This window comes from Astatotilapia calliptera, chromosome 12 (genome assembly GCF_964374335.1).
Source record: "Astatotilapia calliptera chromosome 12, fAstCal68.1, whole genome shotgun sequence".
Classification (NCBI taxonomy): domain Eukaryota; kingdom Metazoa; phylum Chordata; class Actinopteri; order Cichliformes; family Cichlidae; genus Astatotilapia; species Astatotilapia calliptera.
Window position 1 is genome coordinate 6,101,167 of NC_137433.1, and position 71,656 is coordinate 6,172,822.

The 71,656-nt window shown below is 42.9% G+C and overlaps 3 protein-coding genes across 8 annotated transcripts in view; all 3 read left to right on the plus strand.

The window, feature by feature from the left end:
* Positions 1-1,219, plus strand: part of kat6a (K(lysine) acetyltransferase 6A) — a 40,546-nt gene extending 39,327 nt beyond the window's left edge. For all 4 annotated transcript variants that reach the window (XM_026186258.2, XM_080309456.1, XM_080309455.1 and 1 more), the window contains exon 17: positions 1-1,219. This exon is cut by the window's left edge and continues 2,598 nt beyond it. In XM_026186258.2, the coding sequence (XP_026042043.1) occupies positions 1-725 (725 nt within the window). In that variant the 3' untranslated portion in view covers positions 726-1,219.
* A 5,152-nt stretch (positions 1,220-6,371) lies between these two features.
* On the plus strand, positions 6,372-13,467 carry ap3m2 (adaptor related protein complex 3 subunit mu 2). The gene is made up of 9 exons (XM_026187985.2): positions 6,372-6,507; positions 7,205-7,489; positions 7,585-7,756; positions 7,970-8,107; positions 8,525-8,610; positions 10,359-10,492; positions 10,809-11,016; positions 11,174-11,318; positions 11,949-13,467. The coding sequence occupies exons 2-9, from the start codon at positions 7,217-7,219 to the stop codon at positions 12,047-12,049; spliced, it is 1,257 nt and encodes a 418-aa protein (XP_026043770.1). The 5' UTR covers positions 6,372-6,507; positions 7,205-7,216; the 3' UTR covers positions 12,050-13,467.
* Positions 13,468-14,495: 1,028 nt separating this feature from the next.
* On the plus strand, positions 14,496-59,378 carry tet3 (tet methylcytosine dioxygenase 3). Of its 3 annotated transcripts, XM_026187979.2 has the most exons (12): positions 14,496-14,738; positions 17,107-17,901; positions 28,680-28,739; positions 44,085-47,019; positions 49,778-49,868; positions 53,231-53,324; positions 54,658-54,866; positions 55,813-55,963; positions 56,156-56,245; positions 56,463-56,600; positions 56,721-57,075; positions 57,220-59,378. In XM_026187979.2, exons 2-12 carry the CDS (start codon positions 17,527-17,529, stop codon positions 59,016-59,018), a joined length of 6,297 nt encoding a protein of 2,098 aa, XP_026043764.2. In that variant the 5' UTR covers positions 14,496-14,738; positions 17,107-17,526; the 3' UTR covers positions 59,019-59,378. The 3 variants fall into 3 exon arrangements, with proteins under 3 accessions (XP_026043764.2, XP_026043768.2, XP_026043769.2); XM_026187983.2 differs by lacking the exons at positions 14,496-14,738; positions 17,107-17,901 and adding an exon at positions 27,367-27,901; XM_026187984.2 differs by lacking the exons at positions 14,496-14,738; positions 17,107-17,901; positions 28,680-28,739 and adding an exon at positions 39,159-39,585.
* The last annotated feature ends 12,278 nt before the right edge of the window (positions 59,379-71,656 follow it).

Genomic DNA, 71,656 nt, shown 5'->3' on the forward strand with positions numbered 1-71,656 from the left:
GCCTGGCCAAACTCCAGCAGCTCACCAACACCATCATGGAGCCCCACGGCATGCCCTACTCTCACTCCGCCGCTGTTACCTCCTATGCCACTAGTGTTTCTCTCTCCAATCCTGGGCTGGCCCCTTCACCCCACACTGCCCTTCCACAGGGGCAGCCCACTATGACCCCACCTCCTAACCTTAGCTCTGGCTCCATGAACCTGGGCTCTCTGCAGCTGCAATGCAACATGCCCACGACCAACATTGGCCTAGGACCTCCACCGCACACACAGCGGCTGCAGGGCCAGATGACTACCGTCAAAGGCCACATTTCCATTCGGTCCAAAGCCACTCAGCAGCTGGCCCCGGCCCCGCACCAGCAGCAGCTCTATAGCCGCAGCTCGGGGACTGTGGCCATGCAGGGTACGCCGCGCACCTTAGCCGTGCAGCGCGGCATGATGCCAAACCTCATGCCCACGGCACCGTATAATTCTATGAACATGACGACTCTGAACCCCATGTCAGCCAGCTACCGAATGGCTCAGCCTATGATGAACAGTGGCTATCACAGCAACCCCGCATACATGAATCAGCCAGCTCAGTACCCCATGCAGATGCAGGTGGGCATGATGGGAGGGCAGGGCTACCCACAGCAGCCTATGCAGCCCAATCACCATGGGAACATGATGTACACTGGCCCCTCCCATCACAGCTATCCAAAACAGCCACATTACATGAGCAGATGAGCAGCCAAGAAGTGAAAAAAGGAGACAGAAAGGGGCCAGAGCGTATGCTCGCTGTACTCTAAATGTCCATTAGTCCTGTTCACCCTCTCCAGTGCCTCAGAGGCACCAGTGGAGTGAAGGTGATGGGGACAGAGAGGGTCTTTGGGTTTCCTGTTTTTTGTTTTTGTTTTTTCTGTGTTGTCATTTTGTCCCTTTTTTTATTTGGGCTCGTCTCCCCCTCCCCTCCCAGCTGGCTGTGTATGGGAGTATTTGGGCAGGATTTGGTGTGTACGTGGACCTCGGCCGTGCCGTGGAGCTTCAGGCCAGGCCAGCACACAGGCCCAGGAGTCCACTCCTCCTCTCGACACTGAGGAGGACTGTAAGGAACGACGAAGTATGACGAGGAAAAGTCCACAGAAAAGTCCACAGGGTACAGGAGTACCTGGCCTGGTCAGACTGTGAACGGTGGTTACTGAGTATATTCAACCATGCACACAATCTTTTAATATAGGAAGCCTTACCTTGAAAAAAGAGACGATGAAACATTGCAGGCGGACTGTTGTTTTATGTTAAACATACCGTTGACCTTATTTTTGTTGTTGTTTTTGTTTGTTTGTTTGTTTGTTTTTTTAAATACGTGTGTGCAGTCCGACCTCCTTACATGCTTTGATCTTTATACGCGTGGCATTCTGAAATGGTGATTACACCCTCTTGCTCTCTCAGAAATGCCCAAACATCTCCGGTGCCGCTCGGCCCCACGGCTTTTCGTGAGTTCCAGAAGAGCACAGTGGAGCAGGGCCTCGGGTGTTTGAGGTGTTTGACTGTTTTCCAGAGTCTCTGTCTTCCTGGATGGACAGTGTTGTACCAAAAACACAGCAAAGACACAGAAGAGACTAGCGTGTTACTGTCATATTATATATCCATAAATGAAACAAGTAGCATTATTTTCCAGTTTGCCGCGACTCTGAAACATTTCGATGTAAATATTCTGGTACTTCCCAATATTCAGCACACGCACACATACAAACACACACACACACACACACACACACACACATATATATATATACATATATATATAAATACAAACACACACTGACTAGCTGTCTCCAGTTGATGGCTAGCTCAGGAAACATTCAACTGTTTTTGTCCACACTCCACTGACAGATGGTATACAATGTCAGCCTTTTTTCTTTTTTTTCTTTTTTTTTAGCGGCTTAGGGAATGCAGAACAAACGGTGGGATTTCCATGTAACTACTTTAAGGAAAGTCGGTTAACTATAGGTGACCTCGCATCCTTAAGTGTTAGTGACCCAAAGAGGTCGAGGAGTCTGCTTCTGAATGGTGTGTTTTTTGTAAAATTTGTTTTTTCTTTTGGTTTTTTTTTTTAATCTTGTTTTTGTTATTGTTGTTTCTGTGCTCCCATTGGCTAAAAATGTGGCAGCGGACGGTTAGCCTTTGTGAAGGTGTGCCTGAATGCTCGATCTAGCGCGAGGTTTGGCCCTGGGATTGTAGCTCGATTATAGAAGCAGGGTCGGAGGCAAGGATCGGAGGTCCCGTAGGGTCGTGGTTGACTTTGTTGGGCCGCGTATCGGTATTCTTAGTCAAAAGAGGAGTTTTCATTTGTCACACAGACCTGGCATACAAACTTTCTTTGTGTGTATTCTGTTCTGTATTTACTTTTTTTGTTTCATTTCTTTTCTGAATTTTGTCAGACTGGGCAGCTTTCTTTTATGACACAAGCTGACTCTTTTTGACTTTAGAAACCTATTGTAGAGAAAATGTTTTTTCTATAATATAAAAGGAAATTCTGACATTGATATTGGTACTGTCATTTTTTTCACTTCTGTTTCAGGAAACGACAAAAAAAAACATATTTTTTAGCTCGCCTCTTGGGTAATAATTACTAAGAAACTCAAAATTTAAAAAAATTACCACTCACTTTTAGTGACTTTAAGATGCCTTTAACCTCTCCATTCCATCTCATCTCTAGAGTTTTTCTATCTTTGTGTAGTATATTAATGCTATTTTAAACAAAAGGACTACAAATATCTAAAGGTTACTCGGCATTCTTTTTGTTTTCTTTTTGTTTTAATTTTTTTTACTTCTGTGTGTGCATAGGATGACTTCCTTACATTTAAGAGGCATGTAAAAATGAGCTCAGTATATTTCTGTCTGTTTATATTGCTTCCCTTTTTGTATCCTTTGTAATTGTACATGTTGCGTTGTATGCTAAGAGAGAGCGCAAAATAAAAAGAGGGTGGGGGGACGGGACAGCTGGGCACACAGTGAAGGTTGATTTGAGCTCAGCTGCCTCAACTCTCGACTCTGTCCCTGTATGTATTTCCATTTTTTTCCATTTTGTTTTTCTTTCTTAGCAAGTACTTTCAAAGAACTCTGTACATTTTAACATAAAATGAAAATAAATTATGTTGAGCCATTCATGTATCCTTTGAGTTTAGCCTGATTCAGTGCTACGTCACCTCAACCCCCTCACGTTTTCCCAAAAAGTGCAGGGAAAAGTTACACATTCAGCTTTTCTTTTTTTTTAAATTAAGTATGACGGCCTTGTGCAGGTTGTGTACAGAGCAACTTTTGACAATCAACTTTGAGCAAAACAAGTCTGAATTTAAAAAATAATACATAAAAAATCACACACAACATGAGCTGAACTATCAACTAGATGTTAGTCACTGCTACTTTCCACATTTTTATAACTTCTAGGTTTACTAAATTTGTCCAAAGGAAAAAAATGTTCTCAATAACTTCTATTTTTTTTTTCTTGAAAGACCCTTTGTCAAAATCTAGATTAGATTATAAACTAAAGGTCACATTTCATTTAAAAATGGTTAAATTATCCATGTTATGTCAAACCTAATCTTAAACCTAAAACTCATTTTAATGAAGAAAAGTAATTGCCTGAAAGCATCTTTAGTTAGTTTGGAAGTCAAAATCTGATCGTGAAGGTGAGTGGGTGTTGTTAGTGACCAGTTTTTGGCTCAAGTGGAAATTGGACGACCTGGCAGTTCTCGTCTGATTGAAATACTACTCTGATGATAATTAAATGCTCTCTGAATAATTAATTTTACCCCATAATTGGGAAGCATTGATCTAATGCTTCAGCTACAAATTACAAATGGAAGTGCTTTGAACATGTATGGCCACTAGATGTCAATGTAGAATTAATGTTTTCTCATAGCCCAAACTGCCCAATGGGGGCAAAGCTTACTGTCTGACATGAATACAGTTGGTGAACCTCTCGTCAGCAGATGTAGCTGATAACATTTACCAAGCACTGTACTTTTCATATACTTAAAGTTTGAGATACAACTTTTAATACAGAACTTTTACTAGTGATGTTCTGTCTACGGATTCTCTGTTCGGGTGTCACAATACTCAATGCTATATCTCTTGTAAATGGCTTCAAATTCTTCATGCTAGTTTTCCTGTTCTGATGGCACTATAAGCACATGAGTAGTTTATGCTTGAAATGACACTTGCAATATGTTATGACCCCATCTTGTGGCTTTTTCTTTAAAGGGACAAAGAAATACTCTCTTCTGGAGAACTTTAAAATTAGTCTGATCAATAATTTAAGCATTCAGCTGGAATTTAATAGACTCAACTCATCGTTTTTGTATTCTGAAAAGTCTGGACACGTCATCAGTGATGCTCCTGCGGTCATTCATTTTGGATCTTTCAACGTCACAAATCCTCCCGTCAGATGGGTACCAACTATCTGCACCATAACATCCTCCTGCTGGCAGTCAGCAGCAGTGGCCAGCCACTACTCACTTGGTCTGCCTGCCAGCTCAACCTTTCCTTCCTACTTCATATCCAATAGGAGGCTCTTTCTGCTCTCTCCCCCAGTCTTCCCAATTTCCTCCTTATTTTCTCTCCGTTAGTCAACAGCTTCCACACTCATTGGACAGGGTGACCTCTGTACTTGTCTGCCCATCTTTATCCCTACAGTCCTGCACCAGCTCTTTGTAGTGCTTCCTCTCAAATGCCTCCTTCCAGCCACCTTCTTAGGTACTTTTTAATTTTCCCTCCACCACTGTAAGTGGGACTTTATACACTTTCGTCCGCTACGTCGCTACGAGCAGGCCCTGTTGGTACAGCCATGTCTTACACTTCCCCAGGTATCCAGATTTTTCAGTACTCTTCAGCTTTGCTTCCCCCTCAGTGCTGTGGACATGGTTGTCCCTTAGCACCTTGTCATACCACTTTCCCAGATAATTTACGAGATTGTCCTTGATACTTGGATGATTTTGCCGTGCATAAGCAGATGGCACTTGTCAGTAATGTTGAGTTTCATAATGATCATCCTCCCTTATTTCTTTGGGATGTATGTAATCTTAGGCAATGTTACCACCTTATCAAGTCTGGCTAGAACCAGTCTTGTCTGCACAATGTCTGGGAAGATGTTGTGATTGTGACGTCATCCATGAAGCCCCTTTTGACCTATTGTTGCACCCCTGTATCCATTGCTGGACCTCTGGGTACCTTTTCAGTTGCTGTAATGATAAAGTTCATGTTCAAGATGGGGGAGACTTTTAGGGTATAGTGCTGGGTCTTGGGGCTAAAACAGCTCAAGCATTTTTGTCACTTCATGTACTTCTTTCCATGTTGGTTTGTTGGTGTTGAGAATGGAAGGGGGGGGTTTCTGCCATGCCCGTTTCTGGGTGGTTGCCAAGGGGTAGGTTTTATCAGGCTCAGTATGTGTCCTTGAATTGAAGGGAAGTTGTAGGGATCTTTAATGAAATGGGCTTTACTCGTCTTCTTTTCCTTGTTCAATTTCTTTCTTCTTAGTCGGTTGAGGCATTCCTGAAGGCTGCTTCTGAGTTTATTTATGCCTTCCCTTTCCCCGGGGCTGCTTATTTTGTACCTCCTTTTAACACTCTTGATCCCTTTGCTTAAGTTGTTAATCTCCTTTCTTCTGTTTGGTTGTTTTAATGCCTTCGTGTAGAGCTGTACAAAAGCAGCTCAAAAACTTTACTGAAATTTGGAATATTGACTCAATATTGACTCATCTGAAACATGATAAAGAGTTAGGACAGTTATGTGTTACAGTTATACAGTTATATGTCTTTGCTGTGGCAAAGATGAGTGTTAGTTTTTTAAATCTGTGTATTCACTGCACTGTGTACACAACTTGTAATTGACATGTTATTAAGAATGAGCACGAGCCCAAAGTTGCTCTTGTGCATGGGTTCTTTGTTTGTCTAAATCACATTTGATAATCTTTACGGTGAACGTTAGTATAAGGCATCGCTAAGTCTCACTTTATTATGGATAAAGTATGCCTAACCCCCCCTAATGGATATCAGATTGTGGGCTATTATGTGCATTTTGTCTTTGCCTTTGCAATTTCACGGTGGGTTTTTTTTAATACACGTAAAAATGAATAATAAGAGGCAGACTATGTAAATATTCCTATATTTGTTTGAATCGAAAAAGAGCTCCACAAGATGAAATCTGATCCCGCAAACAAAATGTCAGACCAGGTACATCTTAAAACCAATCAGCGGGTGATTTTTACTGGTGTTTACCGTCGTTCTCCCGCTATAAACCAATCACAGCCAAGTCACGAGCCACCAGTTTCCGCACTGTTGGCCTATGCCTCTATTAAGAAGGTGGGATTTTACGCTTGGTCTTTCTTCTGATTGGTTCGCTCTGCTCTGCCATCCTTCCTCACTCAGGATCTGCTGCTCCACCTAACGGGAAGCAACGTCGGCTTAATCTTTCATTGAGAGGAAAAAAAGGTGAAAGGCGAGACGAAAACGTCAGAAAATTGTCTTCGGTGAGTCACTTGCAATTTTAGAAATGGTTCCAGCGGCAACTTACAATTTTATTCGTCAAACAAAAGCATCGTTATTTTAACGTATTTTAACCCCCTGGACCCAGTGACGGAGCTTTCTGTCATAAGACTGAAGCAGGAGGAGGGACGGAGGTAGCATCTCGTACAGAGAGATGGAGGCCTTCATCTACAATCTAATAGAAACAGCTAGCTAGCTAGCTAGTTACACGCCTGTTTTTCTTAAACTTGATAGTTTAGCAGTTGCAATTATTTTAGTTGTAAAGTTATATCCGGTTAAAACTTGATAGCTTTGCCGCATGTATAATTTATATTCTGGAGTCACATTTCTCAGCCATCGTAAGTTAGTTTCTTAATTTCTGAAACCCTGAACTTCAGTCTCAGCTCAGTAGACCTACTCTGTTACTTGAGCCGTTCTCATATATAAACTAAGCACAGTGTATAGACAGTATTATCCGGAGAGCAGAGCATGGTACTCCCAGTGTCATGTGAGAATAGGGTCTGTCTTCGGGTAAAATTCTCCATTGCGCCTGCTACCTCACTGTCACACTTGATGGTTTAATGCGACACTTAAACAACCTTCTTATTCTGTTCTTTATGTTAACAGAAGGCATGGTGTTTTGGTCTTAGCATTTTCTCATTTAAAAACCTCTGGTGGTCCCTTGTTTTTCCCTCCCAACAGCCTTTAGCCACAATGATCCACAGCTTGTTCCTAATTAACGCTTCAGGGGATATTTTCCTGGAGAAGCACTGGAAAAGTGTGGTCAGCCGCTCCGTGTGCGACTACTTCTTTGAGGCCCAGGAGCGAGCTACTGAGCCAGAGAATGTCCCACCAGTTATCCCCACGCCTCATCACTACCTTATCAGTGTGCTCAGGCATCACATCTACTTTGTGGCGGTCATCCAGAGTGAGGTCCCGCCGCTCTTTGTCATCGAGTTCCTGCACAGAGTCGTAGACACCTTTCAGGTTGTTCCTCCCCTCTCATGTCTGTTTCTGTCTACTTTTATCATTATTTGTAGTTAACTAAAAGTGCATATCCTGCTTGTGTGCTTTGTTCTCAGGACTATTTTGGAGTGTGTACAGAGGCGGCCATCAAGGACAATGTGGTAGTGGTCTATGAACTACTGGAGGAGATGCTGGATAACGGGTTTCCTCTGGCCACAGAGTCCAACATTCTTAAAGAGCTCATTAAGCCTCCTACCATCCTCCGCACCATGGTCAACACCATCACAGGTCTTTCAGTCTTTTATTTGTGCTGCTTTTACTTCCTGATTTCAGGCAACATTAATGCTTTGTTCATACACAGCTGAAACTTCTTTCAGTAACAATTACAGTTCATCTAAATAGCATTGAATGAATTCAATTGACAGTGTGAGCCATGGATATTACAGCAGCTGTTTGACTCTGTGTGCATGATCCTATACTGTTGTTAATTTCTGCTTCCAGGCAGCACCAATGTGGGTGAACAGCTCCCTACAGGCCAGCTGTCTGTAGTCCCCTGGCGGCGCACTGGGGTCAAGTACACAAACAATGAAGCTTATTTCGACGTGGTGGAGGAGATCGATGCGATCATCGATAAATCTGGTATTTCTTTTCAACTGTTTGTTGTGAAACATGTCACTGTTTGCTTGCATTATAATGCATGGGAGACATAGTAATTATTAATCCGCATTTAATCGGAAAGGCAGTAGCTCCATAGTGTAGTAGTTTGCACATTTGCTTAACAAGTGAAAGATCTCTGGTTCATTCCTTTTGGGGCTGCATCAGGATGGGTGTAAAATCTCTGCCAAATCACACACGCAGAGCTACCTGCTGTGGTGACCCCTTGTGAATCAGGAAGAACCTGAAAGGAGTTTCTAGTCAATCAGTCAAAAAATAAAGAAAATGGCCAATACAATACATAAAATGTCAGCTTTACAACACAATTATTTGTACTTGCCTTCTCTTCTAACATGTTTTTTTGCTTTCTATTGTTGTTTCTAATCAACTCCACCCCCATAGGCTCCACCATCACAGCAGAAATACAGGGAGTCATCGATGCCTGCGTTAAATTGACGGGCATGCCTGATCTCACCCTCTCATTCATGGTGAGTTTCTTTTTTTTCACAAACTCTATATTGTTATATTTTAAGCCTGTGAACTCTCCAGACAAATAACAGATGATTACAAATGGTCATAACTGTGTAGCAAGCAGGGGGTTCTCCAAGGTGCAGCTTGGAAACATTTAAATCAGTGTGCTGTACATTACAATTAATATTCACAGTAAAAGTCAAACATACAGTAACATTTACTTCGAAATATGTCACACCCACACTGTGCACATTTTGGACCAGAGTACTGAGAGGAGCTCAGCTGCCAGAGAATGTATTTATTTTCTCTTATACCGCAGCATGCAGGGAGCTGATTTTCCAGAGTATCTGCACTTTGCGTCACAGTTTTGATGATAAAACTTCCTGATAAAAGCTTCCTGTAATATGCAAGTAGGGCAGCACAAGTAATCACATTTTAATCTTGATTACAATTTTGGCTTCCCACAATTGGGAGTAAAAACACAGCTGTCCAACACTGAAAATGTGTGCTCTGCCAAAAGAACACAAAGCCAAAGCAAATCAAGCTCTCCAAAAATCACTGCCTGACGATTTGCCTACATGAGCCCGTCATAGCTATTTCCTGCACCACGCCATGTGACGTTTCCTCGACTAGTCTGGACAAGTAAATGTATGTTACAGTGATGTTAACAAGAGCAAATTGCTTGTGCTAAAAGCTGACATCGTTACCATGCACTTATTTTTTTTCTCATTCTCTGATGGCATATTTATTTCTTTAGTTATACTCTATTTTGGGCAAAACCTTTTTTAGTACAAAGTCAAAAATTTAATCGTGCAGTTCTCCAATGCAAGACAGAAACACACTTCAGTAATCAAACTTCAGCTCAAGTGATCAGCTTCTCTCTCTCTCTCTCTCCCCCTGCATTGCCTCTTTCTTCCTGTCTCTTTGTTCTTTCTGACTCTTGCCTGGAGGTCCTTGTTGAAGTCTCTAGCAAGAGTTTGTGATCATGATGTGGTTTTTGTTATCCTTTAGAACAGGAAAAAAATGAAACTAAGGAGGTCAAGAAAAAACATGCCCCATAAGGGCAACTGAAACGCTCTCTGAGACTTTGACGTCTGCTGACTCGAGGTCTGCTTCTCAGAGAGGCAACCATCCAGATGTGGTAGTTCACTGTGCAGCAGATAAGACTGATTTCATAGGTAGATTATATGGTAGAAATATGTTGAAAGAAATAGGCTTTGCTATGTGGAGGACCATTCCATTATGGATTTAATAAAAACAACGACGTGCACATTTGATTATTTCATTGCAACAATCTGATCGATATTATGACTGGACCTCTATTGGACTTTAAAACAACAGTCAACCTGTCTGTTTATAGCGTAGCTCTGCTATAACAGCCAGTTTTGACTAGAGGAAAGATCAGTGTAAGTCAGACTAACTGAGTTTTTGTTTCAGATTACTCTCCTGCCTACTTTATTTACAAGGTTTAATTGTTGCATCCAACAGTTATGGTGTCCAACAGTTTGAAATATTCAGTGCAAATTCCTTTGAAGTGTGTCTAATCTGAACGTCCACAAAAATTTACAGTGAAACTTGCTGACGAAAATCCCACGTTTCATGCAGTAACATCACAACTGTGTAAAGTGTTGCTGGAATAAGTGCTGTGTGTTCTTACAGGGTACACTGGGTAAATACCAAAAAGAAATGGAAAGATATTAAAAGTATTTTAATGTTTTTGAAACTTCACCACTAATCTTCCTGACCCACTGCATTTCTTTCGCAGAATCCACGGCTGCTGGATGATGTCAGTTTCCACCCATGTGTTCGGTTCAAGCGCTGGGAAGCCGAGCGGATCCTCTCCTTCATCCCACCCGATGGAAACTTCCGGTTGCTCTCCTACCACGTCAGCTCTCAGAAGTTAGTACTTTGCTGTGACACAGGCAACATACAACCGTTCATTTTCTAGTTCAGAATCCTGCTTTAGTTTGTGGAATCTGTCTTACTTTCCTGTTCACCAGAGAGGAGTGTTGCAGCCCCAGCCAGTGATAGATGGACAAAACTATTAACTATAGTCAGTGTCCTAAAATATGAATAATTAGTTTAACTGGCTAGTAGCAACATTTAATCACATAGTTGACTCATTACATGTATCTAATCAGGATATAAACAGAAATGCTAATCCATAAAGTAGGATTCCACTGTCTAATAGCTGATGTTGTTTTATCACCTTCAGTTTGGTAGCCATCCCAGTGTACGTGAAACACAACATCACCTTCCGGGAGGGAAGTTCCCAGGGGCGTTTTGATTTGACCCTGGGCCCCAAACAGACAATGGGCAAGGCCGTGGAGTCGGTCCTAGTCAGCAGCCAGCTTCCTCGGGGCGTCCTCAATGCCAACCTGAACCCCTCCCAGGGAACATACACCTTTGACCCAGTCACAAAGGTAACTGTGCAGCAATCTTTATATCACAAAAACACAGATGAAGGGAAGTGTAAATAATAGAATGAATAAATATATAAACCCGAATTATCTGAATATGTTTAAGAGACAAAATATTTAATTCTGTCATCTTGGTGCATTTTTTTTCTTTTTAAACCAGTTGTTGACATGGGATGTTGGCAAGATCAACCCACAGAAGCTTCCCAGTCTGAAGGGCACCATGAGCCTGCAGGCTGGAGCATCCAAACCTGATGAGAACCCCACCATCAATATTCAGTTCAAGATCCAACAGATGGCCATCTCAGGTACACACACACCATCTGAACCTCATGTTCATGTACATGTGACTGTTGCCTTTCAAGAATTCCTTCATTTCTTATTTGTGATCCTCTCTCTTCTTGCACTTAGTGACCAAGCTGAACATTGAATGAGATTGACAATTTCACTGTAATAGTGAAAATGAGCTCCACTTTGCCTTTTAAACCACAGAAAAGTTAATTCAACCCCCACACAGTTAGGCTCAGTCTGGTCAGCTGACAACCACCTGACAGTCCCATTGTAGGGGAACAGTGAGATGGTGACCACTAGATGGCGCTACACCCATAAATAAACCTTGCATGACACCAGGAAATAGATTTTATTTTCAGTGAAGTATAAAACAACCATCTTAGTTTTTCAAGTTTCACCAAGGGTTGACACATTTATGAAAATATGTTTTACAGTGTGACACAGAATGTAACGGTAATACTAAACTCAGAGCAAACAAAGCCTTTGGAGCTTTAGGAATCTCTTGTTGAAATCTCTGTAGAGGTTTTAGTTGAAACATCTCTAGAAGAGCCCTCCACCATCAAGCCAGATAGTTAACCCTGGTATTTGTTCTGTTCCAGTAACACATAAGTCTAATAAATTCTTGATGTTTTTCTCTCCTTCATCAGGACTGAAAGTGAATCGGCTGGACATGTATGGTGAGAAGTATAAACCTTTCAAAGGCATCAAGTACATGACCAAGGCTGGTAAGTTCCAGGTCCGGACTTAAAGACTGCTTCTCTGTGACAACCGGACTGAGCCACCATGAGACTAAGGGGTGATGTGATGGGAAAGAGGAGTTGGTACATTCCTTGTGCTTATGCATTTACCCATGAAGGCTTACCAATACAAACTGGAGGCTCCTTGTAGCAGTTCTGAGTGGACTATTACACATAGACATGAAACCTCTGTTGTAGAACTTTGCCTAAATCAGGCAAGTTTGAAGCAAGTGTCCGAAAAAATTTCCAACACTGTCCTTGCTGAACTCAGACAAACCACACTAACCCAATAAAGATTTGTCCATATAATACACCGTTTACAGGATTTTCACTGACGGTGTTAACAAACCAAATCCATGTATTTAGATAAGGCTGGATTACTGGATAAATGGACCCTAGAGTATATTAAAAGAGAGCTTCTACACAAAGAAATTAGAATTAATTATGAAGTAGTGACCTGTACATTATGCCAGGAATCTACGATTCTAGGTTCAGATGACACTGCAAGGTAAAAAGTATTGTTTGACAGTGCTGTAGCACATTTAAGCAGTTAAATTCAAATGAAATGGCACGGACCTACAATAACTGTTTGAGCTCCAAAGAGTTGTTACTGCCAGTGAAAATCCACACTATACTTCTTATCCTGCTGTCCAGGTTTTCTTTTTTTTCCCAGCACCCTGGGCCTTCTTTTTTCTGTTTATTCTGTTCTTTGTTTCTTCTTTGCTGCAGTTTGATGATATTGTCTGCAACACTGGAGTCAGCATGCTGATGTATTAGACGTGTCTCTGAAACGGTCCTCAATCTTTGAAGTTTTTTGTTTGTTTGTTTGTTTGCAAATAAGAATGATACAGTGACTTTTTTTTTTTTTTTTAGCTATTTATTACCAGAAAGCCACGCATCTTCACCTCTTTTTATTCAGCTGTAATTGTGATTAATTACAGAATGTTGTCATTAAATTTCTTGGAAAATAAGGTTGATCCTGACAGTTTGGTGCTTAACCCTATGGTCCAAATGCTCCATAAAGGTTATCTCAGCCTTTATAGTATGATGTGCATTTTTGTTTTAAGTTTGTCTTTGCATACATTGTATAAACATAAGATTATGATTGTCGCCATGGAAACTGGTGAGCTGGATGAATCAATAAGAGTGTAATAAAGTGATGCATCTGTGCCTCAGGGTCTCGGCTGGAATCAGCCCACCATCACATTGTGGTCTCATAAAGCTGGCTTGGAGAGTCATGGTTGCTACAGATACAGTTTGGTGTTATCAGCTAAGAGTAGAACGAAAACAAAAGTGTGTTAAGATATAACAGCGCGGTACCTCAGAAGAAATGCTTTGTGATTACAGCAAAATGTTTGTGTTTCTTACACAGCCTCCAATGGAGTGTAAAAACAGTGAAAAAAAAATAAAGAATTTGATGTGTTATAACCGAGCAATAACACTGATTACTCAATGTGTATAATGTGGTGTTTTCCACATATGATATTGTGTTACAAGAGTCAAACTGTCCTTTGAAGTTATGATTACATCCATCAATGAAGCAATTGGTTTAAGGTTGTCTCTTTGCTTGTACGTGTGCGATTACTGGAGCTATTATGAGCAACCCTATATGAAATTGTTCACAGAGGAGGGGCTTAGCCCAGGATGATTGGCAGCCAAAAACAGATGCCAGTTTCTGTATTCAGTGGCTTCACTTGTATAGAACAAGAAAATAACATTTGGCATCATATCTTCAAAGTAAATTAAGAGAAATTAGAAGACACTGGCTTAATGTCACAAGCTAATACAGATTCACACATCCTTCTGGATCCCTACAAACAATGGATTAAATAAAATCCATTGTTTGTAGAGAATATCAAGTTTTTTGGTGAAGGATTGCAGTCTTGGAGTGCAGTTTTTTTATGACAAAGTGAAATTAAAAAAATAAATGAAAGATTCTCTTGACTGCATATACAGAAAATGCGTCCAGTTTTGAAGTTAACCAACATTAAATGTTGCACAATACACCCAGCGTAACTATCAGACGTGCTCAGCTGTAGGTGAGTTGTGGATGTAGGTTTCTAAAATATGTAAATATTTAAAAACACATTTCCATTTAAGCAAAGATAGGAGTGCCAATTTGTTAGATAAGATGGCAATGTTTTGTTGATCAGAAATTACTGATAAGTAATAATAAGTCCTGTTTTTTTTCTAAATGGGATTAAAGTGTTGTTGGGTTTTTTCATGATGTCAAAACATCTGGTTTGAAACACACTAACTGCTTCTCAAGATCTTATATAAAACATCATTTTTAAAGGTAAGACTCATTGGATTATCTTATGGTAACTTCCACTTCCAGATGTGTGACATCAGCCCTGTGTCTTTGCTCCATCTGGCTGGACTCCAGTCCATAATTTACTTTAACCCCTCCAAAAGACAATCTACTACCTTTTCCTCCCTCCCCCCCCCCCCCCCATCGACCAGACTGAGCCGTTTAAAGTCAGTTATGTCATTTGGGTCCAACTTTGTCCTCACTCTTCTCCTTCGTGCATCGCTTTTTTTTTTAGCACATTTCTAAACTTCTTTCTAAACCTTTTTTTCCTTTTCTTTTTTTATCATTTCGAATATTCACATTTTTATTTTTTTCGTTCGCTTAACTTTATGTCCATTTTCAAACACTTTAAAGGCTGTCGCGACAGAGGAATATCGCGGCACTTAGTGGTAAGTTATCGCTCGCCATTATAATAATGTGGATGTTTTTTTCCCTCACAGCAGCGATTTTGTTTGTTTGTTTTAACAACCGAGAAACGAAAAATTCTGAGCAGCACACGTTATATGTTATATACCAATATAACGCTTTCCAAAAAAAAAAAAAAAATTAAAAATAAATGTGCAGCTTCGCATTAATTCCCCACAGCAGGTAAGTTTTAAACATGAATATAAATCAAAAATGTGTATTGAAGCTCGGCTAACGTGCCGTTTTTGGCACCCGGGGCAATTAACCGCGTGCCCTCGCTTACAGCCCAATCTGCTCTTTGTGTATTGAAGGCCAGATAATGGGCATTATCGTAATGTAAATCTAAGGATGGCTGTTAAGTGTTTATCTGATTGCTTTGATCGGTGTTGGGCGGCCGGGCGCCCTGCAGTGGTCCCTGTCGGTAAGCACGTGGACAGTAACAGTAATAACAGCAGTCTGGGTGGGGAGGGGTGCTCATGCAGACTTGACACTGGCCGCAGCACATTAAAGAGACGACACAACTGCTGATTAACCACGTGCTTCTTGAGTAGTTGCCGGAGCGCGTGCTGCGGCTGTGCAGCGCAGTGTTTGTAGTTTAATATCCTAGCTATGAGTCAGAGTTTATTTACACTGTTGCATGTTTACACAGATAATGGCACTTCAATAAAACTCTTCTGCAACATTGTCACCGCTTATCAACTTCCAGCTGTTGCTTATCAGCTAACTGACAGCTACGTGAGCGACTGCTATTGTGTCCTTAAAAAGTAGTGCCACTGTAATGACATTAGCTGTCATTCCAGCTTACTTTAATGTTAACTCTACGCTGCCTTGCTGCAGAGGACATCTATAGGTTTGTCTTTACACCAAATGTTATATAAGTAATTGCTAAAATTTTTACTGGCATAAATCTGTTTGGTAGCTTAAGGGTGCTATCTAGTTAAGGTTAGCTAGGAAACAAAGCTGCCAACTAGCAAAACTTCAAATATAAGGGTACTATAAATGCCTCATAGACCTAGATTTACAGGTTGTAAGTAGTTTGTTTGTCTTCCATAAACTCCACATTTTGCAAATTGATGTTAGTTTTTGGCCATACTTGGATGAGGGGCAGTATTTAGTCATCAGCTAATGCTAGCTAGTTCGGTTAGCAAGCTCTGCTCATTAACTGTACTGGTGCAATGGACAGACTCACATGTTTACTTATAGGTGCTTAGTAACAGACTAATAAAATAACAGAATTTCACTTACCACAAGGGAAACACCACCTTTGTGAACCGTTTGTAGGACTGCTACACAACCAGTAATATTATTTCTCAAATAAGTGGATTAAAATGTTCCAAAAGGCACAAACAGCACAGGATCCTGGAATGCCACAGTTCAGTGAACCTCCAATTAGAGGAGGTCATGCCCCTAATCCAAGTATCCAGATGGACGATTGTCCAGTTATAAAATAACAGCGTTACTATAGATTATTTATTAAAGGGGGAACTGTCCATAAGAGGCAAACAAATGTTTGTTGTATCAGGTTGTATAAAAGCTCCTTTTTAAAGCTCCGAAGGTTGCTTTTTAGCATGGAGTCTATGGGGAATGACTTGCTTTTGAGGCAGTTCATCTAATGGTCTCAAGTGGCCATTAGATGAACTGCAGTTTTTTAGCATCTCCACTTTACTTCTCAGTCTCAGAGGTTGTCAGTTTATGTCTCCCCAGAAAATCATTGTGACCTCTTTTTAAATTTCCCCACCCTTGAAGGCACTTGTATATATTAGAGATCATCTAAAAGTTACAATAAACAGCATGTTCATTGGAGGTAAAGTGGTTTAGGTTGCCTTTGATATGTGCTAAAAGCACCTTGTGAGCAGGCTGTGAAACCAGGCAGTAGCAAAGAAACCGTGGGTTTTCTCAGCACAATTCACTTTACTGATGGTTGACTGGAGCATGCGACTACAAGACAAAGAAGACTGTCCCTGGCTTCAACTTATCACCCCCCTCCTTTCATTCAGGGAGACATAAGCCCCCCTGTCCATGTGGGGCCTGCCATTATAACACAGTATCTTCTCAAACTGCTCACGTAGGCTTGTATGGCTATGAGCCAACTGGATGCACAGCACCGACAGCTGTGTTCAGAAACCAGACGATATCCAGACAGCAGTCAGGCTGAACTCTAATGTTGGGCATTTAATGTGAAGCCGCCAGTTGTATATAAATAAATGTGTAAGAGTAGGCAATAACACATTGAGACTTTTGGGCCCCACGCTTTAAACCTCGCAATGACAAATAACTTCTTTTTGTGTTTTGATGTTGATTTTAAATGTTTTGTCCTCTCCCTCTTTGCCTTTGTTGTCTCTGCACACTTAGACAGAGCCTGGCTTCCGTACACAAAGCCATGAGCGGGCTGCCGGCCATACCACAGGGAAGCTGGGATAGATGGACTCCAGACTGGAAGTTACCACACAGATTCTCCAGGGCCATTCCTGTGACCAGCAGCACAAGCATTACATTGATAATGCCATCTTACCTGTAGACAAAATGAGCATCAATCTAACTTGTGTAGCAGCAGCTGGTTTAACATCCAAGTTAAGTTATCTTCAAAGACTAATCCAAGACAAGTTATCCATCTCCCAATCTGTTTTTAAGAGCAGCCAGATGATTATGCCATATTGAGATTTTAGCAGATGTTGCTTTTAAACTCTACTTTTTAAACTTAACTGCATGTATGTCGACTGTTTTCAGTCTTTTTAAATAATAGAACTGAACAAATAAAGCAGGACATTCATTATGCCCAGGCCGAAGGGAGGAACGAGTCTGGCACCTGAGAATGTTTACGAGTTCCCCGCGGACATGGGGGAGGCTCAGTCTCTTCAGTTGCAAAGGAAATGCATAGAAACAACATCCCCATTGAGCAAATATATCGAAGCTGAGCACCAGGAAGCAGGGCTCTTCTCTCTGTCTCCATTGGACGCCTCGCTGGAAGCCACGCTTGACCTCCAGAAGAAAAGAAGAAAGAAATGTGGAGCCTGCACTCCTTGTCTCCGCAAAGAGAATTGCGGTACCTGCGCAAACTGTTTGAACCGTAAGACGGGCAAACAGATTTGCAAGCTGCGCAAATGTGAACAGCTGAAGAAGAGGCGGGACGAGTGGGAAGTGGTTGAGGTACTGAAACGCTTGCAATCTCATACAAACCGTTAGCACTTCCAACCCATCAAATTCTGATGCTTGGTCAGGACCTATAGGATTAGCTTAGTGTGCAAGGACTGTCTGAAAAGGTAGCTGAAAGCCAGTGTCATTACTGTTGTAGGTAACTAAAGAAATGGAAGGATGGTAAATGTGTTGATGGGAAGGAATGTTTAAACCCAAACCAAGAGTTTTTTTCTTAACCTAACTTAACCTAACTGACAGAAAGAGCCAAGTCAGGGCAGAATTTGACTTCCTGCCTTCTGGTTGGAAGTCATTTGATGATGCAATTAGATGAATGACCGTTGTTATTCACCATCATCTTTCAAAACTGCATTCTGAAGCCTTACCCAGCATGTAAATAAAAGATTTTACAGGAGTAAATAGTAAGGAAAAAGGATTCCTAATCAAGCATCAGTATATGACAAGTTGGGAGTGAAAACATCTTGTCTCTTAACTTGAGTTATCGTAATACTGCTTATACTGTAGATTTAGAATACCAGAAGTATCAACGTGCTTTGTGTAAAATGTTTTTTTTTCTTCCTAAAGGCAGGCTGAAAAAACCTGACCACAACAGTAAAATTATGGGCAAATTATCATACAAATATTATCATATCGATTAACATCCATCCATTTCAGTGCATTTCATGGGAACGTTCGTTCATAGGACATCAAGTAAAGCACAAAAACTGTTTTTCTTTTGTTTGCCTGAGAGTGTTTGCTGATTGTCTGCCTAAAATACACCAACATCATTAGATTGCAAACTTGTTCTGCTTTTTAGCCAGAGAAGCACGAAAGAGCGAGCATTTATTACAGATCATTACATGATCACAAATGTCTTCTTAGTGATGTTCGTTCAGATGGATAGAAGGAACTTTTGCTGGACTATAAAGGGACGGACAGTTGCATGCGTCATATATGGAGAGTTCATGTTAAATTAGTTACTTTAGAGGAAAAATTCCTCACAATGTGAGTCACAATGTGCAAATCAACCTCAAATGGCCCAGATATCTCGATGTACTACATTTTATAAAGTGATGCAATGCTCTGTATTGTAACAAACAAAACAAACTGCTTGGTAGAAAAAATTCCAAAGCATTTATTTGCAAAAATTTGGACAAATTATATATATATTGTTAATTTTAGAAGTAAAAAGAACAACTCCTGGACAACAGCCCCACTGGAAACTATTCTATTGGAACTAAATTGTTCACTCTGTTTTGAGTAGTCAGAAAAGTAGATAGATCTTTATCTACTTTAAATGTAGTTCCACAGTGGGAGTGTATATATGTTGTGTGTGATACTGATGGGTAATGTTGAAACCATCAAGGTTTTGCAAGTGTTGCAGTTTACATGAATATTCTCAGTAAGATAAGGCAGTGAAAAAGTCAACAAGACAGTTGAGCAGACCGAGTGGACTAACTGTGACGGTTACCCAAGATTCCGGCAGTTGCCTGTGCTTTGTCCTTTGACCTCTTGAGGTTTTCAAATGAGGGTGGGGGTTAACCTTGGGCCGTTTTTTCTATTTGTGTGTGCGTGGGGGTGCATGTGTGTGTAAAGAAAGAGAGAGACAGAGTGCAGGGTTTTAAAAGTGCTCACTTGTGTGTGTTAATGGAAGTGCGCGCGTGGGACTATGTGTGTTTTTACATGCACCAGCATCTTAACCCAGGGGGATGGGCCGTAAAGTCAAGTAAGAGGAGGACGGGAAGATGCAGTAAATGGTCAGCAGTATTGGAGGGGGAGAAGCAGGCTGCAAAAGCATTACCAAGGAAGGAAAACACACTGCGCCAAAACAAGCACCTTGAATTTTTGGAATTTTTCCCAACAAATATGCCTAGAAAGACAATTGGATTTGTTTTCATATGCTTTAAGATCATTATGAGAGAGAAGAATTTGCACACTAAAATAATAGAATTAAAAATTATCATATATTGCACAAGCAACAGTTTTGGAATGATAGCACCCCACTGATAATAACCAGGTTCCTATAGACTGTAATCTGCTTGACATGCTTCCATTTGCGCATACAAAACTCTCTGTGATGGTATTTTTGCTGTTGTTTTGGCTCATACTATTCTATCAGTCTCTTATATGTGTCAATATAAAAGTAATGTAAATAACACACCGCAGACAGTTTGTCTAGGAGTTTAAACTGACAATCAAAATCTAGAGGGAAAGGTATGATGTTTGCTTAGCCACAAACACAAAATAATGGTTACTATCAGCACTCTTCTGGCCTGTCCTGTCTTGTCTGTTAAATGGCTTCTGAAGTAGCAGCAACAACCCATGAACAAAAACCATGCAACACAGCAGCTGAGCATGAAAACAGACAAATGACTCAGTGTTTTATGATGCCACTGTTTGGAGAAAAAAGTGCATGCCTTTGAGACAAAGATATGACGGGAAACTTTTTAAACTTTATATCTGAGCATAGCATCATGGTCAGATACGATCTTACTACAGGCAGACAACAAAGTCATGATCATCCCACAATTCCAGCAGAACAGCTGAGCTAAAGCTTAGCTGAGATCCTTAAGCATTCTACTAGAAAATATTACATAGGGTGCACAATTTAATTTAGCTGACCTCCTGTTACTGTGCACTGTGGAAAAGTCATACTACAAAAGTGTCTCATACCATCCACATCCTTGCTAACAATGAACTTTACCATGTATGTTAAACTGACAGAGAATTAACTTTGGTTGAGAAGTTTATCTGTTTGTTTTTTAGGGCAATAGAAGTCTATATGTGCCATTTCTCTAAATTCTCTCACACTTATTGTTCACTAATTTACTCTGCCTGTATTTTCTGAGCCACACTAGTGACTGAAAACATGCATATATTGATCTGTGCTTTGGTCAGTCCATTTTGGTCCAGACTGATGGATTTCAGCAGCCAGTGGATGGATTGTTAAGTTTTTAGTGCGCACTTATTAGGTCATATAAGTACTGTTTCAATGTTGAATTAAACATCACTATTTGAAACCTGTTAATACAAGTTCAAGTAGTGAGATCAGTCTGTGTAAACGTAATCCCTGGCAGCTAAAAGCTCAGACTTCAGACAGCTCTAAACACTGTTTCAGACATTTTTTCTGCTTACTGGAGCACCACCTCCATGCTGCTCCACTACAGTTGCACATACAGTTGTGGTCATGATTTTGCATACATACACTTTGCATGCACTCATCATGGTAACTAATGTCTTGGTATTTTTTTTTAATGATTTCTTTCAACTGTTCTTTCTCCAGGGTGGAATCATTATACAGCACACATCTTTACTGACCTTAAATAATAAAAATTGGGCACACAAGTTTGGATTTATTTGGGATTTTTTCTAATCCACACAGGACATACAAGCTTACCCATATGGAAAAGAAATAGTAAAAACATATATGATTTACTCATGAAAGTGGCCACTTTCTCATTACTTTCATATATTTTTTTAGTAAGTATAGAAAACATACAAGTTTCATTATAAAATTTTTCAAGGGATCTTATATCTGTTTTCACTCTTGTATGCTTTTCATACAAGTTTCATACAAGACAGATAAAAACTTTATAAGATTTATATATATCTTTTCCATATGGGTAAATATATAAATTTAATGTTTCTGGCATAATTCTGGCTGTATATTTGACCTCTTTTCCTTGAAGAACTGCTAGGGTTCCTTTAAATTGTTTGGTTTCCTTGCACAGACTTAACTTTTTAGAACAAAACACAAATTTTTCAGTTGTGTTGAGGTTGGGGCTTTAGGAAGGGGTTCCACAAGCTTAATTTTAGCATGTTTTAATGTGTGTTTGGGATGATTGTCCCATGACGTTCAAGTATGTTCAACTTTCAACCATCCAGCTGTGCATTTGAGGCAAAGTATTTGGAGATAGTCCTCCTTCTTTATTATTCCAACCACTTTGTGCAGTACCACTGGCAGCAAAATAGCGGCTGAGCATGATGCTACCACCACCATACCTGACGTTGGTACGGTGTTCTTAGTTTTGAAAGCTTTACTTTTACTCCTCTAAACATTAGTGTTGTCATTATGATCTTTGCCTCATCTGACCCTAAAACCTTTCTCCAGAAGGCGTTTGGCGTTTGGCAAATTTGCAGGTGTCCACATGGGCAATGTGGACACCTGCAAATTTTAGTTAAGCCTTGAAGATGTAGATTTTGGAGCATTGCCTTCTTTCTTGGTCAGCTTCCTCTCAGTCCATGATGAATGTAAAACTCGCTTCACTATGAACAGTCTTGAGTTAATGGCAGGCTTGTGCCTTGATTAATGTTTCCTGGGTTGTTGATAAACATCCTTACTAGTTTCCTGTCAGAGTGACAGTTTGGGTCTTCTTTCAGACCTTGGCAAAGTGACAGGTTCACTGATCCATGTCTTTAGCCAGTAGTGTAGTTCAAAAAATACTTTTGTGCACCCACAAAATTCAAGATAGAGTAAATAAATAAAATCAATAAATTCTTGTCTTTCTTTAAATCATTAAAAATGTATGCTGGACATTTTCCACCCTGGAAAATGAACAGTTTAGAAATCATTAAAAGCCACAAAAATCTTGATGTTGTGGTGTAATCATTTGCATATTTCTTTCCTAGTCACTGCATTGTAAAACTGTGACTTTCCCTCTAAAGATCAGCGTGTCGGCATTAGCATTGCAACTCAAAGCTCAGCCTAACAGAGCTGCTAGAAGGACTAGACTCGTTAAAAAATGCATGTGTGTAAAACTGGAACCAGATCTTATTGATCGTGGGGGTATGCATTATTGAAAGTGTCAAATGTCAGCGAGTAAACAAAGTGTATATGTAGCATGAATTAGGAGGTACTACCAGTTTATTTTTACATTTTTCAGTACTTTTAGCTACTCCTTTATTTCTGCATGTTGGCACAGATTTTCTACCAGATGCCATTCCTGGCATAATCCTCCCATTATCCAGGATTGGGACCAGTACAAGGGTTACACTAGGTGGTGACCAGAGATGGGCAGTAACGCGTTCTGTAATCTGATTACTTTTTTCAAGTAACGAGTAAAGTAAGGGATTACTATTGCAAAAACGGTAATTAGATTACCGTTACTTTCCCGTAGTAACGCTGCGTTACTGCGTTACTAAAACCGTGATTTTTTTGTGAGAATGTCTCACGACTAGGGATGGGTACCGGTGTCCAAACGGTAGTAACCAGACCGAAAAGCAGCGCACATTTCGGTGCTTTATTTCGGTGCTTTTTTTTCCTGAGCTGTGATACACTTCTAACCAATCATTTTACGTTTCCGAGGATAGTAGGCGGGCCCAGGTACGTACGTTCTTTTAGAGCAGAGCTACAGATTAAAAATGCCCAAGGCAAAGCGGTCAAAAGTCTGGCTGTACTTCACAGCAAAATATGCAAACTCAGCAGCAACAAGTGCTTTAAGCTGATACTGTGATACTGTCAAAGGAGGTAACTCCTCAAATCCGATGAAACACCTGGCGACGCATAGCGTTTTTTTAAAAGCCGAGAAATGCACCGTATTTGATAGCTTGCTGCGAGACCTCACACCGAGCGCATCTATTGCGGGTGTGGTGCCTGTTATCGGACCTGGAGCAACATCCCCCAAAAACCCGAAGAATAGAGTCCTGGCCCCTAGCCCTGCCAGTGTAGCAGAAATGATGACGGATGATGATGGCAGCAGCAGCCGTTCTTCTCTGCGTGAGTAGCTTAATGTTGTTCGTGTGTAATTTATGTTGAGAAGGCTAACTACGTTATTACATTAATGCATATAAGGTGAACTAGCAAACATCATCATAGCTACATGCGGCTGTCTTCTTGTTTGATGGCAGATACTCCCTTCACCCTGGCCAAAAAGGCTCAAATGACCAAAGAAAAAGAGGGAAACAGCTGAACATGAGAGGTTTTTGGACCAATTTTGTGTTCTCCATTCTTTAAGCACCGGTTTGAGCACCGGCACCGTTTCAAAAGTACAGATTTGGCACCGGTATCGGATAAAACCTAAACGATACCCATCCCTACTCACGACAGTGACGTAAGCGAGTGCGCCGTTAGTGACAACAGCTGTGTGCAGATCAACAATGGATCATATATCGATTGTGGGAGAGAGTATGAGCGTGCAGCGTTTAAAGCGTGGAAGTACTGACCTTACTTTGAGTTTGATTCCATAAAAAGTGACAAAAACATTAGCGTCCATCGTGCGTGGGAAGAAAACTTCTTTTTACAGCGAAAAAAACCCCCCTAAACTTCCAAGCAAGCACTGAGTGCGCAACGACGTAATGGGAAATTCACAGAGAAACTCGCGGATTCTTCAACTGACCGCGGCACACCTGCACCAGGGTAAACCTCCGCCTACTGCAGTCCTGCTTTACAGGTGAAAATAGAGCAACAGGACCGCTAGTCTTTGATGTGATTTATTTTCTGCTGTGTTTTACTTGCATCTATTTGAAAGAGTGAGTGTAAACACAAAAAATATTTTATTTTATTTTATGTGCTGGAATGTGTAGAAAATAGGTTTAAATGTTAAACTAATTTATTCAAATCAGAGAATGGTGCATATAATTAAATTTTTGCTTGATGCATAAAGTTAAAAGATTCAAACTGATAAAACAAGTTAAAAAAAAGAGACTTTTCCATTTGATTACATTTTGTATGATGGATTATGTAGAAAAAGTAGAATTGGGCTGAAAGATCTATCACTTTATCACCTCTTCAGGTTGTAAATCGTGTTTTTAAAAAGTAACTAAGTAACTAAGTAATTAATTACTTTTGAAAATAAATAATCAGTAAAGTAATGGGATTACTTTTTGGGGGAAGTAATCAGTAATTAGTTACTGATTACTTCTTTCAAGTAACTTGACCAACACTGGTGGTGACCCCTTGACACTAAAGATACACTAGCTTGTGACCCTGTGTGTAAGGATAATGTGTTGACTGCTACATAGAAGAGCCACAGTTATATGGTTTATATTTCTTCATTTTTCGCCAAGATTCCATGTAGCCTTCAAAGCTATAAGGATATGCAGTGTTTTCCACAGATTCATTCAAAAATGATCTCTTCTGGAGGCTCAGAAGATGTGCAAAAGATGTGGCCATCCATTCATCATTCATTCGTCAGTATCCCTCCCCCGCAGTCCCTCTATCTCTGCCCTCTATCCTCTGTATGGATGCAGCAGCTGAGTTCCTGACTGGCTGCAAACCGCATCCTTCATTCTCTCCCGCGAAACTGCAGCTCACTGTTGCATGTGGATAATGTGCTTTAAAGGCTTTCTTTCCCTTTTAAACCCCTCGAGACAGGTGACTGTTATTGTTCATGTGAATGAAGTAGAGGATTAGGGTTCATAGAAGGATGTGGAGCATACAGAGCTGGGGTGGCTAGCCCAATCAATGCTATTAATTAGACTTTGTCTAATTGCAGGCCAGCTCTGCCCTCCACCTGCAACCTCGTGAAATTTAGACAACACACAACCAGAGGAGCTTTAATGAGCCTCTCTGTGGTCTGTCTGTGAAATAAGTGTGTTTGTGTGAGTTGGTCCAAGTCTGGGAAGACTCTAATTGCAGGTGGCAGCGAGAGGCAGGACCTGTGTGAATGAAGCAAAGTTAAATGAAGGCATGTATAGTTTGGGATTATGGCACTGTCTGGGGCTGTGATTATGCTCTGTCAGCGACTACCAGGTGTCTGCTGGAGGATGGTAAAAAAGACTAAAGGGGGGAGGAAGGTTTGGTGTTTGGAGAGATGTGGTGGATTATCTTCTTCCTCTTCATTGTTTAAGGAAACATCCATCCAATTCAGTCAAAGCTTGGCACCATATAGCAGAGGATGAACTTCTTTACAGCTCTGCTAATATTTCTACTTTTACTATAATCAATGCTTTTGCTTTGTTCTCTATAGGCGTTTTCTTTATTCCAACCCACAGAAACAGATTCCATCATCTACTATCTGTCTCACCACGCTTACTCGTATTCCTGCCTTTACTAATACACCTTGTGCTACCTACTGCTGGCTAAAGTGCGTCTCCTATGCTGGCCTACCTGTAACGAAGCAAATTAAAGCAGCCACTCGCGCTGTCCAGCTTGCGACCAACACCACTCTGCTCTGACATAAACACACACATTCATCCACACACGTGGCCCCCCATCTGACGTAAGCAGAGGGGATTTCCCGTGCCATACGAGTGCGCAAACACTACAAAATGCTGTGTCACCGTGTGGCTGCCTCGCCTCGCCTCGCCTCACCGCGCCGCGCCGCCCTTCAGCTCCCTCTCTGCCTTTTTCTCTCGACTCTCCCTCCATCTCTGCCCACCTCTCGCTGTCTGTCCATTTTCACCAGGCTGCCTGAACATTCGCTCGCTTTGTCGCGTCTTTGCAGAGTTTTCTAATCCATCAGCTGCCTTTTTTCTTTCCCCCTCACTTTCTCATATCATTGCCTATTTGCAGAAATACATCGCTGCCCTCTTCTTCTTTTTAATCGTTGCTTAACTTCCCGTTTCATATAAAGTTGATTGGTGAAAGTGCATTCTGGTTGCGGTATCCGATCGCTGATTTAGACCGAACAGTTCCCACACACGCACTCTCCGATCCTGTTGGTTTTCGGAGATGATGTTCAGGACTCGTGCTGATGTCGAGTTTAAAAAGATCCAATCCAGAGATGATCTTTCATACTCAGAATATAAACATTATGAGCGCAGGCCTTCGAAATATGCTCGGCGTGTCTTTTACACAGAGACCGTAAAAAGGAAACGCAAGTTCCTGGCAGCCCTTTAAGCTCATGTTTGCATGCGAACACAGTTGCAGGTGATGATTTGCGATGCTGTTACAGGAGCGCACAACAGCATCGCTTTTAACAACAGCACTTCTCTTGCTTTGAGTCAGCACACTGGGCTTTGCTGTGTAATTTTGCCCATCAGAGCGGGGGTGTCTGCTGTCTCCGAGAGTGTTTGTGTGTGTGAGAGTGTGTGTGGGTGCATGCATGCGTGCACTGTGCAGTCCAGTCCACTTATTGCAGGCAGCCCTGACACAGATGGTGCTCGGCAATACCACATACCAGAGGCATTGTTTAGGGAAGGCCAGTTTCAGGAGATAATTGACAGGCATAGAGAGGACCCATCCCCCCCACATCACACACACACACACACACACACACACACACACACACACACCTCCCGCCCACCTTCACTTTGTTTCTTTATGTCGGCCATTCTTATATGGTGCTGCACACACACAAACACACACATGAAAATGGAGACCCTTTCTTTTTTTTTTTGACCTGCTCTTATTTTTTCTCTCTCACTCCGATCTCTCCCCTCTCTCCCTCTCTCACCACCCTCACATGCTCTCCTTCGGTTTCACCCTAGCAGCAGCCCAGCCGGGCCTCTGATTGGTGGACGTGCTGCCTTTGTGTGCTATCTCTAGTGTGACGTCTCTCCGGCGAGCTGTGTATATATGTGTGTGTGTGCATTTATCACGAGTGTATATGTTTGTATAGAAATAGAGAGGGGGGAGGGGGTGGTCGAGGGGACATTCACAGAAAGAGAAGAGAGAGAGAGAAATATCAGCAGGAAGGAAAGAGCGATAGCGATCGTTTAGAAAAAAAATCCCTCTTGTATGTGTGTGTATGTGTGTATGCATATGAACGTGTGTGTGTGCGGTAGACCTATTGGCATACGAGCAGGAGCGAGAGAGAGAGGGAGGGAGGGAGGACGGGGGTAGAGCAAGAGAATAAGTGAGAGAGAACGTGCGTACGAGGGCTCATGTAAAGCCAGAATAAAAACACAAGATGGCTTCCTGAATGGGCTGCTGCAACACAGACGGGAGAGAGAGAGACCGAGAGACCGAGAAAGAGGAGTGGAGCGATAGAGAACGAGAGAAAGAGAGAGAGAAGAAAGAGAGCGAGAGAGAGAGATAGGGCTGAAGGAGAGAGAGAGGGAGCCGGAGTCTTCTGATGGGGATTCGGCCAGCGGACGGAGGAGTACAAACCGAGGCAGCTCAGAGGCTTGGAGGGTAAATATTCATCACTCCAGACTATTTTAGGATTGATAGGTGGGTGGGTGGGGGCGTGGAGTGGTGTGGTGGGGGTGGTGGGGATTTGGGGTGGGGGTGGGGGTGGGGTGGGGGGGTATCGGAGGTTGGCGGGACTCAACTCGAGACACAACACACAATTTAACATTGGGGTCGCGTAGACAAGAAGGCTTTTTCTTTGAGGGGGGGGGGGGGGGGTTGCTATTGTTTTCCAATAATAATAAAGATCAGCCCTGCTTTGATCTACCATTTCCATCTATTCCATGCCTCTCTCACTTAACCCGTCCACTTTGGATTCTTTCCCCCTAAGATTAAAGGGGGGGGGGGGGGGTATGCTGGCATCAGATGATCAGACATATATATATTAGAAAGGTTGCACCAAGTCGGGATACAGACATTACATAATTCTATAACTGAAATCGAATCTATTTTGCGTCTCTCATTCGCTGTCCCGGCAGCAGAGGGAAGTGCCGGCTCACTGTTTGAGCAGAAATCAAAGAAAACAGATTTGCGCTTTTTGATGGTCGCTGAGGTTGACAGGAATGGGATGAAGAGACTGCGGATGGCAGAGCCCGTGTGCCGTTGTGCAAAGCTGTAAAGGTGGCACATTAATGCTCAATGATGAGTCTTTTTGAACAGGCCCTTGTCGCATTATTCTATTGATTCTTATTCTTCCCCTCCCTCCCTCCCTCCCTCTCTCTCTCTCTCTCTCTCTCTCTCTCTGCCCCCCCAATCCCTGTTCTGTTGAATGACTGTAAAGGTGGAATATTTGGACGACAACGGTCAAGGCTGCTTGGGAAGCCCAGAACTGGCAGCTGAGGTAAGAGATGACACTTGATGGGTGGGTTTGAAATAGTGTTTGTGCCCATGTCTGTCGTCTGCGTCTATGCATAATCTCTGCCCGTTTGCTGCTGTTGGATGAGGTGTTAATGTCATGGTTAGTCAGCCCAGTGATCACTTCCTCTTCTCAGTCGGTCTGTATCTGTTTGCCTGTTCTTTAAAAAACAACAACAACAAAAAACTTGATTACGCATGTGTGTAAGAATAGCTTTAACCAGTGTAACTGTTACACAGCTGTGACTGTCCTCGCTCTGTCGCTGGTATGTCATACGCTCCTCTCCCCGGTGGATGCCGCGTTATCCCTCGTATCATCTCTAAGTGGAATATAGTTGTGCCAGATCCCTGGTCTCGTCTTCACACCCGGTCTTTGCCGCCTGGGAACTGACTCTGTTTAATACAGTTGCTCCGAGTTTATGTCTGAGGCGCGCCAAGTTAAAGCGCCCTTACTGATGAAGTGGCGGCATCCTCAGTTTAAAGCGTCCCACGCTGCCTGCTGATTGGTGCCAGAGCAAGGCATGTGTAGATACAAGAGGCCCTGGAAAGGAGGAGGGGAGGAGGAGGAGGAGGAGGAACTCTGCACGTTGGCTCATGAGCTGGGGAGGCCGTCCTGCTTCTCCTAGGTTCTGGAGTCAAATGAGGTAAAGGGAGTAAAAGTTAGTGGGTCACGCATGCGTATACGTAGTTGATTGTCGGGCGTAGTAACCTGTGGCGTGTCGCTGCTGAGTGCTGCTGTTGCCTCAGCTCGCCGGTCCGGGGCACACTCGTCTGTTTATGTGGAAAGGCATGTGGACGGGCGGCGTGCGAAGTTTCATAAAGGAATTTACTGAACATCAAACAATTGTCTGAGTTCTAAGAATCTTGTGAAGTCCTCTCCCAAAAGGGGAAAAAGACAGCTTTGATCTGACTTCTGTCACGTGCGCCGAGAGCGACCTGAAATCCTAGATGAGCGAAATAGATTCACCTCCACATCTGCAGTGATATATGTCAGTGAGTTTCAAATGTCATAAATAGGGTTAGCATGGTTCTATGGTCTACTTTATCTTACCTCTAAGCTGCTTTAATCCCAATCCATATGTGGGCAAGCTCTTTATCTGCAAGGTATATACGACCATCTGGTTTAAAGGGGGAATATAATCTTTTTTGTGTTTAACAAGTTTCTCTGCCTTTATAGTTGTCCTGAGCTCCTGTTTGCAGAGGGTCATGGTTGCCGTGCGGATCCTGGGTGGAGTGTTTATCTCGACCAAGATCTGTTTCCTTGTCAAACATTTCCCTGGTCGCACACAGGCAAACACAGTCTACACCCAACAGACCGAGGGCACCATTTTAGAAAACTAAAATAAGCAGTTACAGAGTATCATTAGGCATGTACAGCCCCAAGAACAGTAAACAAAATGGTTTAAAGTGAGTTTGAAAGCAAGTTTGTTTTTCTGCTGTTCAGGAAGCAAAGCTGAATTGAGAGGTGTACCACAGTGGGTTACAGACAGACAGACTGCGCTCGTGTGATTTCTTTCTTTTCTTTTTCTTTTTTTTTTCCACGCCTATGCACAGGATTTCCTCTTTATGCACGAGGTGAACTTCGCACAGGTGGGAAACGAGTCAGAGACAGAGTAGAAACCCTGACGCTGCTGTGTACGTGATGGCACATGGAATGTTTATTAATCACTCGTCGAGCTTTGGAATCCCCGGCCTCATCGGCAAAGGGTTAATACTGACCTAGTTTCCGTGGCAACACTGAATGTCTGATGACATCATTGCTTTAATTTTAGCTGGCGTTCGGCGTCCAAGGTTGGTCACGTGACCAGCTAGCCGGCACCACATGTGCGTATTGTGTGTGTGTTTGTGTAGTAAGTGGTTTGGTGTATAGTACAAACTCAGGAAGTGGAGGGTTTGACATCACCTCTTCCATTCAGTGTTAGCTTTCGATGTATTTACTGTTCTGTGAGGTTTCCACTCAGTCAGTAAAGAAGTGCAGCTAATGGTTTATTCAAATTTGTGTAAACTGTGACTGTGAAGAATTCCCGTAGTTGGTAGACTGGCCTACTTTGAACAGATCTTTCTTGTTGATGCTTTATTTTGGGCATTTGTTATGTTATGTAACAATATTAGTTTTTTTTTCCAAGAAATGAAAGATGCATCTTTACTTCCTGAAAATACAAACTGTATTATGGGAAGTAAAGACTATTTAAACAAAACTACCAAATGGGTTAATAATAACATAGCTTCTGCAATCAAATGCACGTTATTGTAAAACAAGCCACTCCTTCTTTCTTTGTGTTTTGCCAGACTTTGTAGTATTTTTTTTTTTAAAGCGGTCTTTAAAAATGCAATAGTTCTCCAGAATTTCGGAAAGGGTTTGTTTGGACAGAGGCTGCTTTTTCACTTATTTTTTCAGCATAGAAAAGGTTGAACCAGTATTATATCTAGTTAGAAAGAGCAAATTTTAAATTGTTTGTAGGCGGTTTGTTACAAGCAGCCTGTCACAATATGACCCAATTTGTTCACATTTTGTGAGTTGAATCTATAAAAAATGTCGAGGATAGCACAGTTTGACAGGGAAAAAATTGTATTTTTGTACCAATAGCAGATTCCCAAGAGCCATCAGCCAAAGGCAAGGAAAAAAATCCAGCAAAGACCTGATACAAGACCTGAGAGATGCATCTAGTCCTGAAATATCTTGTAAAATAATAAATCCAACTTTTTCACACCGTCAATATGGATACAGGAGGTCAGGAGAAAGGTACAGCAGTGAGCGTCTACTATATCTGTAAAACACGTTAGAGGCTCTATCATGGTTTGAGGCTGCATTTCAGTCAGCAGTGTTAGGGATCTTGTCAAAATTGATCATAATATGAACACAGAAAAGTACGTTTTATTTTTAATCCACCATGCAATACTCTCTGCAGACAATTACAATGATCCCAAACACACTGCCAATGCAGTAAAAGCATACCTGGATAGAAAGACACATAATGGAAGTAGAACACAAAAAGTAGAAACATCCATAAAAGTGATGTGAATGTCATTCAAGAAACCTGGAGAACTATTCCTGAAGACTACTTAAAGAAATGATAAGAAAGCTAGAAGCAAGAAAGAATAAAGATGGCCATACCAAATATTGACTGTTAAGCTTTTAACAACCTCAGTTTTAGGGAACTTTTGAGATGGATACCTCATGAGTAAAACCTCTTTCTGAATGTTCTGAATTAGACAGCGAGCTTGAAGCAAGTTTTCATCAAAACAAGCTGGACACATAGCACTGTGCAGCACATAGACTGTCTACAAAAAGACAGATAAATAATTACCCAGTGTACCCACATAATCACTTGACACACCTCTGGTCTTACACTGAGGACAGCCTGCTTCAGAAGTCACTTTAGATTAGGGCTGGACCATATCATACCGTTCACGGTAATACGGTATAATGTTGGGCAACGATAAGAAAATGAAATATCGTGATAGAATATGGGTAAAACGTGCATGTGCAGTGCCTTTGTTTTCATACGTACATGGTGGAAAAAGCATGACGGCGACGGAGAACGAGAAGGGAGAAAGCGGACCGTTGAATGAAACAGATGAACCAGAATTGGTTTGTAAAAATGCTGCAACTTCAGTGGTGTGCAACTGGTTTAGCTTTCGTCCGTCAGATACACAACAAAACACTATTTTCGGTAGCGCATGCTAGCAGGCCGTCGTTATTACCGTGTTGTTTGGAAAATACGGCACACTTAAAATCAATCCTTTGATTTTTCTGAAAATCGACAGTGCCCCTTATAATCCCGTGTGCCTTATGTACAAATTCTGGTTGTGTTTACTGACCTCGAAACTATTTTATGTACACGGCGCTCGAAAATCTGTCAAATGTTTTAGTGCGACTTTGCTAAGCTACGAAGCCGCACCGCTTGATGGATTGTCGGATCATTACGGCTATCGTAGGCAGGAGCCTCGCGGAGTGATACATACTGTGCTTCAACATAATATTACCGTATTGTGTGTGTATAACCTCTTTTTAAGTTTTATGGATATTATACATGGTTATGCTGAATATATGTCGGCCAGTTTCCACTGGAAATGCCTTTTGGTTAAACTGTCAGCAAGAAATTTGCACTGTTACATTTTATATAATTCTAATGCACATAAAAAACAGCTGCTTGTTTAAGTGAAAATCATTGATGGGGTTTTTTTTGTTTTGTTTTTTTTTGCACTAATAAAGTTGTGGAGTTTTAAAGTGTTTTGTCTAGTGTCAATTATATCGTCAGTTATATCGTTATCGCAAATTTTCAAATGTATATCGTGATAAATATTTTTGGTCATATCGCCCTGCTCTACTTTAGATGCACTGGTTGAAAAGTAAATGTTCGCCGAGATTGTAAAAGAAAAAGCACTCCCAGGATTTCAAAACATCACATCTCATAGGTCCTTGTGGAATTTGATGTGACATTTTAATTTATACAGTCACCAATAATTGCCTCACTTGTATGCAGTCATTAAGGACTTGCAAAACCCTGAACTATTGTCATGTTTCATTTCTAATTAATGACAATTAGCAGACATTTCTTTCGGCACTGCCTCGCTGGGCTGCTTTGGGTTTCTGTTACTAGTGACCAAACCTGGCGGGGGCCTGGTTTGGTATCCTGCGAGCGCGATGAGTTGCGGTCGGTGGCATCGTTGGTGGTGTCTGATGTTAGAGCGAGGTCGTCAGCCGCACCGTGCCGCAGTTAATAAAAAATGAATGGAGGGAGAAGGGGAGGAGTCATCAGCTGTTGCTTGAGCTCGAACTCTCGCCTCTCTGGCGGCTGCTCTGCTGCTCCCACTGGGCATCCAGTTTAAACAATCCTGAATCCCACTGCTGCCAGACGCTGCCAGGTTTTATGTAATACAGCCCAACAGCTGTGGGAGTTTTCATGCCATAGTATCAAAACACACACACGAAAAAGGACCATATTAAAGAACAAAGTCTATAACTGGAAGCATACAAGAAAAGCACCGCATCTTATCAGTTTCCAGTAGTTATCTGTTATGAGCCCAGCTTTCACTGGAATGATTAAAAATGCACGCTGAACCTTCACATGTGTGTTGATGTAGACCATCAGCAAACACAGTGAAGGCTTTCTTGTTTTGCCACGGTCGAGCACTGGCCCTTTAAGTCTGGCTACGCCTGACTTGAACATATGGGAAGCTAATCTTAGCCCGAGTCCTGAGAGAGAGACAAGGCTGGCAACCAGCCACCGTGCAGGGGCTGAGGCAGGTTTCTGTTGCTTTATGTCTTTCTCGCTCTCGAGTCTTAAAAATTAATATTGCAACCCAAAAGTCATTACCAAGCCTCTCAGTCAGTGTTTCACCTGTCAGAACACACTCTGCCCATCTTTACTGCTGCGTTCTGTTAATGATTACATCACTGTCCAAACAAATCTGACCACTCAGCTCTTTTTCAGCACTTGGCATACAAAAGGCGAGCAGGTAGCGGCACGCAGTGTTCTTTCACAGGTTCAAACCGTTCTGAACTCACTTGTTTTTCATTCATTTCCCTTCACCCTGTTTGTCTCAGGTCCAAAAACTTTCTGATAACACATTCTGTTCTGCTCATTGATCCTGCTGTTGTTCAAATCCTGAAGCACAAAGAGCTGTCTCTTAAAAACAGCCCCCCCTTCCCCTTCCTCTTCTTTTTGTGGCTCCACCCTGCTTAACAGCCTCTTACCCGGCACCACCTTTCCCATTTTTTTCCTCCTCTCCTCCTTCGCAAGCCACTCCTCCATTTCTCTTTGTGAGGAATAGCGAGGGGTGGGGTTTGACGGGGGATAGGCGGGTAGGCCTTCCCCCAGCTGGGCAATCCGTGCTGACTTGCACGTGCCAAATGTCAGGAGGTATGACTCAGACTTGATATACACTACGCTGTGGTGCAATCTACACCTAAACATACCCTGAACTTAACACCGTCCTGGCTGAGTGGGGGTTTGGCACGAGTGTGTTTGGACACCAAGCTGAAACAAAGAGAGAAAAACGGCCAAACAGACAGGTGCACAGATGAAATTAGGTGATGCCTGAAAATGAACAATAGGTAAAGAGTCTTGTTGCTCAAGTTACAGTTACAGATGCAGTTACACTTACTCAAACAGGCAGTTTTCTCATTACTGTTTTTATGTGTTTTTCAGAAAACCAGTTATGACTAAAAAAAAACCTAAACCCACACGCTCACGCACACACATGCACACACACGCACACACGCATTTTGTAGATTGTATTGTAAAAAATGACTAAACTATACGGAAAATAGTGTAGTGTTCTGAATCATAAGAGAAGCATTAGAATATACATACAGGACTTATTATGCAAATAAAAGTTCACATAAATTCTCCATATGTTGCTGTATCTGTTCTCTGTCTCTAGATAGAAAGGATACAGAACACATTTAAAAGTCTCCCCTCCAAAATATGTTATGATTACGACCTTGGTGCTAAATATAATGTGCCCTATGGTCTCTGGCCCCTCCCCACCAATAAACCCAGTGACCCTCAGTGGACTGTGTGCATACTAGTGTGTACTGTGTGTGTGTGTGTGTGTGTGTGTGTGTGTGTGTGTGTGTGTGTGTGTGTGTGTGTGTGTGTGTGTGTGTGTGGAGAGAGTGGAGAGAGCTCATTAAAGCATGCCTCTGCATTTGTTGACAGTTGGTGTGCATGCACTGGAGCGTCTGCGTGCATGTGAGCAGTTTGGAGGGGGGGCAGGAAGTGAAAGATAAAGAGATGTGGAGCAAAAAAAAAAGAGAAAGGGAAGGAGGGGGGTGCACACAGTGTGTCAGATCCGATGACCTTGATGCCATTAGAATGCGGGACAATGTGTGCTGGGGATGGGGGCGCACAGAGGTGGATAGAGGAAATGGAATCAGCTGACAGGAAGTGATGTTAGGAGAGGCAAAGGACCCTTGTGTCATGCTCCTGTGAGTTTGGTCACTGCTGGAAACAAATGTTTTTTTAAAGCACGTCTAACAGTGAAATCGCAAGAATTCAACTCCCGGACTGCCTGAAAAGCAAACATTTTGTTCTCTGTCGGTATGCTTCATTCACGTACACCTCCCACTAGCGAGGTGCTGGCAAAAAAAAAAAGCAAATTGAAAAGCTTGTTTCACTGTTTGAGGGTTCTGTGTCAGGACTTCGTTGAAAAGAAGAGGATGACTCAAGCTTTACTCATAAGCGAGCACACACACTGCTGCGGATGGACTTTTGTTGTCAGTCATCCCTCCTACAACCTAGACCTTTCCTCCGTGCTGCTGAGAAAAAGAGCGAGAGCCTGAGAATTGAGAGGGGGAGAGAGATGAGGGCGTGCAGTAACTCATCTTGGATGATAAATGTGACTACACCGTGAAATGAAGTGATCGATGAGGAGTCTTTGTTACCTCTCCTGTGTGTCTCTCAATGCCGAATTACAGGTTTACCGTAAGTGCGATTTCATTTTCACTTAAATGTCAAGCTGCGTGGATTGTTGTTGTCATTTCAAATATCAGGTAACCTCGATGACTCAAAAGTTTGCTAAAGGCACGACTGCCCTGCACTTCTAACGTTCTCTTTCACCGCGCTACAGTTGTGCTCACGAGGTGACTTCACACCAGCTCTGTTGAACAAACCTGAATGGCAGCATTGGAATCCACGAAACGCACGCCAGCATCTTAAAGCGACAACGCGCTTTTCTGCCATTGCTGCTTCGCTTCGGTAGATTTCTATTCCTTTTGTCAGAGATGGCCAGTCCGATGGTGGTGAAGAAATTTTGAGCAATGTCTTATGTGAAATGACACCGATGTAAGCTGATATGAGTCATCAAAGAAGACATGTGCTTGAATCAAGAGCACTCTTACTGTAAATTACTCGTGCCTTCTGACATGGAGCAAACTGTGTCAGCTTACATGCTGTATTTACAGTGTGGGCACATCATGTGTCGGAAACAGCTGAATCCCTTCCCTCATGTTGGTGTTTTGGTCAAACAGCGTTTCTTTGTTTTACTCAGCTGTGGACAGTGACAGAGTCAGGCAGAGTTCATGTTTATTAAGTTCTCTTTCATCCTCTTTGCCTCGCTCTCCAAATTTTGGATATAAACTATGGAAGTGCTAACTTCACATAAGATGGGACTGTTTAAGGAGCCTGTTGTGTTCAGGAGGTGTCTAAAATGAGGAAGTTTGCGTACAGAACAGATTCAGGGGTTAAGCCAAATGCTGAGCGAGAAACGCTGTGTCACTACAGTCGGGGGAGTGAGCGAGTGAACACCAGCCAGCCGGGTGAATAAAAAGAGCGTGCTTTCTGAGCTTCAGTTTTTTTGGTGTGGTTTTGGTGATGGTGGGCATGTGCTCGGGATGACACGCGCCCACCCAGTGGTGGAGGCAAGCGTCCTGGTGGGAGACACTGATGACGATGACGGTGACGGTACAGCTACGTCACCGCCACATGTGTTTCCTACCTCTCTCGCTCACTATACTCTCCCTTCCCACTCATTGGCCCTCCCTGGTCACGTGACCTTAATGCTCTACTTCTCCTTCCCCTTCCTTTTTAGACGGCTCGGGCTGTGTTTCTCTTTGGGATTGACGCTCATCTGTGTGTGTACATATGAAATTGTGCGGCAACAACGAGACAGACAGTGTGTGCAATTTTATAGCGCCAGAGAGCGAGCGCGTGAGAAAAGTGTTGGAATGGTAATGCAATAAGCTATGCTGGATGGAGGCAAAAAGCTCGGGAAACAAAACAGTAGAGACGAATTGAGAAAGAGAGAGAGAGAGAGACAGGCAAAGGCAGATTGAAGATGCCAGAGAAAATGAGAGACCAGGAGAGACAGGGAAAGCCAAAGGAAGTGAAGCAGGGAAGGGCTACAGAAGTTAATCCAGCCACAGTGCAGTGTAGCTCACACATGCTCAGTAATATAAGAGAAAAACACTACGCAGGAGCTGACAGCGATCTGCATGAGGGAGACGGCCATAATACCCAACCTCCTCCTCCTCTTCCTGGTTAAATCTTCTCCAAAACTCCAGCAATGTAGGAGCGAAGAGAGGACCGCAGAGCCGGTCACCCAGAGGCGATGACGGCGTTCATAATGATAATGCCAGTGACATCAAGGAAAAGCGACAATGGTGAGGAATGGGAGAACGTTGTCACACGCTGGCGGACGGGTAGGACAGAAGCCATCGATGAACTGTGATTAGTCGGCTCCTCGCGGTCTTCATTCGGCAGCAACCTCCTGACCCTTTTTCTGTTTGTGCCACTCTCGTACCTCTGGTTACAGAATCAGTATCACACGAACAGCTGATCAACTCTGCACGTTTCAACAGTGTACTCCACAGATTTCCCTCTTCCTATCTCCACTCTGTTCCTCTTGCTCACCGATGTTGAAGAGTCGTGCCCCTCTCACTCTCCATTGCCCAATTCAGCCGCCTTGCTGCTTTACTCCTGAGCATATAGGTCTTCTTTCGTTTGCTTCCCGACATCTGCAGGAGTGAGTTGACATCATAGAGTGTTGGTGATTTCTTTTAAACCAAGTGACCCTGAGCTTCCTGCAGTCGGAAGCCTTCTACTTTGCGTTTGCGTCCTTTGGATCTTGGATTAAAGGGCCGGCAACAGCGCCAGCAATCCTCTCCCTCTCTTGCGAGAGCATCCTAGAGGATCTGTTATCAGTCACAGGTGTAGGTCTGAAGCTTTTCCTGTCACACGAGGAACAGGGAAGCGATGTGAATGCGGACAGGAATGAAAATGGAGATGGAACAACCATCATCGGTGGTTTCTCCTTCGGCCCGCGGTGGAGCCCAATCTAGATGGAGCAAAAATGTCCGCGAGGAAAAAAAACGGATGTCGTTTACAAAAGGCATAAACAAGGAGTGTAATGATGCTTTTCTCTGCTCCCTTTTCTCTCTTTCTTTTTTTCCCTGTGTTGATGCCATTGCGCGATGAGATTGCGTTTTCGTTTGCAAGCCGCTGGTTTGCCTCTGCGGTCGAAAGCAGAGAAGCTCTGTCACACTCAGAATTGCCAGTATGGGGCTTATGGCGATAAACAAAACACACACACAGACAGAGATAGAGCCTTATATATAACATAATCTAATGCAGCAGAGCACATAATGTGGAATGGGTGTGGATAGAGACCGAGAGGGGTTTTCTCACTGGTAAGGAGCTCTGCTGCACTGTGCTGTTTCCAAGGCTGCTGCTGCTGCTAGCAACTATCCCCCCACCGCTCTCTGTGTTTCTGCTCACTGCGCACTCCTCCATTCCATTCGTACGTGCCCGCTGTGGCTTAGATAATGGCCTCTCGCTCTAAACACACACTGAAAAGCGCGAGAGAGAGAGAGGGGAGAGGAGATGGAGGGAGAGGCTGCGCGAGAGGGAGGGCAATGGAGGGAGGGAAAGAGAGAGGGGAGGAGGAGGAGGGGAGGTGAAGGTGGGGGCTGCGAGGAGAAGCCGACTGCATCTGTAGTGAAGAGAAAGAAAGAGGATATTGAAAAAGGGAAGGGAGGAGCAGACAGAGATAATGAGAAAGGAAAAAGCAGAGAACAGAAAGCGCTGGTCATAAGAATAGGCAAGAGAATGAGAAACGTGTGCGGTGTGCTGGGGGGAGGTGTGCGCTGTGCGTGCGGCTGGCCGTGTGTGAGTGCATTTATGTGTGTGTCACCGCTCGCTCTGTCTGCGCGCCGCCCGGGCTGGGAGAAATAGAAAAAAAAAAAAAACGAGGAATACAACCCCCCAACAAGGCCAGATCGCTCGTGGACTGCTGCTGCACCGGCGAGCAATTCTCATGCTACTCTCTGTTTCCTCTTCTGCTCCCCACTCTTCGACCGGCAGCCCCGTCTGGACGTCTAGGACGACGTAAGTACGCGTTTGCTGTGTCCTAGAGGCTCTCAGCCAGCTTCATATTGTCAGGGTCTCTGCTTAATGTTCGGCACGACAGCAAAAAGGGGAAGGGGAGGGGGTGGGAGAAGAGGGAGGAGGATAAGAGGGAGGATGAGTTGGTGTTGGATTTAGGTTCAGCTGTCTACTCACAGGCTCTCGCCACCGCCGCCGCCACCTCTACTATCCTCACATATTCTGTCTCCTCCCTCCAGTGTCAGGGTTAAAGAGCACTCTCACAAACAAAACTGCACAGGCTTGTCTCGTTTAAAGGGCTCCCAGACTCAAGTGTCTGGTCTACCAGGTTCTACAAGGTCTAAGCCAGTTGGGCTGGTTGGTGTTTTTGGATACACTTTGTGCCGTTTTTGTGTGTCAAGTCTGCACAAGTGTGTTTGTGTGCGACACAGAGAGAATACAACAGGCTATGTCGTAGTGTAAATATTTGCAAAAGCACGTGGTTTGTGCAGTTTGGGCAGCCGGGTAGGTGTGAAGCGGTGCAGGTGTCAGCGCAACATTTCACAATTTGGACTGGTTTTAGATCGACTAAGTTTTGTCAAAAGAGCCTTTAATGTGTGTGTGTGTGTGTGTGTGTGTGTGTGTGTGTGTGTGTGTGTGTGTGCGGTGGAGGAGGGTTTGGGTTTGTTTGGCGTCAAAGCTCAGCGAAGTCCATTTGTTCCGGGTGTTCAGCTTCGAACCCCTCTGACCTTTCTTTTGCTGCGTTTTGTGTGCACAACTGTGAAAAAAGGAGGAAAAGAGAGTGTCAGTGTGTGACTGTGCGTGATTGTGGGTTCGTAGGTTATGCAGTCTTGCAGTCGCTCTGTTTCAACACACTGCAGTTTTCATAACTGCACGCAGCTACCTCCACCCCCCCTTCCTCTTTCCCATCTGATGCTACTGATAGTAAAAACATGGGGCCTCTCACGTATTGCATGCCGGCTGTTCGCTGCACCCTCCTCTAAAACTCTCCGGTTTCCAAACCAGCTTCACCTCTCACCCATAACACCAGCAACCCCCCCTGGGAGCCGCCTGCTAGACACCCAGTACAGAAAGTGAATTCAGAAGGCTTACAGAATGTCCAGTAATTAGCCACTTCAAAGGCTCATTTCAATAATATTCAAATGATGGGGAAGCTGGACATCAGGCTCACTTCTGCTACCGCACACTAATGGAGCTACAAACTGAAGCCCTTTTCTTTCTTTCTTTTCTTCTGGTGGGGATGATCTAATACTGAGTGATTCAGATCTACATACATTATATATTTAAAAGTGTATGCATAAAACAAATAACGTCTTCCTCTGCAACATGATCTTCAAGCATCTTCTAGTTTTTTGGGCTCTTTAAACTGAACACAACTGCACAAAGCATGCAGCAGGTGCGAATTGAAGCATCTCAACTATTTACTGTAATACAGCCTGCAGACTTCCCTCTGTGTTGCTAGCACATCTAATGTAGTCATATAGTGCCACTGTTTCACTCTCCTGTGAACCTCTGAGCAAGTTCAAATGCAACAACATGAACTCTGTCAATGATTTCTGAAGCTGCCCTTGGATTATCTTTGTTTGCTTTTCTTCTCTGCTGGATTCATTATAATATAATCTACAAGGAACCAACCTGAAGACTGAATGGCTTGTACACTCACTGGTTTTATTTGCAAACCACATCTGGACTTAATGTATTAAGATCACTGAGATTTAGACAAATTTAACAACATAACTTTTGAAAGATCGACACCACTTTACATTTTGTTCCATTGTTCAAGCAGACTAAAATAAAAAGTTTGAAAATGTATTTCAAGATGACCAGGTTGGCATTTTGACTTGGAGGAAAAGAGATAATAGTATAGAGCTTCAATCTCCGAAAAAAGGAAGTCAAACTATGAAAAGCCTCACAGCCTACAGTCATTTTAGATATGGAGAAACCAGAAATCAGAAATGAAAACTAGTGAATCAAATTCCTGAACTGCTACACTAATGTTTGAAAAGCACATGGTTTATAGCACAAGCCACTGTCACTACATATATATACATGCTCAGTGATCACGTTTCAACAATGTGGAAACACTGAAAGCTTAAAATGAGTAATCATCACACAAAATGTCCCTAAAAATGGCTTGCTTTGACTTGAGATGGATGTCATAGTAACTAATGACGCAGAAACAATAAAGCACAGATTTAAAACTGCAGCAGTGTTTTAATTGTCCTGTATGAGTCGACCCTCTGTACTGTATCAAGCTGAGAGGGGCAGTCACTTGGGATTCTGGACAGTTTTGTGTCAGAGAAAGCAAAGACTCATGGGACTGTTAATGTTATTGAATTAAAAAAGTGCTATCATCGGTCAATTTCTGTGCAGTGTTATGTGCAATATGTGTCCATTAGTAATGCGCTTTTACTGTATAAATGATAACTTAAGCTATCCTCCTATAGCTGTGGGGTGCTTGATGCTTGGGAGTGTCTGTAAATTATTGAATTAAACTAGTGAATTTGCTTTTTCAACCACTTCCCATGCAAGCCCAGCATCAAATCAACTGTGAAACCTGACTTGGGAAGTATTGTGCCTGCTGAATCTACTGCGTGATCAAGCCAAAAGACCACATGATAACAATCTATAATCTGAATCGTAGAACTAATCAATAATCACATGATTAATGTTGCATGTGGTCACTCAGATGGAAAACCTCTTACTTTAAGTGAAGGCTTAAAATCTGACTCACCAATGTATGAGTTGTTTTTTTGCAGCCTGTTTTCATGAGACCTCTTTGCATCACATTTAAACACAACAGGCAGACTTCACTTTTTGATGTGCAGGGTTTCTGTTGTGAAGTGTGTCTTTTAACACAAATCACATTCTTTTCCTAAATGTTAACAAGGACTTTTGTTACACTTATCCAATAAGTGGAAGCAAAGATGAAAAGAGAGCGCAACGAAACGAATTAAAGGGACAACAAAGCAGCACACAGTATGAAAGATTCAAATAAGATGCAAAACATGGTCTCCTGATATTCCTGTTCCTGTACATCTCTAGGTGTAGGACATAGGACTGCCACCAAAAGATATAACCAGCCACTGGTGTCCCACATAACAGTGTTGCTTAAATCACAAAAACAGAAAGGTTTTTGGTCTTATTTTATACTGAAAATTCTGGTTCAGAAGTGGTGACATGGAAGCAGATTGTTTTCAGTTTGCTTCTGCTTTCACTATTTGACCTTCCCCAACTTCCTAAAAATAGAATGGGTCTTTAAATAAGCATTAATCATATGATACATAATCTGCTGGGGGGTTATATCCAGTATGTATTCAAACTAAACACCAGTGCATACATACAGGGGTTAAAACCCTCTGTGTTGGTGTCATGACAAAATAACTGTATTGTTCAATCATGAGGCTGTGTTAAAATGTCCCTTCACTCTTGAACAAAGGACACCAGTATTTTGTAAATCCACACTTGGTCAGCAGTTCTCTCAGATAAATCTCATGACTGTACTTTCAACATCCATAGCAGTTTGATCTTTGCTCAGCTTGATTTATATCTACTGATGAGTAGCTGTTAGACAGGAGATTATCTTTAGATATTCAGGCCAATTTGGGTTTACCATTTAAGGTCTTGTTTCAGAGGAAATGAATTTTGGTCTTGTAAAAAATGAGTCTACAAACCCAGTAAACAGAGCTGTGCTGCTCACATCCAGACACTTAGTATATAAAAGAACTGAAGACATTTCTTGATTCTATACACTTTGGTAAAATGGCATAGGCCATAATGAATCCACTTCTTCACTATCCGATTTGATTTATTATTTTATAATTTACATTTAGAAATTATAAACATTTACACGTTCTAATCAAGTAATTGTGTTTCTGAAAAGCTACATTAAGCATTTGACTTGTTTCCCTTATTGGTTTCTTGAGATAAGAGTAAAATGCTGATAAGTCCTCAGTGTTTTTTTTTTTTTTTTAATATTTCCAGTAATAAATTATGAAAACAGAGTCCAAGGATGTGGATTTGTACTGCATTTTCTTTTCTCTGTGCTTCCCACATCTGGCTCACAATGTCTCCTAACACCACTGCCTGCTTTGTATAGCCCAGCGGATCTCAAGTAGAACGTCCATTTATAAACAACTGTGGAATTTTGTCACGTGACCTGTGACTTACCAGTTGTAAAATAAGCCCACTGAATATGAGAAGAGTTTACACCAGCCTTACTGGTGTGACCCGGAGAAACTTTATGCTATGCATGTGTGAGAGGTGGGTGGCAAACTCTGGATAAGAGCTGGAAAGAAGGGAATGGAGTCCTGGATTACTGGGTTGATACTCATCCAAGGAATGCTGTAATAGTAACTACTGAATGCCATGAGTACATTTAGTATAGCATAATCTAGTTTAGCACAATTACTATTTTAAAGCCATACCTAATGTGTACGATGTGCATCTGAATCCATTGTTTTTCACATCCTCATTACCTGTGCTCTGTGTTTGTCTTTTAGACTGTTCACAAAGTTACTTCAGTGGATGGCCCCAGAAGTGGAGGCCAGATGGAAATTGGGTCACATGACCGCCTCCAGGAAGGCGCGCTGAGCCTGGAACTGGCCAATGGGGTGAATCAGTACCCTAATGATGGTGAGCCATCTATAGAAACAGAGCAGCAGTGTGCAGAAAGCGTGCTGCCAAGGCAGTGCTGGGTGCCTGGACATGGCAAGGTCAGCGACACCCAACAACAGCAAACGTGTGGTGCAACCCCTGCTGAACCTGTACACCATGCAGACATGGAGGATGCTCACAATCTGGTGGCTTTTTCTGCTATTGCTGGCTCACTGCCTCATTCTTCCTCCTCTTCCTGCCACCTCTTGCAGGCTACTACAGCCTATTTGTATGAGAAGTTTACCCAGGAAACAGGCGCTGGGAAGGCTCAAGCTAGAATCTCTGCAGGGGCTCCTGAGGGTAGCTGCCCACCTTCAGAAGACCTGGAGACCTTACAGAAAGCACTGAGCCAAGCAAAACATGGACACAAGCCTCCCAATTGCGACTGTGATGGGCCTGACTGTCCAGACTACCTTGAATGGCTGGAAAAGAAGATAAAATTAGCAACCAATGAGGATCAAGGCTCCCACAAACTGGTTGATACTCCCTCACATTTACAACCTCACATAGAGCAACCCCATTTGCTGCATCACTCTCAGACCTACCAACAAGTAAATGGTGGCCACCATCTGTCTATTTCATGCTCCCAGCAGCAACAGGAAAGCCAAGGCACTCACCCAGATCAAGTGCCCTGCTCCAAACCACCGATTCCTTGCTCGCCACAGGTGCTCTCCATAGCCAAGGAGAAGAACATCAGTCTTCAGACAGCCATCGCCATAGATGCTCTGACACAGTTATCTGGTACTAGCCCACAAACTGCCTCTTCCCCAGGTCAAACCCCCTACACAAATAACCTCCATCACCATCAACACAACCAAAACACCGCATCTCAGCCTCTTAATGGCATTGGCATGATCCCATCCTCTTCTGGCACCTACTCATCTTCTTCACGCTCTCAGTCTGTCCCTCCAGGACTACAAACTAGCCAGCAGGCCCTAGAGTCATGTGAGCACCACAGACCCCAATCCCAGGGCCATCCGCCCCATGTTACCCCTGTCCAGTCCTCTACCTCTCCCTTCCCGTGTCAGGGAAAACCACCAGGCTTCAACCCGAATCCCCTGCAGTGGCAGCAAGCCTCAGGCACAGGATCTGAACACAGAAATCCATGGATGTGTGTGAAGTCTGAGCCTCAGTCTCACCTTGCCACTGCACCTCATAGTAGCTCAGACCCCATGTCAGAGCTCAAACAGCTGCTTGGTGACACCAGTAGCAAGTTTAGCAAAATTCCTTTTAAGCTTCCAGCTTCGCAACAACTTAGCTTGAACCAGAATGGGACTGTCCAGGCCCAGGATAACCCGGCATTGGTCAGGATAAAACAAGAGTCAGACTCTGCTGACCACTATCATCACCCTGCCTCCATGGGACATTATGGTATGGCTAATGGTCAGCACCAGGGTCAGCACTACCCTGGCACTCCCCTCTCTCCTGGCCAAGCAGCCATTAGCCACTCCACTCAGGCAGCTCTACAACAGCACCTTCACTACAAGAGGAATCTTTTCTCAAACCACCCCTCTGGCTTTGGAGGCGTTGGCCCACGTGGGCCTCTGGCTTGCCAAAATTTGAAAAAATGGTGGCCACAGATGGATGCAGAGGCCCTGTCACATCTGGCCATCAAACAGGAACCCAAGAGGAAAAAAATCAGCCAAGGATCTCCTGGTCTTAAAGCTATGACTGAGACGTTTTTGGGTCCTCCCCTTCCCAAACCCAAACAGATAATCATCAAGAAGCCCAAACAGAAAGCCTCCATGCCAACCTTTCTGCCTCAGACTCAGATCACCACACAGAAACCACCAGTCCACATGATGGACAGATCCGCACCCCTGGCCAAACTGCAACTAGGTCCACTCGACCAACTGCCCCTCCACAGTAACTTCACTCAGGCTGCTGCTGCTGCAGGCCTCCCTGCCCCAGCCCAATCTCAGGTATCCATTTTCAATTCCTCAATGACACCCACTTCCACTGTTTCTGTTCCATCAGAAAACACTCCAGCCCAGCTGGGCCCTCTACTCCCACCTGTGGGCCTTGCAGCTCACAATAAGTCAGAAGAGATGGGCAGCCTGGCCTCCAGTAATACCAGCACCATGACACCTATGACCTCCACATCCTCACCCAGCACCTCAAATGTACCAAGCGTCTTTAACTTGGACCCGAAGTACGAAGAGTTGATCCGCCAGTTTGAGGCTGAATTTGGGGACTCAGTTCCAGACGTATCTGCCAGTCAGCCCGTGGAGGAGACTGCTACAGCCCCAAAGTCAGGGAATGAATCCCTGAGTAGTCCTCAGGACCTCAGTCCTGCATCATCATCCACCTCCCAGCCACTTCCCTTAATTTCCACAAGTCAACCCACCCCCACACCTCATCGAGATCATCAGATGGGAATGAGCAAAGATGAGTCCAGGACCCAAAGTGAGGCATCCTTGAGCCAGGCATCTACAGAACGGCCTATGGAGATGCAGCACAGGGAGTCTGTTCAAGTTCCTCTGAAACAGGAAGATATAGTGGAGAGGCAGCAGCAGTCCAGAGTGGTGCAGGATACTTTTAGCATGCCAGCTTCTCCGCTGTCAAAACGAATGAAAATTGAATCCTCGGGTGATATAACAGTATTGTCCACCACCTGCTTTTCTGAGGAGGACACACCAACTAAGGAAGGTGTGCCCTCTTCACCATCTCTCAAAGGCTTCTTGGACTCTCCTTTACGCTATCTTGACACACCCACTAAGAGCTTGCTAAGTACTCCTTCCAAGGATCTTCAGGCAGAGTTTCCCACCTGCACCTGCGTGGGTAAGTTTTTGCATCTCAGCCTCTGCTTATGGTCACACAGCTTACTTTCCATCCACAAAGTGCATTTCAGACACAAATTAGAAATAGTCTAACAATAATCAGTCTTCTGAAAACATTACTTATTAATCTCTGACTAGAGATCAATTTGAGTCTTTGTCAATTTGAGCACATTTCGTTATCTTTGGAAATGTTTTATTCCTCCACTAAAATAATCAGCCTATTATGTGGCCATTGTAAGCATTTCACTTTGCTTATTGATGTAAACAGATTGACTTTTAGATTTTTTCACCCCATTCCCACCCCAGTTCTTTCTGGTTTTCTGGTTGGTTGCAGCTAAGAAAGAATGTGCAAGTTGCCAGGGTGCGTGGTAGTGACCATCTAGACTGTGACAGTGAGGGCCAATAAAGGCAACATGCAGGAACAATAGCAGTGGTGGCAGAAGGACTCTTTTGTGTGGGTTTGGGTCTTGCAAGCAAGCAGAACAGAGCCTTTGTTAGACAGAATGGAGTTCAGTCCCATAGTTTGGGTAGCACCCTGTTTAGGGAAGCCTATTTATTTACAACCAAGTAGGTGGTCCTACAGTTGAAATGTTTCATTTAAAGACATTATATGCTGGAGATTTAATTTGTTAGACTACACTCACGTTATTCTAATGCATAGTGTCTCAGTAAGTCATTAATTAATAACTCAGTAAATCTGAATATTGCTGCGTTAGCTAATGTGGATAATAGTTTATTAACTCGACACACAAACCAAATAACGAGAGACTGTGTTCTCAGGCAGGCTACTAAGAAATGACAACCTGTTTCTTGGAGTTACTGTGTACCAGTTGCCCACATTGATTTTATCTCCCAGTCAACACTTGTCACTGTATGATGACAAAACTATACCATAAACAGATAGATGTTGTCACTGTGTCCACCTACAACAGCATTTCCAGTCAGTCTCTCTGACAAGGCAAAAAATCCTTTTTGTGATATAAGTATAATACAGAAAGCTTTTTTTACTGCAACATTTGATTGACAACTTTGATTAAAAATCGATTGTGATCTAACAGCCACACAACAGCCACTCGATGTACACGGACTAGTTTTAGGACTCCCATTTTTCAAACAAATATAAATATGTTTATGTTATTTACGCATATGCATGTGTAATTTATGGAATCTTTTGTATTGCATGTACATTGTATTCCATGCATTGCACAGCCTTTTAAGCCTGTTGTGTGACTGACTCAGAAAGCCCAAGAAGTGTATCCAGGGGTTAGGTTGGCTGGTCGGACCAGTTGTTTTACAACCAAGACTAGACGTGGAGAAAACGGGTAAACTGACAGTTTGCTGGGTGTGGATTTGGGATGGATTAAGGCCTGGTCCATAAAATTGTGTTGCATCTGAGCACTAAAAGGAGTGCACAGCAGTGGGAAGAGCAGTGTCAATGACACACACTTGCTAACCATGTTGTGTTACTAGGGGTAAAGACCAACAAACAACAAGCCTTCATAATTATGTTACACATTTCCTTTTCTAAGCAGTATAGCATAACACTGCATAGGAATTTGTTGTTTTTAACACAGACAGGATACAGTATATACATATACACACATATTTTTTTTCTTTGCACATAAATGGACTATGACTACTCCATTTCCTGCCATGAACCACGCCCTGGAGCCTCCTTTCACCAGCAGCAGAATGTGACCTCATGTTGCCTCTGGACACAACCACACACACATACAAACACAACACACACACAGAGTGGAAGACCGCATTTTAATCATCTGATAGTGTGGAGCGCATTAAGGGCATTTTTGGTAATGTTGGCATCCACAGTTGTACTTTAGAAATGATACAAGAGCAAGAACAACACAATGTTAGTTTAACAACACACAGTTAGCTGATACAGCTGGGCAATGCGAAATTCCTCGAGGCCATCATACCATTAATCTGCACAGTATCTCATAGAAAATGTAACACTGAAGTCATAGGGTGTGGTTTAAAACCATAGGTTTTGTGCAGGGGAATGGTCAAATGCTCACACATACTCATGCACAACATCACCTCAGATGTACACAAAACACACACACTAACACTCCCTCTAAACATCCCTACATACTGAGTCACACACTACCTCAAAAAGCTTCTGCTTCACCATGTTTTGCTCCCCACACCACTCCCTGTGTGTGTGCGTTCATGTGTGTGAACGTGTGTTTGAACTGGATGTCGCAATGAGCTCTACTTTCACATGCTTCTCATAGAAGATCTGGCTTTACCTACAAAGAAAATATCTTTGAGTTTGGCCAGAAATACATCAAAGCACATCCGCTGTACCTTTGTCCTTTTACAAAACACTACAACATGTGAGAACATGCAAAGCCAAGCTGTACTTTTCAAGTCTTCTTTGTGTGCAATTTAAGTGACACTCAGATCCAAGAGTTGGTTTGTTAGGAATTGGGGCTTAGATGTAAAATTTTTGGTCAATGTGAAAGGCAAAAATGTTTTTAAAACCAAAGATTCAAATTCAAAAGCGAAACTGTTTTAAATAGGCTGGTGTTAGGGGACATTACCACCAAAGCTATAGATTTGAACAGCAGTGACTATATTACCCAATCTTGTTCTGATTCTGTGTTGAATTCATGCTGTAGTGGAATCACTGATACACTGTAAAAATCCAGTGTTTATTGTCAATTGCTGCTACAGTTTGTATTCGTTTTTCAGATAAAATGTTGTGTTCTTACTCTGTACTGTCCCCCCCCCCTCAGAGCACATAATTGAAAAAGATGAAGGGCCCTACTACAATCACTTGGGATCTGGACCTACTGTGGCCTCCATACGAACCCTGATGGAGACAAGGTATATTCTCTTCTCTTCTCTTCTCTTCTCTTCTCTTCTCTTCTCTTCTCTTCTCTTCTCTTCTCTTCTCTTCTCTTCTCTTCTCTTCTCTTCTCTTCTCTTCTCTTCTCTTCTCTTCTCATGAGTCCTCCTCCTCACATTTTGTCCTTAGGGAATCTGTGACCTAGAATCTAGTAGGAGGAACAGGAAATATCAGCATCATCAGCATATCACAGGCAGAGCAAAAAGCACAGGATTAGCAGCAGATGACAGCTGATAATGGGAAGAACACAGAAGGAAGAACAACTGATGACAAAATACAATAAAATATGGAGGAAAAAATGAACATTGAAGCAGTGAGGGGAGACAGAGAGATGGGTAACCTTATTTATGAATAATGTAGATGTAAAAATGAGTTTGGTTTGTGTGAAACTTAAAATTTCACAAGAAATGTCACAAATTAAAGATAAAAAAAATGTGTTGTCACATGTGCATCTATATAAATAGATTGTATATGTGTAGATGTGCATATAAATTAAAATGGTAAATGGCCTGTATTTATATAGCGCTTTACTAGTCCCTAAGGACCCCAAAGCGCTTTACATATCCAGTCATCCACCCATTCACACACACATTCGCACACCGGTGATGGCAAGCTACACAAGCTACAAATTAGGTAAATAACATTATTAAAGATCTTTTTTTCTAAATGCTTTTATTTTTAAAGGGCATTTTAGAGAGCAAAGTAACGTAATTTTAAATACTCTTATTCCCTTTATAAATGCAGGGAGGATGGGAAGGTAGAACACCTTTATGGGCCCATTATGCTCCACGTATTGGCAGTATTGCACACAAACAGCAAAGTATCCAGACATACCATTTGTACCAGTACTGAGGGTGCGAGTACTCGCTACAGTGTTCTCCTGAGCGATAGCGACACCCATACTAAACCTCTACGTCAGGTGTATGGGTAGAAGAAGTGAAAACTGGAAGCAAATGTAAAGTTTTTCCAGAAAGCGTCAGACTGTATAATCTCTGTAACTCTCCTGTACTGATAGATCAGTGAATTGGAGGTCAAAACGAACATGATCGTGCACTCGTGTCTTCAACTTGGGGAATATTGCAAAAGCTGACGAGTGCTTGACCAGCTGAAACCAAAATGACACTAAAGTGCAGCTTGTGCCAGAGGACTTGATGGCGCTTTTTGTCTTTGGTACCATTCGCAAGAGGCTGGGTGGACGCGCATAATGAGCCCATTAGAGGGAGGGGGAATCATGTGCAGCCAGACCGGCTACCTAACCACTGAAAAGAGAAGCTCAAATTGCAACACACGGAGGAAGTGTGACTTCCTTTTCTGATAGAAACACCATAACTCCACTTGATCTTTACACCACAAATAATTGCTTGCTCCTGTAATCTCATGTATAGAACCCTTAATAAACAAACTGCAGCTGCAGCCTCAGTAATGAAATTGCTGTTGGGTTATCTTGCAGAAGCATGCCACGAAACAACTCTTTTCAAGGTTGAATTAACGAATATCTTTCTCTGCAGAATGTAAACACACTTTAACCTTTTTTTTTTTTTTTTTTACCACATCTTTCACTTGTGTTAAGCTTCATTTTCACAATGCTGAATGCTGTAGTAGTTGCTATTCATTGAGAGGCTGGATTTCTGTAGGGCCAATGAGTCATTAGCTCCCAGAGAGCGCAGCTTGAGTAAGTGAGGGGAGGGAGTGTTCAACCAGAGTCCACTTTTTGCTATTTGAGAGATGACGCAAGATGTTAAGCCCCTATAGTCCCTGGCTGACCTTTGACCTACCCCTCACCCTAGCCAGCCACCCCTGTGGTGACAGAGTCTAATCCCCTCCCACTTTCTCAGGCACCTCAGGGTGATTCCTATTCAGGAGGTGCACGGCGTATTCACTGCCATGCCAAATCTGCTCAAGGCTGAGGTTTTCACAATGGCAGGTATCTGGCTGACAGGAGACCTGATATGATCTGTGAACAAACATCTGACAAGGCCCAGTGACATACCCGCGCCCCGGTGCAACCTCTGACCCCCCTCTCCTCCTGTGCAACTACAAACAGACCTGCAGAAATACACACCACGCACCATTAGGACACAAAAACAAACAGAAATGTTTGTGTACAATTGCTAATGCATTCAAGCTACTATCAGCACAGAAATATGTCCAAGAGAAGTCCTTTTGGCCCGAGTTGTTTTGGAAGCTAAGGGATCAGATTTACTCTGCCATGCTTGTGTGAATCTCAGCAGAGGACTGTGAACATGCACTCCTAATCAAGTTGACTTGTTTTTGTCAGGATTGACATATAATGCTACTCCCTCAGACTACTTAGAGGTGGAGAAAAATGAGAAAGGCAAAACGAACATTTGGAATAAAGACTAAGAACCACTGCTGATGAGGTCACTTGTGGCAATAAGAAACCTTTGATTAATATCCCTCAGTGGAAATCTGAAATCTCCTGTTACTGATCAGGTGCTGCTGGAACTGCTACTGAGTAGCCGTTCATTGTCCATAGTTATTGTGTTTTGGTACCAATAGCATTTGGCCAGCATATTTTTCTGCTCTCTTAATCAGTAATGTCACACTTTTCCATGGTTTTTGAACACATGGACAAACTGGAAAGTTTTCCCAGTTTTACAACATTTTTTGAAACACAGTACCTTTAGAAACTGTACCTGCACCTAACTACATGTGTGTAGTCTTTTGGAGGGTTTGAGTATAGCTCTTAAAGGTGACCTTCCTTGGTTGCTGTTACAGTCAGTTCTGTAAAATTCAAAGAATAAGGTCAGAATATGCAGTTTCTGTTTGAAGGTTCAGGCTTTCACGCTTCTGTGAATGCTCCTTTTCACACCATTTTTCTACTTTTGGATCTGTGTGATGTCAGTGAGAGTGGATATCCTGAATATGACCATCTCACAGGTACAGAGAACTGGCTGCATGAACGCCACACCTACCTGAGATTTAGGCCTTCTGTTTGTGAGACGGTAGCTATTCAGAATAAAGCTGGCTTAAAGGAAGCTGAACACTTTGTTCTACACAGTGAATGAATTTAGGGGTCTTCATCAAGTCTGACTTGAGATAAACAAGGAATATTTTGAAATGTGCAAAACTTCATGTAACTTTTCTAGTTACATGGAGCTGGAAATGAGCATAACAAGTCCCCTGCAGCAAAACATGAAGGTTCAGTATTTAAATGCCCCAGTTCCTTGTGGTTGGTTTGGTTTCTCTACGGAGACAAAACATAGAAATGACTGCAGTGTGTTTTTATATGTAGGACATTGAGAGTGTCAGGTTTTTGTGTCACAACACTAAAGTCAGACATGCAGTAAAACAGTGAATTGCGTCTCTCTGTATGCAGGTTTGGAGAGAAGGGGGAAGCCATCCGGATTGAGAAGGTGGTTTACACAGGCAAAGAGGGAAAGAGTTCCCACGGATGTCCTATTGCTAAGTGGGTAAGTAGCATCACAGCACATCCAAAATGCGGTTTTGAAAGATGCTGGATAACTTCCAACACACATGCCTACAACAGACAGTGAGCAATAGTGTTGAGAAACATGTCCCTACACTGTATATAAAGGAGGGACATGTCATAGCTTTTGGGTCTGAAAAGTGAAACCAGTGCTAAGTGCCTTTCTAACAGCCAGGGGAGTAATATCTTGAGCTGAAGTCTATAAGAAGTTTACTGCTCGTTTGATTCATGCATCAGTAAAAATTATGTTCATTTTATAAATGAATGTTCCACTAAAGAGCCTGTTATACCCTCCGACTGGTATGTGGTGAACAGCACCGGTCAAAAAGAGTTGACGCCCTAGCTGCTGTTGTGCACCTCTTGTTACATGGTGCTACAGCTGCAATCAGGTTGAAGACACGCATGTACAATCGTGTCATTTTTACCTTGGTTTTAATGATGAATACAGAAGCTCAGCGGTACATAGATTATACCGTGGGATATGCTGCAGCAGTTTGAAAAGATGAGGCTTTGCTTCCAGTTTTGCCTTCATCTTCTCCTGTATCAGCGCTGATGTGGAGCGACGCCTATTGTTCAGGAGAATACTGCAGCAGGTACCTGTGACGCTTTCCGATGGTATCTCCAGGAGTGCACAAAGCGACCAATGGGCTTTGACCAACCAAGGCCCTAAGAGTAAAGAGAGGCTGACCGGGTGCTAACATTTGTGTCAGTTCAAGTGAAAGATAAAAAAGTGAGAGTGAGAGTTTTTTTCAGTGTTTATCCCACCTGCCAACACTGACAGCCTGTCAACAAGCAATTTATGTGACATGTGAGTGTGTGTGCATGTTTGTATAGTGAGGGGTCCTGGGGAGACACACAGGCGAGTTGCCATCCACAGTGAGCAAATCAGTAGGAGGTCTCACTCTGTGACAACTGCCTGGCCTCCTCTCCTGTGTCACCCCTGACACATCCTGCTAATGACTTTATGGATTCAAAACAACCACCCTGCTGAGGGGGGGTGACTGTTTGGGTGTGTTTTAAGACAGAAAGATTAGGAAGCTAGGGGAACTGACTTAAAGAAGTGGTATTCAGTCACAGAAGTGGGTCAGACTTTAGTTCAAGGAGTAAATATCCTTCTTAAATAAAATGTAACCCTCAACTATGTCTGGTTTGTCACTATATCAAAATGTATGGGTGTGCTGGACATCTGCTGGCCAAATGCAGGAACTACAAGGAGCTCTTGGAACATCCTATCAACTGACTGAAATTGTATTTGGCTTTATTAGCATTGGATTTTTGTGTGCGAGTAAAAGCTCACAAGCTTTGTTTCCTGTCAGGTGATCCGTAGAGGCAATGAGAAAGAGAAGCTGCTGTGTCTGGTGAGGCAACGTGCAGGCCATCGCTGTGACAATGCTGTCATCATCGTCGTCATTATAGCCTGGGAAGGTGTACCGAGGGCCCTGGCTGACCAACTGTACAGAGAGGTCACAGACACGCTCACCAAACATGGCAACCCCACCAGCCGACGCTGTGGCCTCAATGAGGAGTGAGTAGGGGATGGCTAGTTTTTCATTCTGGATGTCTGTCAGGAAATGGATGGACTTTTGAATATATTGATTTTTGAAGCAGATGGTGTTTAAACTCTGGGTATCTTTTTCACACATGCCACACATGGTTGTCCTGAACATTTATAAACATCCTTAGACAGAAGTGCGTGTGACAACAGTAATGTCTGACTCAGTCCGGTTAGACATTAGCCTGTCTTAAACCTGCCGACTCTCTAGTACAAAGGCAGAGTGGTGTTTCACCCATGTGTGAAAGCACAGGTTATTGTTCATCACATTCACTGCTAGTCAGTCATGTGTCCAGCCTCTTTGCATGTTCACAATGCTTCCTCACTTTAACAACACTATTGTTGTATTTATATTTCCAGTAGTGGGAATAAGTCAGAAGCAGTGGAGAAGTGTGGAAAATATCCTGACCGGATCAAATTTGTCCAAAGTTCATATTCATGACATAAAAGTGAATTTTAAGACAAGAATTACGACAAAAATGAAATGTGTACATTTTGTTCTCTGTTACACTGTTCACCTAGTACCCAGCCCTTCAGCTAACCATGAGTAAATGTTAACACACCCCCGTGTCTGGTGGCTTAGATATGTGAACCACTCACCATCTGGGATGGAGAAATAAGTCTTGCTTCTATCTTCTGTGTAGGCACTGAAGCTGCCTTTGTGTTTCCCTCCAATATGTGTGTAACATATAGTAACTTTGACATATAAAGCAATTTTAATAAAACCGGACATTATTAAAATGTGTGGCTTAAGTCTAAGATGATCTGCTGTAACACCATTCAACATTGATTGCTTCAAATGAAACCAACTGTCTCGCTAACACTCTCAATTACAGTGGTGCACACGAGGTAGTAAAACATGCCAGACTGCACGTCTTCTATGAATGAAGCTCAGTGTGCTCTCTGTCTCCCCCTACAGCCGTACTTGTGCCTGTCAAGGCAAGGATCCTGAAACTTGTGGTGCTTCCTTCTCTTTTGGTTGCTCATGGAGTATGTACTTTAACGGCTGCAAGTACGCACGAAGCAAAATGCCGCGAAAGTTCAGGTTACAGGGAGAACACCCTGAAGAGGTACTCATCACGCGAAAGCTGCCTTTTTACAAGCATTGTATGAGTACATATGTATGCAAATGAGAAGATTAATATTATTTTTTTTATTTTAAAATTCTTTTCTCTTCTTGTTCTTTTCAGAATAGCATCTGTAAATTTTAAGATACCACTTTATAGTTTTGTCTGACCTGTGATTCATGTTTTCATCATCAGGAGGAAAAACTCAGGGATAACTTCCAGCTTCTGGCAACTGAGGTGGCTCCTGTGTACAAGCAACTAGCACCACAAGCCTACAGTAACCAGGTGTGTTGTACAGGCACATGTCTATTAGCAAACCAACATAGGAAAGAAGATCTCAGCAGGAGATGTTTCTAAAGACGCAAAACCAACTCGCACGCATTATTACCTTATGATTTAGTACACCTGTGAGGACTTGGCTTTGAGAAAGGAAGCAATCTTAAATGCAGAAATGAGTCCCTTCCTATAGCTGGTTTAATGCTATCTCTGTCCTTTACTTCAGTGCCAGACAGAGTCCAAAGCTCCTGAATGCAGGCTGGGCTTGAAGGAAGGCCGTCCATTCTCTGGAATCACTGCTTGCATGGACTTTTGTGCTCACGCTCATAAGGACCAGCACAACCTGTACAATGGATGCACAGTGGTAAGATCATTAAACCTTTCTCTTTTTTGCACTGAATAATGGCTACATTGTTAATGAGCTGAAAATGCTACATAAAAAGTGCGGCTGTTTTATCACACACTCTGTGCCACGCTCTACCAGGTGTGTACTTTGACAAAGGAGGACAACCGAACAGTGGGAGAAGTCCCAGAGGACGAGCAGCTCCACGTGTTGCCTCTTTACACGTTATCCCCGACAGATGAGTTTGGCAGCGAGGAGGCCCAGAACCGCAAGATGGAGACAGGAGCTATCCAGGTGCTTAACGCTTTCCGCCGTGAGGTGCGCAAGTTGCCCGAACCTGCCAAGTCATGCCGACAGCGCCGACTAGAGGCAAAGAAGGCTGCCTCAGAGAAGAAGAAAAATAAACTCATCCAGCAAGCAGGAGAGACGCCGGAGAAGACGGGGATCAAAGCCGAGGTCTGCATTAGCAGTTTCCCTCAACCCCAAGGCAATAAAGGTTAGTTTCTGTTTTAGATCTAAGTAACTTAAAATGTCCTTTGTGTTTACCTGTTATCACCGGATTGTAAAAGCTGAAATACTTTAAGATTTTGACTTGTTTGTAACCCATTTTCCTTACTTTTCTTTTGTGTCAAACAAACAGCAATTATAAAACAAGAGGTGAAGCCCAACATCAAAAAGGAACCCTTAAACGGATCGATAGATGGATATTCTGTGCAAGCAGTAGACCCAGTAAATCCCATGTATACAAACCCCGTCTTCTATGCAAGGGGAGGCCTCCCCACAACTGGCCAGCCCTCTGCACCTGATACAGTAAATGGTTTCCACACCAGTTTGCCCCCAATGGATTATGCCTACTACAGGTGCTCACCCAATACACTTTTCCCCCCTGTACTGAGGACCTATGAGGGTCGAAATGGCTCTTCGCCCAGAGCTGGCTGTAAAGCTGTCCAGGTAGATCAGAAGCCTGACATTCAAAACTTTCAGTCCAGGGTGGCTCTTTCCTGCTCCAGCCAAGCAGAGCAAACCAACCAACCAAATCACACGACTTACACCCAGGCACCAGTTTATAGCCAATCCCGTCCTTCCTCTGCCTCCTCTGAGTCCTCCAACAGAGGCACGCCGGTCATCAAACAGGAGCCTATGGATGTGCCAGTCTATGAAGGCACGCTTCCGAACCAGGTCGGAGCCAACACATCAAGAAGCCCCTCGCAACCTGTGACCTGGCCTGGGCACAAGCTTAATGGAAGTTTTATTCCCACCACTTGGGATGCCCATCAGAAGCATAAACAAAGTTCCGAGGCCTCATCGGAGAAACAGCAGCAGTTTCACCAGCATCTCCAGCAGCGGCAGGCCTCTCCTTACCCGCAGCAGTGGTCATCCTTCCTTGGCTTAAACACTATGAGGGCTTCCCCTGCCCCATCACCGTCACTCCAGGTACCTCCCTCTCCATCTCCATCCCCTCAGCTAGGCACAGTGGTCCAAGGTAACATACATCAATCTTCCCCACGCCCTGGCACTCCACGCCCAAGCACCCCTCACCCAGTAACCCCACAGCCCGGTGTCTCTCACGCAGGCCCACTTACACCACGGCCAAGTACCCCACATCCAGGCACCCCCAGGCACTGGGCGAGCCCCGTTGCTAGCCCACAGCCGCAAACATGGGGCATGGGGCCTTATAGTCCTGGTATGAAGCACAGCAATCCTGCAGGGGCCTATCCCGACAAGATCTGGTCCAAGACTGGAGAAAGTCGGTGTTCCACTCCGGTTGGGCCCCAGGAAAAGGCCTGGAAGTCTTTTGGAGGTTCTGTGGCAAGTAACACCCCTTCCCCTGCTCCAGAGGGTCGCCTCTTCCCCGATGCCCTGCAGCAATCAGATCAGGCCTGCTACACGCCCAGCCGAGCAGAGAGCGACGTCGAGAGCACCAAGAATTGCGAAGAGGACGTGGATGAGGTCTGGTCTGATAGTGAGCACAACTTCCTGGACCCTTACATAGGCGGGGTAGCAGTGGCACCAGCCCACGGCTCCATCCTAATCGAATGTGCTCGTCGGGAACTACATGCTACCACTCCACTCAAAAAGCCTGACCGCTCCCACCCCTCCCGCATCTCCCTGGTCTTCTACCAGCACAAGAACCTCAACCAGCCCATGCATGGCCTGGCTCTTTGGGAGGCCAAAATGAAGCTGCTGGCAGAGCGAGCACTGCAGAGGCAGCAGGAAGCAGCTCTCCTTGGCCTCTCCCAGGAGGATATCAAGACACTCGGGAAGAAACGCAAGTGGGGCGCTACGGCGGCAGGCGCTAGTCCAGGACCTGGACAATCTAAAGACAAGAAGGAGGGGCCGGTGACGCGGTTATCCCCCTCGTTCTACACCACCTCTACGGTTACTGTGTCTCCCTATGCCTCCACCGTCGTCACGGGGCCCTACAGCCACTTTGTGTGAGGACACATAGACACAGAGTGACTGATAGCTACAGAGTGGTGCAGTGGAGGGCTGGAGAGAGAGCACTGAGCAGAATCAATGTCTCTCAGCCGTCCCGCAGTCTGGCATCCCTCCATCCTACCTCCCTCTACAGTCCACTTGGAGGAGGGGGACATTTTTATTGTTTTTTACCTCATGTCAGGCAGTGGTTTGGGCTTCAGACACACTGCCTGTGGTGCTCTTCCTCTCTTTTCCCCGGAGAGGAACTCCATTGCTTTTTCTTGTTTATAGAATTTTAATGATTCTAATTATTGCTATTATTATCAATATTATTATGATTGTTACTGTCAATGTTGTTATTACAGGTATTATTATGATGAAGACTTGTTTTTTTTTATTATTGCTCTTTTCATTAATGTTATTATTAATAAGGTGACCTGTTTTGTTTTGTTTTTATATTTTTGTTAAATCAATCAGTCTGAGTTTGACAGACTTGGACACTTGCTTTTTCCATGTTTGGAAAACATGCACCCTTCCCCCCCACTTGACTTTGTTCTTATCAATCTTAAAGCTGTACTTAGATAAGGAGGAGCCATTATCTCCCTGATACGGCAGAAAAATCAACAATATAGTCACCACAATCATTTCTTTTAGTTTATAAAGCCATTTCTGGGCCTTTTTAAAGAATAATCACAATAATCACCATTATGAAGATCCTGATCAAAAGCATTGGATTTTAATGAATCAGTACCAGCATCACCACTGTCAAATACGCCACTGACAGTATGTTTTTTCATTATAGCAAACAACCATCTACACAAATATTACAAAAGATAAGAGTAAGGAGGGAAATCACCAAAGCCCTTTTGCTCCAGGCACCTAGAAAAAGCGCAGCGATTGGTTTCAAGTGTCATGCTGAAGGAAGAAAATGGTCCCCGGGCTCAGAATAACTCTTAACCATTACTGCGAGAAACCTTTGCAGCTTGCCTTGTCGTGATGATGAGATGATGCGCTCCTCCTACTCTCCCTTCTAGCTTCTGACTGGTGCTCAGCTTCCTGCTCTGATCGATTTCCATTCCGCTACTCTTCATGGCACTCGATGCTGTATTTAGGTGCTCTAACTCAAATTTGGCTCAAGTAGTATTTGCAACTAAAAAGTTTGTGTTTCGGCCCAGGTGGGATACCAGAACACTGGGATTTACTGCTTTTAACACAAAGGTGCAGAACTTGTGTCGTGCTAGGGAAAGGTCCTAACGAGTTATCTCACAGAAGCTTTCCTGTGCTCTGTGCGGAGAACTGAAGTTCTCACACCCGGTGCTCCACAGAGGCCAAAACAAGCGATACTACTTGTGTAAGCCATTTAACCCAGATCTGCTATTCCCACAGGTGGCACTCTTTTATCTTCCTATAACATTCAAGTAGGAGTGAGCACTTCTCAGTGTAAACTCTAGAGGGCAGCGTCGACTGCTGTTTCAAAGTGGTGTGTACAAACAAACCTATAAGCACTTGGGATTCATTTAGATGGCAGCCTTGTCTCATTGTTGCTTTAACCATCCATGGCCACTAGAGGGGGCTATCCACCCTGCTCGCTGACCATAGATTGGACTTGATAAAACAGCTGAAGGCAAAGCTGACATTAAAAATGTGCCACAGATGTGAACCGGAAACCCATCGTGGGTTGGAGCAGCAGGAAACAGTGTTGGGACAGCAGTGCTTTTGGTGCTCACACACACACTCTGGTGCTCTCCTATTACACTTGATTTACTGTGAAGGGCCCACTCCTTTCTCTGCATGGTGCTGTCATCTTTGAGCAGAGTGAGGCGTGTCCTTCTGCAGGCACCTTGTCACCGCAGAGCCAGCCAATCAAAATGGCCACCGTGTGGTTCAGCTCCACATTGGGCTCAAAAACTGGTTTCCTTTAGAGGAGTTATTATTTTATTTTATTTTTTGCAGTTTGTTGTGGCATGTAGTGATTTTTGTCTCAAACAAAAAGAAAAGTACACTGTACAGGGCAGAGAAAGCACAGTCATTCACTGCATTTCTTGGTAACCCATTTAGCAGTGCTTTTCACAGAGAAAATAGTACTGAGAGATAAAAGGGAAACCGTAGAAAATTTCTGTAGCTTCCAGGGTTTGGCGCCGAACGTGAGCGCAACAGATCGATGAATCTCTCACTTTGCGTGCGTGTGTGTCTGAAAAGAGCCAAAGAGAGAGACTATTTGATAGCCTGGTGAGAGTCCTGTAAATCGCTCGTTTTTATTTTCCTATGTGGTCACATGGTTCACCTGCAACATGTGTCAGAAATGAAAATGAGAGACTGCTGATGCAAGCCGACTCCCAGCTGCTGGGCGGTCGTTTGGGCCAAGGCCCTGGTCATCTGTGAAAGACCCTGTTACCTCTCCCGATTTTCTCCAGCTCTCTACCTCACGCTGTAGAGACACTGGTCACAATCACGACTTGCTACTGAGGGCAGAGAATCATGCATGTCCCTTTGTGTGCTCTAGATCTCCACACTCATTTTAACCTGCTTTTTTTTTTTTTTTACTCTTATTTATTACTACATGGTGATAATGATAATGATTGTCTTTGATGTTATTGTTTTTTTTCATCATTTTTTATATAGCTAATACAAATTGTACATAAAGAAGAAAAGATTTATAAAAGCACTTTTAATCTTGATTTTAATGACACAGAAAGAGCCGATTATTGACAACTTGAAGCTTCTTTTTTTTTTAAATTTCCTCAAGAGAGAGATAAAAAATGTAAATATCAAACTATTTAGGTAAGATTATTTAACTTGTGAGGAAAGTAACAAAACCACGAATGACATGGGGGTATTTTTGAAGTCTCTGACAGCCCTGAACATCAGTAAACAACACTTGGCCCCAATGTGTTGTGTGCAAATCTGTGCTTAGTCACTCTGCTGTTTTTGCTTTCCTAATACTGTACCCCCTGTCGGCATGCGACTGACAGAGCCCCAGAAATTTCTGAAAACGATTTAGTCAGCCCAATTCTGTAACATGAAACCACACTCAGCTGACTCACTGGCAACAGTAAAGCGAAAATAAGAGATCCCCCGTGTTGCAGTTGTGCTAATGTATGAATTTAGAGTTTTAGCTTGACAGCTTTCAGTTGTTGTTATTTTCAATTTTGTTGACATTCTCAAACTCTGTGACAGATTCATGACAGCATCGTATTTTAAAAAACCCCCCAAACAAATGCCAAAATCTGAATAATGTGATTCCCACATTCCCACGAGCGTGATAAGAGTTACCTCTTGGCTAGTTTACTAGCTTGACTTAAGCAGCTGATTAGCTTAGCTTAGCATATTGGCTGAAAACATGGGGAAACAGCTAGCCTAACTAAAATCAAACTGCCAGCACTTTAAACCTCTTTAACACACGTTAAGTAAGGTTTGTCAACACCATTGTCACATTGGTTTTACAGGGGGTTACATCCCAGGCTAACAAGACCACCAGCAGATATTTCATAAAAAATAAAAAAGAATCACTGCTTCCAGCCTGGAAACAGTCTGGTACAAAGTCCTCTGAAAAGAAAAAAAAATAACAAAAAGGAAACAGAGAAAACAGAGTGAGCTTTAAAGCTGCTGGCGGGCAGATTTTGTTACCTATGTTGCTTCCTGTGTGCCCGGTCTTTATGCTGATCTCAGCTGTCTGATAGCTGCGGCTTCATATTTATCATACAGACGTTAGAACAGTACAGAGTTTTTCTTCTGAGTGTCAACAGGAAAGAGAATGGGAAGTTTTTCAATGATGAACTATTATTTACTATCAAACACCCCCCCTATAACTATACTGACTGCCACGGAGCCAGTCTGAGGTGAAACATTGGGCGACGCTTTAATGAGTTACTGCCCAGCAGTCTTTGTCAGTTGTGTTACCACCGCCTTGCTTGCTTAGATGTGTCATCATTATTATTCGCTTCAGCTTTTGTAATAGCCAAGTATGCACGTGGCAGAAAAATCACAGCTCCCCCGCGGAAGACTGCAGATCTTTCATTTGCCATGATAATTAGGTGACCCACGCCATGTCTAACAGTAGTTTGATAGTGCAGTAACAAGACCCATTTTACTTATTGAGCTTAAGACTTGCCCATATATTAGTCACACACACACACACACACACACACACACACACACACACACACACACACACACACACGCACGCACACACAACACAAACAATTACCGAAACAACAAAAGGGTGCTGAGGATATGGTGCATATGATATCTTGGTGACTTTGTACATTTCTAAATGCTTCATAACTTTGGTGGATGGTTCTCATGAGAGGCACCACCTCCCAAGCGGACAAGTACTGAGATCCTGGGGGGTGAGTCGGTTCAGTCGGTGCTATGATGCTATACCTTAAAAATTCACTGTGTTAAAAAAAATACAAAAAAGGAAAAAAAAGCGAGGGATAAATAATTACCACAAATATTTTTCTGAGCTCTTCGAATGTCAAGAGAACTATACTTTTGATTAAAGCAGTTTCACAGGAAGGGAAGCTGCCCTGGTGCTGACTTTATGAAAAGTCTTTTGTTACAACGCTACAAATTTACATCTCTTTTTGAGGGCAGGTGGTGCACTCAAACTGTTGATTACATTCTCTATTAATCTTCATTCCATACTGTACTTGAATTCATTTAAAATAGGACGAGATATAGAATCATATTATATGAAGACTGTTAGCTGGGTTTTACATTTGGTACTGTGCAAGTACCAGAGGCTATTCAAATGATCTTTTGAGTATGTTGTACATGTTCATGTTAACTGAATGCTAAGATATTTGAACGACACAAAAAAAAAAAAATTGCGTACTGCCTCCCTGTTCCTCTCCCAAGTGATGCACTTCCTTTACTCACTCCCTCTCTTTCTTCTAAATTTTGTATAGTTTTTGACACACATAGATAAACACACATAGATTTGCATCTAACTGTGTATGGCCCACAGTCCTAATTTAACGAACACTTGAAATTTGGGATAGAGACTTGGACCCTGACCCATAAAATTAAATAAAAGGAAAAGAAAGAAAAAGAAAGTGAACCAACACAACTGGCAGCTACATTCCGTTAAGTTTGAGGATTGTTCTTGGTTCTTTATTTTTCATGTCAAGGATGCAGTATGTAAAAAAAAAAAAAAAAAAAAGGAAAAAAAAGTGTTTTTGTTCAGTCTCTCTCTCTCTTTGTAGCTGTATGGTGTATTATGTGAATACATAGTGTATGTGGTTAAAAAAGAAAAAAAGAATAAAAAACCAACCCACAATATTGTTTTATGTTGCGCGATAAATAATAAAATTGAAGTGAAACACGTGTTCTTCTTAGTGACTTCATTTCTTGGTCAAGTTGTATTTGATTCTGTTTCCAAGTGCAGTGAGGATCACTGAGTCCCCACTGTTTTGATCAGCCTGCTCAGTGAAGGCTCATCTCATCCACTCCAATCCAATTCAACTTTATTTATATAGCACTTTAAAACAACAAAGTTGACCAGAGTGCTCATGGATCTAAGCACTCCATGGATCATGGATCTAAAAAGGGAAAATTGTAAATATTCAGTGTGTTCTAGTCTTTCAGCCATTGAAAGTGCAGCTGGGGAAAAAATGTGAGGGCATCATAGAGTGGACAAGGGTTAAGAGAGAAAATGGTAACCATTTTCTTTCAATTCAATAAAAACATATTGGCTAGGTTCTCAAAAAATGTCTTTGTGGGGGTGAGAATAGTCCTGCTTTTGAGGGGTCCAAGGCAGCTTTTTTCAGCTTATATTGGTATGTCTGGTCTCCTTTTGTGCATTAACGCCTCTATAACTTCAGACCAATGAATTGAAAGGTTTACATGTTTTTTTTCAAGGCTGTAATTTTTTTCTAATGGTGCCCTATGAGAGTCGTACAGCCGGGCAGGGGGGAGATTACGTCTGCAAAACCCTGCAGCAACAGCCGCTCTCTGGGCCTGTGTGAGATGGTTATCACAATGGAAGGAGGCGGGAATTGTGGAATTTGGCCCTTGCAACTTGGTGAGTCACTTTTGGCTGGAAGCACTTTGTATCCTAGTGAAAATTGCTTGAGTCTAGCCCCTCTGTTGTGCAGGCACTGTTGATGTTCCTGTGCCTGGAGCAAATTTTCTCATGAAAAGGTACTTTTGGGATGGCTGGCTGGTAAACCAGCTGACAATCCAGGCAGTACGCGCACCGTCGGCGCACATCCGCTCAGATGCAAGACCAATAAAATCAGGCCATTATTCGCTCCAGAGTTTTATCAGTACCCTCATGCAATGCCATTGGATTATAATGGCAGGGCAGAGTTCATCAGGCTAATTCCCTCCACCTGGACCTCAGCCTCTCTGACACTGCCCCTCAAGCCCGATGCACCACCCCTCCTCTGCAGTGGAGCCAATGACCACACCTCCCTGCCACAAATTAATTTATCGTTGAGCCACAAGTGGGGTCTTTAGCTCAAACAACACATTTGTTTTGCATTCAAACACAGAAGCTTGAAATGTTGTTTATTTTAAGGATGGTTTGCTTCCAGTCCTGGCATTACTGTCCGAATCCAAATGCAATGGCCTGAAGGAAGTCTTTAGCATTGTTGCAACTTTCCTTTGTCACAACCCAGTGGATCTGGGTTCGGAATACAATGACCTTGAACCTGCAGGTGACCACACCACCTCCTGGCATCCTGCAAGAAAACAATCATATTCTTTAGAATACCAACTTATTTGCTTTCTTAAAACATTTTTTCTTGCATTTGCTATAGAACAGATCTCAAGATAGACAAGCTAGCTGCAATATTACACTAATACCAAAAAACACTGCAAATTTCATATAAACAATTATGCTGTCCATCCATCCACCCATCCATTCAGTGTCTTCAGGGGAAAATGGGAGTGATAAGATTTAAAGTACACGGAGTGGAGGCTGACTGGTAGGGATGGGTATTGAAAAGATTTTCACGATTCCGATTTCATTTTCGATTCTGTTTAACGATATAATACTTTATTGATTCTCTTATCGATTCTTATTTTTTAAAAAGGAGAACACTAAGGTCGATTAGCTTAGAACTTTGTTTTATATCTTCTCTTTAAACAAGATAGAAATTTAGGAGTAACATTGCCTTACAAACCCAACAGTGAGATCTTAAGAAATCAATGGGTCACAGGGTCCCCACGAAAAAAAATGTAAATGTAAAATAATAAAATAAATATTCTTCTGCAGCAATAACAAAGTATAACATAAATTATTCTGTAGCAATTCCACAAGAATATCCAGTAATGTCCCTGCCTACAATTAAACACATTCACTTATCGTAAATCGGGGGCATCTGCTGTGGCAAATAGGTGCAAGCCTTTTACCATAAACTCAGTCACTGCTCTGTGACATTCGTCTATCCTGGCCTGAAAGGAGACGCTACCGGTAGACTGCAGCGAGAACTGCCAGCATCTGAGCCAGACTCTGTCTGTCTCTCTCATCATGGTCACCTAAATGCACAGTAATGGCAGGTTTTGTAATAAGGCAGATCGCGCTAACATAATATGCACTGTTAGTTGATTATTTACCTGCCGCATTAACGGGAGAGGACGTGCAAACGTTACCGCTGCTGCTGGGTTGAGATTCACTTGTCCGGAGCGGAATCAAAAACATGACATTCATTTAAGGTCGTCGCGTGTTTTGTGAGCAAATGCTTTTTCATATTCGTAGTTTTTCCTCCCTTAAATGAAATATCTACTTTGCAAGTATTGCAAGTTGCCCTGTATGGAACTCCAAAGTGTTCAAAATTAAATAAATAAATAGGTCATGATGAAATAAATAACAATTGAATAAATAAGACACAGATATGTAATGTGAGAATGAAATTGTGAAATAATGGAAGACATTTTGAAAAAAATGCTCATTATTGTGAAATATATAGCATTCTGCTATATAAATTTACTTATTAATTTGAAATATTATTTCATGGTCATTATTTTTCCCAATAACAGAGATTATTGCTGAGGCATTTTATTTATTTCCAGCCGTTTTTATTCCAAAATGCCCTTTTTTCAAAGTCAGTCTTTACTTCAAAATTCCCGTTTTGTCTATTTATTTCATAATGCGACTTTTCAGCAGAATGACTTTGTCTGTCAATCAAGAGAGACAGGGCGGAGCCAGTTGTGTGATTGGTTGGTCCTTTACTCAGACATTAGGTTTAATGGTGCAAGAACCGGGTTTCGATACCCATCCCTGCTGTAAAATATCGTATTTAATATTGTGTTTAATTAAAAATATTAAGTAGGCTGAACTCAATTTTTAATCAATTTGTTATTAGAACTCAATTTAAGTAAGTTACCAGTACTTTTGATGTATAAACGCTGATCAACTAAATTTATTTGAGTCGGTGGTCAACGCAATCTCCGCCGACGGAAGCGGGTGGGCCAGCAGGGCGGCGTCAGCCAGCGCAGACTTTGCTGCGGAAAACGCACGGACGCGTTCCGGCAGCCAGTCAACCGGATCATTGGCTGTTTTACCTTTTAAGGCAGCATAGAGTAGCTGTAGCAAGTGGGCAGCTCTGGGGAGAAAGCGGTTGTAAAAATTTATCATCCCCAAGAACTCCTGCAACGCTTTAACCGACGTGGGACGCGGGAAAGCCGAAACGGCCTGGACTCTGTCGGGCAACGGAACCACACCTTCAGCGGAAATGCGGTGCCCGAGGAAATCCAGAACAGGCAACCCAAACTGGCACTTGGAAGGGTTGATGATCAGGCTGTGCACTGCCAAACGCTGGAAAACCTGGCGCAGATGGGACTCGTGCTGGCTCGCTGAGCAGCTGGCCACCAATATATCGTCCAGATAAACAAAAACGAACGGCAGCCCACGCAAAACGGAGTCCATCAGCCGCTGAAAGGTCTGAGCGGTACCTTTCAGGCCAAATGGCATGCACAAAAACTCGAACAAGCCGAAGGGGGTAATGACAGCGGTTTTAGGAACGTCTTCGGCGCGCACGGGAACCTGGTGATACCCCCGCACCAAGTCAATTTCAGAAAAAATCAACGTTCCGGCGAGATTGGCAGAAAAATCCTGAATGTGGGGGATGAGGTAACGGTCATTCTCCGTGGCATTATTTAAACGGCGGAAATCTCCGCATGACTGCCACCGACCGTCCGATTTGGGCACCAAGTGAAGCGGAGAGGCCCATGCACTGTCCGAACGCTGTACAATGCCAAGGCGCTCCATGGCTGCAAACTCTTCCCGAGCAACAGACAGTTTTGCGGGGTCGAGGCGGCGCGCACACGCGCACACTGGGGGCCCGACCGTGGGAATATAATGCTCAACCCCATGCTTCGTTACCGTGCTAGAGAAATTAGGGACAGACAGCGATGGAAACTCTGGCGGGTCCGTTTCCCTGGGCTGTGAAAGTGCAAGGCGGCAGGCAGCGACGCGCACTGTCGCCAAAATGCTGATGGTAGAAACAGATGCTCTTTCCACGGTGCCGGCGTGTAGCAATCCCTGCTATCAGCAAGGGGGCGGATGCTCCGGGGGAGGCAGGTGGAGGCGTGGAAGGTGCCGCCGGCGTGTCCGTAGCCAGGGCGTGAACGTCGAAAGTGCGGCTAGCCAGGAGAATGCAATCCGCTTCTTCAACCGGGGAGCGATAATCCTTCGCAGGCAGAAGCGGAGAGTTCGCGAGGACAGCTCTCACGGCGGCCGGTAGTTGGCGGAGGAAATGGTGGGCGAAGAGGAAACCACCGTCATCCTGCCCGAGCAACTATAGCATGTTCTCCATGAGCTCGAGCGCGGTACCGCCACCCAAGCCTGACAGGTTGAGGAGCTTTTCGGCTCGTTCAGCGTCGGAGAGGGCATAGCGCCGAAGAAGCAGCTCTTTGAGGGAGGCGTATTTCCCTTGGGCGGGTGGGTCCCAGAGGAGCGCCATCGCGCGACGGGTGGCCAGCGGGTCGAGCGAGGCCACCACATGGTGATACTTCGTGTCGTCAGCTGAGATGCCGCGAAGGGCGAACTGAGCCTCCACGTGTACAAACCATGACGGATATATATATATGTGTGTATGTTTATCCTGAGTAGCAAAACACAGCAGGGGGTTGAAAACGATATGCCAGGAGTTAGCTGTGCTCGTTGGCTCTATCGAGCCTTGACCTCCCGATCAGCTATCGCACTGGTGGATAACAGAGCTCTCTAAAAACATCGAAGCACTTTTGCAAATATGTGATATTTTGACAAATTAAGTAGATATTTGAGCATTGCACAGCTACATTCTCGCCTGAAATATCTTAAAAGTTTATTTTGTGAATCAGAACGGGTTGGAGCCTGTGTATGCTACTTGTGGACTTGTGATATGGAGACCAAGTACTGTTCCAATTGAAAGTACACATGAAGCAGAGAACGAGAAAAATTCCGGGATGTGTTTTTGCTCCTCCGGTTTTATGGAGCATGTATCGGTGGTGACTTGTGTGGACTTGGTACAGCTAAATATCCCAGAATGCATTTAATCCAAAACTCAAATGTGGCAATGGCTACTTTTTCTGCGTCACAAAATAAACTCTAAAGATATTTTCAGGTTATTTTCAGATTACATATTTGCAATTTTTTAATGCTTTGTGGCAGCTTTTGAACATCTGTGGCATCTATTAATGTCAAATCTAGCCTTTCTTTAACAACATAAGCAAACTGCTTTTATATTTAACGACTTTTCTGTTTAATTACATTTTAAATAATAATAACAATAACAATAGTATTTATTTTGTTAAAAAAATGTGTTTAAAAACAAGTTGTGTGGTGAAAGCTATAATCCAGATTAGTGGCCTGTTAAATGGTTAAAGTCTAGGTTGGCTTTGTACTTGAGAATAAAGTAATATAGGTTGTCCTTCTAAATAATCAAGTTAAATTCCACAGTTGAATCATAAGAAACATTATACTTACATATAAACCCTGCCATATGTTAGATCTGGTCATTTTGCTTATTAGAAACTTTATATATTGGAAGTTAACTTTTAACAAGCATGTAATGATTATATTTAAATTAGGTGGTCTTTTCTTAAACACATATCTCTTCAGGCATAAACTGACAGTGCCAATACTACACATTCAGACACAGTAGTAGATGGTGTTTTTAATACTATATGTGTTAGTCTAATTTGGTTGTATGGGGTCTACATGGACCTTCTGTGTTGTAAGTTATAGTGATTACACAGCCATTAAGGATCAAATCAGCTTCTAAAAAAATTTCTGTTTTTTCTCCCTCTGCTTGCTTCTTACTGTCTTTGAGGCTCGGGACCAGCACTCCTGTTGTTGGACAGAAAGACATCAGTAAGTATTTTGGTTTTCCAATATATTAGCAACTGTCAGTAACATTTATATTAATCAGGCTGAACTTTAATCATACTTTAGATCAGCCTGTTTTACTTATTTTTTTATTTGTGCTTTGGTTTGGGGAAGTTGTTTCTTCACTGATCTTTTCCTGTCTTCTGTTATTAGACTTGAGATAAGACTGCACTATGCTGTTGCTGGTGACTCCAGTTATTTCTACAAGACATGCTGTGTAAGTAAACAAACAACAACAGTTTGGTCTGAAATCTTTGAAAGATCACATCCCCCAAACTTAGTTTAGAGGGTCTACACTGTATATAGTCTGCAAATTTTCTAACAGCAAAATTTGTTTTGTGCCCAAATCATTTTACACATCATTAGAATAAAAGTTATTGGCCATGTTTGCATAGCCCTTTTTAAAATGATGCTTTCATGACATTATTGTGTGTTGGGTGGTGGTCAGGGCTATCCAGACTGACAATTGGGACATTCAATGTCACCTCTCCGTTGGGGAGGGGGCCTGAGATTGTCTAAATTGGAGTCTGTTTTATACCAAATGCAGAAAAAATGTTTTAAGAAAGCAATTAAGTTCATGTTCCAAAAAATATGATTGTTTGCTTGCAGGACACCAGGAGAGATGAGTCCTCCGTCACAGATGGTGTGGTCAGTGAAGATGGTCGCCTGCAGGTTCAAGCTCATTGCATCTCCAACCCACATCCACTGCCACTGTACTTAAGGGAAGTTAAAGACTTTCTTTTGCACTTACATTTGGATCACCTCGATCCATGATAGTCATTCAGGCAGTAATGCCTGGACTGGAAACAAGCATCCTTAAAATATTACAACATTCCAGCTCCTGTGTTGGAATGAAAAACAAATGTGTTGTTTAAATGAGATACTGCAACTTATTTTCAGAATAATTAATAATAATTAATAATATTCTAATTAAGAATAATTAAATCTGAGACTTTGTTTCATTGTAAGATTATAACAGTGATGGCAATATAATTGTTTGTTGTTCAGCAGAACAGTGTCCAGTATGTTGGCTGTTACACTTTGTTGTGTTTGAAAATAAAAGCTGTGTGAGTGGTGGTTCAGTCCATGTTATTATTGTGTGTATGAGGGTACAGTTGTCCATTGTGGGTGTGTGTATGTCCAGTCCATGTGTTAACGTGGGTCAGATGTCAGGAGGCAGAGTTCAGGAGTCTGACAGCTGTGGGGAAGAAGCTGTTCCGGTACCTGGTGGTCTTAGTCCGGAGGCTCCTGTAGCGCCTCCCAGAGGGCAGGAGGGTGAAGAGTCCCTGTGATGGGTGACTGGGGTCTTTGATGATTTTCCCAGCCCTTTTCAGACACCGCT

What these genes read in the sequence shown, in the direction of transcription:
- ap3m2 (XM_026187985.2), top strand. Translation starts at nt 7,217, where the DNA reads ATGATCCACAGCTTGTTCCTAATTAACGCTTCAGGGGATATTTTCCTG. An exon ending in CATGGTCAACACCATCACAG is followed by an intron (nt 7,757 to 7,969) that starts GTCTTTCAGTCT and finishes TTCTGCTTCCAG; the next exon opens with GCAGCACCAATGTGGGTGAA. An exon ending in ATCTCACCCTCTCATTCATG is followed by an intron (nt 8,611 to 10,358) that starts GTGAGTTTCTTT and finishes TTTCTTTCGCAG; the next exon opens with AATCCACGGCTGCTGGATGA.
- tet3 (XM_026187979.2), top strand. Translation starts at nt 17,527, where the DNA reads ATGCCCAGGCCGAAGGGAGGAACGAGTCTGGCACCTGAGAATGTTTAC. An exon ending in GCCCAGAACTGGCAGCTGAG is followed by an intron (nt 28,740 to 44,084) that starts GTAAGAGATGAC and finishes TTTGTCTTTTAG; the next exon opens with ACTGTTCACAAAGTTACTTC. An exon ending in TCCCACCTGCACCTGCGTGG is followed by an intron (nt 47,020 to 49,777) that starts GTAAGTTTTTGC and finishes CCCCCCCCTCAG; the next exon opens with AGCACATAATTGAAAAAGAT.